General features: G+C 42.3%; 1 protein-coding gene across 1 annotated transcript; it reads right to left on the bottom strand.

The window, feature by feature from the left end:
- Nucleotides 1-22727: 22727 nt before the first annotated feature.
- Nucleotides 22728-47143, bottom strand: EEF1A2 (eukaryotic translation elongation factor 1 alpha 2). Its single transcript, XM_075176689.1, has 8 exons — nucleotides 46987-47143; nucleotides 44274-44454; nucleotides 38210-38389; nucleotides 37173-37469; nucleotides 32169-32319; nucleotides 28495-28751; nucleotides 27563-27797; nucleotides 22728-23080 (listed from the first exon to the last, which is right to left on the bottom strand). The coding sequence occupies exons 2-8, from the start codon at nucleotides 44415-44417 to the stop codon at nucleotides 22953-22955; spliced, it is 1392 nt and encodes a 463-aa protein (XP_075032790.1). The 5' UTR covers nucleotides 44418-44454; nucleotides 46987-47143; the 3' UTR covers nucleotides 22728-22952.
- Nucleotides 47144-60948: the final 13805 nt, after the last annotated feature.

Here is a 60948-nt window from a genome sequence, read left to right as displayed (position 1 = left end):
CATAGGCCAGGGACTCTGCTGATGCCCTGTCACAGAGAGATGCACTCCCCAGGTCGGCTGATTCGCCTGATTTAGCGAAGCCAGAGAAAAGGGAGGTGGCAAAAAGGAAGTTTTTGCCAAGAAAAGTATCCTCTTTTTGCGAAGTATGGCAAAGCTAAGGGGAAGGGCATGTGGCAAAAAGGGTTATTTGCCACACCTTTCCTGCATAGGGAAAGGTAAAATCCCAGAGAGTTTGCAGGTACAGCCTGCAGACAGGGGTAAATTTCCACTTAGTCTTTCCCACAGCACAAAGACGCACAGGTGCACAACATGGGTGTGATTGATGTGTGTATATGTGTATAAAAGGATTGTGGAATCTGGTAGGCGGGGCTTCCTATGTTGACAAGTGGACGGACAATAGTCAGGGATTGTGGGCTTAGATAGTGTGTCAGGAAGCCATGGAGTATTTATGTTGGAGATGTGCTATGTTATGCTGCAAAAAAAACAGCTACTGCTTGAGAATACCTGGACCAAGGATTCATTATTTGGTGATTTCTACAGTATATATATATATATATATATATATATATATATATATATATGCTAATAAATATATGAAAGTTCATATAAAGATATAATCACAATAGAAATAACAATAAAATCCCACCAAGATATCCAGCAAATCGGCCCATAAATTGAAAGATATATAGCGATCAAAGTAATGCTGGTATATTAATGGTATTCCGCATCCAGATCCTGATGGAATGTCACTGGCAAAGGACTTGCATAGAAAATTATTTAGCTCACTTAATTGTCTTCCAATGCTGCAGCTCCAACTTATGACTCCGTCCGGGTGCTCTGTACACAACCTTTGGAGAACATTACCCAAAAGCACAGAAGTATGTTTCCCCGCCGTCAGTGACGTTAGTACTAGCAAAGGTGAGTAGGTATTCACATGCAAAAAACTGTAGGGATTTTAGCATTGGTACCAAGTTCCAATTAGATCAATTAAGGCACATAAATTCTGTGGGGGGAAAGCTGGTACCAGTGTAAATATAAAATGAGTCCAACATTAGATAACTGAAGCAGTGATCCCAGTGTAAAATATCTGACTTGTTTCGTCTGTTGAACCCAGACTTTATAAAAGATAGACAATGATAAACTAGCTCCCTCTTCCTAACAGACTTCCCACTTAAATGCATAGCGCACTCTAATGTACATAGGTAAGACAAGTACCTAGCAGACGCATGAATTACATAGACAGGTGGTGTTACTACCGAAGTCATCAAGCAATGTATGTAACGATCCGTGCCTTGTTGACATTGGGAGTATGCAGTTATTTTACACTGAACACAGGTTGCTCCTCAATAAATGTGCCTTAATGACTCAGGTCCGTAGAGTTCCCCGTAGTTTTTTCCATTGCATGAGAAATGGCTAGATCATATCTTCTAACAGTCCCAAAACGGGTGGTACATTGAAAAGTGGGTGGGGCTTCATACATGTGTATGTGAATTGGTCTTGATGGGCATGGATTGAGTATGATTTTCGTGGTTCGTGGGTGTCAATTTTGCTAATTAAAATGTTGAGAGGTATAGCAATCAGCCAATGCCATGTCCATTTCCAGTGAAACTGCACCCTTCTCTACAGTAAACCATGATGCTTTGACTTCCAAAAATCAGGACTTATGGGAAGTATTTATTATATTTTTGTTGATGATGTAACTGCATTATGAGCCATTTACATGTCTTGCACCTAGGATAAAAGCTGCAACCCCTTCGCTTGTTTTTATGATGGCTTTTCACTGTAGCATTGAACATATAGGAGCCAAAATGTTCCCATTCCTTGGCTTCCCAGCGCTTATGATGGATCTCAAGGAAAGGACACCAGTGGTTACACTGGTTATTGGAAGAGAGAGAGATTTTGTTGGAATAGTTACATTATTGCTTAAATTGTACATTACGATTCTCCACTTATCACCTGAACCATTCACAATTTTTGTTATTTTTTAATTTTTTAAATTACTATCAGGACACATTAGCCACACTGCAAGACCCGACCAGAAAACACCACAGATCTGACCAATCATGCCCCAATCCACGTGTTTTCATATATTAATATGAATGGGAACATATATTTAATATATTTTATTATTCTTTATTTATATGGTGCCACAAGGTTTCCGCAGAGAGGAAAGGCACAGTGGGAATGACCCGAAAAATACAGTTAGGGGATAGGAGAAGGCCCACACCACCTCTTGAACGGTCATCCAGTCTGTTGGAGTGGGTGAAGGAGAGGGCTCCATGGAAGAGAGTGGCAGGGTAGGCAGTGTCAGTAGACAAGAGTCAGGTTTCAGTGCTTGTAAGAAGGTTAAGAGAGTTGAAGATGAAGAGGTCATGAATAGCAAGCAGTTTATTAAGGACAGATCTGGAGTTTCAGAGGGCACAGGAGAAGGGGAGGAAGGGCAGGCGGGAGATTTGGATGAGGTTAGTGGGATTGTTAGAGCTTTGGGTGGGGAGGGACTTAAAATTTGGGCAGAAAGTGGGGCTAGGGGAGAGGGTGGGTATAGGACAGGAGTGAGGAGGCATGGTGAGAGAGCGGGAGAGGAGAAAGGAAAAATGGGTAAAGAAGGGAAAAAGGAGGGGAGGGAAAAGAATCAGGGTGTCAGAGAGAGAAAGGGAGGACAGAATGTGGATCTAGAGGTAGTGAGCATCAATAGGCAACCAGAGTTGAATCAAACTGTACAAAAAATTAAGTGAAGGACTAAAAAAAAAAAGGCAATAAGGTAAAAGCACAGGGCAATCTATAATATAAAAGTCTAGCGGCGTGTGTTAGTCTGTGTGTGGAAAAATCTACCGGGTGACAGAGTGCTCAAGCTGCAGCGCCACCTGCTGGGCGGAGTTATATACTACACTGACCTACTAAATTCTTAGCATTATCTAATATCTATAATATAAATGCCTAGTGGCGTGTGTTAGTCTGTCTGTGTGTGTGTGTGTGGAAAAAATAAAACCAAGCTGCAGCGCCACCTGCTGGGCGGAGTTATACACTGAACTACTAAATTCTTAGTGTGTGTGGAAAAAAAATTCAGAAAGGGCTGAAATTTAGTATACTAAGATGTTTTTAATTTGTTAATTTAATTTGTTAATTGTAAAAAGTGTTTATAAAGATTTAAAAAAAATATATATATATTTCTTGAAGGAGAAGTGACAGTTGGGAGTGGTTGGTGGTTGCCGGGGGTGACAGTGGGGAGTGGTTGGTGGTTGCCAGGGGTGACAGAGTGAGAGGAGTGTGATACTCAGGACCGCTGAGAGAGATCCCTGTGTCTGGAAAGACATCTGGATAGATGTGGCGATGAAAATGAAGGATGAGGTGATGGAGAAGAATGATGAGGTGGTGACATGTGGACAAAACCACGTTAAAAAAGGGCGCTTACGTCGGGAAGTAACGCTCTTCCCCTGAGGAGGCCTGGGCTATGGCCCAAATGCATGACAAGAACCTTTTTAACACCTTAAGTAGCTTGATTTGACTAGAATGCATGAGTATCATGCACGGGTTAACTTGTATAAAATTAAAAGCCTAGCGGCGTGTGTTAGTGTGTGTGTGTGTCTGTGTGGAAAAAACTATTTTCTCAGAAAGGGCTCATCCAATTGACCTGAAATTTGGTATACTGACATTATTTGACAAAAAAATTAGAATAGTGAAGTCAGTTAACTTCCATCATCCCCCTTCCCCCCGTGGGAGGGGTAGTAAAGGCTAAGTTGAGGGCTCAAACTCATCTTCGTGAGGTAATTTTACCTCATGAACACACATTAAAAAGGGCGCTTGCGTCGGGAAGTAACACTCTTCCCCTGAGGAGGCCTGGGCTAGTCCCAAATGCATGCTAAGAACCTTTTTAAGACCTTAAGTAGCTTGATTTGACTAGAATGCATGAGTATCATGCACGGGTTAACTTGTAAGATATATATGCCTATATATAAAATTGTTGCCCAAAAAAATTCCAGAGGCACATTCCTCCGATGCAGGTGCACCTATGCAACACATACTGTATACATGGACCTTCCTACACTACAGTGTCCTTCCAACTATCATCTTATGCCTTTGAAATTGCATTTTAATCTGAATGAAGTTGGAAGTGCTCCAGTTTGGCCAGCTCCGATTCCAGACCCATGGCAAACTCTCAGCTCCAGGCTGCTCCACGTTTAGGCTCCGCATTACTCCACACTGCTACTCTGCACTGATGCTCCAACTACTTTTCACAATTTCCAGCTTATTATTATTATTAAGAAATGGAATTTGTTTTAAGTTTAGTGTCATCTTTAAAGCTGCACAACCAAGTAGCAAAAGGTGGTAGCACTGAGGATCCCCACCATGTAATTGAACTATTGGTGCTGTGACCGTTAGCAACCAATTAAATGTTTGCTTTAATTTTCTACCTTTAGGAGAAAAGATGACAGTATTACATTGGTTGCTGTAGGGTACAACAACTTTTTTGCATTGTAATCTGTGTATCAGTTTTCATTGCTGTCACTCAGTGGATTTAGTCCTTGTGCTGCTTTTTTGAACAAGTAGAGGAAAATAAAAATAGAGTATTCAGCACTGGTTCTGTGCCCCAAGGCTCTTTGCAGCCAAAGCTGCTGCCTTTTCTGCCAGATTCTACTGCTGGCCCTGACCTTCTATCCATGTTTAGACTACACTATCGTCCACCACTTTACACCACTTCCAGTGTGAGGCTGTGGATGCAGCCCTTATTCTAAGCTCATTGAGTTCATCCTTTGTGTTAAGGTGCATTATTGATGAATTTCCTACTCTAATGTTACCTGCGAGAAAGCACACAGTACACTTTAGACCTAGCTCTTAATGTGTTGTCCTACTTTCACAAGCCTATCAGATTTCTCCACCACTGCAGAAATCAAACCCAGCACCATTGCTTCCATAGTGATACCGGTGTGTCTGGGGAGCTTGCACAGTCTGCACTTTTCCAAGTATTGGATTTTGTCATCAAGATAGGAATCTAATCTTAATTAGAAACATCATAGAAAATGGTAAATTGGTCCTCCTAAGCTGACCATTATAAAGCCTGCTATATATTAAGTAAAATTACCCTTAATGTATATTTAGCCTGTACATTTTCTAACCCCTTTACCATATTGGTTTATGAGTCCCCCCACCACTGTAGGGAGATTACTCTGTGTCACAATCGCCTTGTTAGGGGCCACTTTATAAGCAGCCTGGCCTTACATGAGTGTATTTAGGATCTATTCCCATATTTCCACAGCATTTAGTTTTGTATATTACAGGTGATCTTATCTTATGGGTCAGGACCCAAAAATTTATTTTTTTCCAAGCAATAAACACACATTTATTTTATTTTCCATAGTACAGAAGTGAAAGGTACAACTTCAAAGGTACATCGAATACATATATCAGGTTCACAACTGTACAGTACTTTTTGTTTTATGACTGTACAAATTTATATTGGGGGATCAATAGAACAAAGAAGGGGTAAAAGGAAGTAGATAATGAAGAAAGGAGCCTCCTCCGGCCCAATTCCCACCCTAAAAGCCCCAGGGCTCACACCCCCAGGTATGGGGATTTGTTAAGTCTAGTTCAGAAGGGTTAGTTAGAGTCTATGTGCCAGAGTCATTAAGGAAAGTAAAGTATAAAAGAGGAGCAACTTTGCACCTGGGCAAAACCATGTTGTGTTGGAGGGGAGGTTAATTTAAAATGTAGGGACAGATTTATAATTGGGGTAGGAACACAAGGAAGGAGGGCTCTGCTTGTGAGAGCTTACATCCTAAAAGGAAAGGGGGAGACACAAATAGAGTAGTATCGACTGGGGGAGTGGGGGTGAAAGCCAGGACAAGGGAGTTGGGAGGAAGGCTGATAGTTGAATAAAGAAATGAATCTTAAGGGCATGCTTGAAGCCTTTTAGAGTAGAGGTCAACCAGATGGAGCATCGGAAATCGTTCCACAGCTGGGGAGCAGCCCGGACAAAGTTCTGGAGGCGGGAGTGGAAAGAGGTGATCAGTGAAATAGTGAGGCAGCGGTCATTGACAGAGCAGAGGGGGCAGCGAGGAGTGTAGATAGAGATGAGGTTGGAGATGTGGGGGATTGAGGATTGATTGAGAGCTTTGAAGGTGAGAAGTTTAAATTTATTTCTGTAGGCCATGGTATTCAATGTAGCAACTGGTGGAGAGAGACAGTTGAGATAGAGCGGCGGGCAGCAGCATTGAGTATCGATTTAGGAGGGGCAGGCTTAGATGTGGGGCAGCCCATATGTCACCCGGTCGGTCAGAAAAAAAATCAATTTTGGCCTGGATTGTTCATTATTTTCTATCTGCCATGCCGGCAATCTATGCACCTGAGCTAATGGGGCCATTGATTGGCTTCCTGTTGACTGGCTTCTCCCCTAGAACCAGCCACCTTACAACATGCACCGCAAACCGTTCCCCCCTCGTTTCTGTTCCATCTAACCTCTGTCCCCGGTTTCCGGCAGGTGCGCACATCTCACAACACTGCTTGTCTGAACTGACAGCTGTGGCTCCCTCTTTGCCCTGCACGCCCAATATTAGACCAGATCACTGCTTATTAGATGCCATAATCAGATATGTTAATGTATTTTCTCATGTGCAATGTGTTGTTGATTACTTTCTTGAACTCATGGCACTACTGTTTGGCATAACATGATTTGGGGGCACTATTGTACGGTGTAAATTATTTTTGGTGCACTATTGTTGCATAATATGATTTGGATGACACTATTGTGTGGTGTATTCTGAATTGGAGGCACTACTGGGTGGCATAATATGAATTGGGGGCACTACTGTGTTTCTGTTACGCTCTGCCGCTGAAAGACCTGTGCTAAACCTAACTGACGCAGGCAGACCAGGGGCAAGGAGTCTAACGAGTTCCCCGGTCAACCACAGCAGTGCAGCCCTTCATCATGGCACGGCACTCCACAATGATTGCTATCTATTGCAGAATGTGCTCAACCTTGAGTGCCAACGAGGGTGTTTTAAATGTACTTGTCTCCTCGTCATAGCTAACTACCAACTTCACAACATCTACTACATGCAGAAAGTTTGATGGGAAGGTAAAGTCTTCCATCCTCTCCAAAGGGGTAGCCCTTCTGGTCTGTAGCAGTAGCCTGCCCATATCACTAAGCTTCTGATGGATGTACTCGTGCCTGCCAACATCTGATCCAAACCGGTTGAAGAGGTACAGCCCCATCTGCATGATGCATCTGTCATTTATGACTGTGAGTAAGATCTCGTTTGGAGTTATGTCACTCAAGAGCTTCCAAAAGCCACCACTGATGTCAGGTGGAACAGGCTGAGCAAAGGCGCACAGTGACTGGACTCTGTTCTTGCCAGGCGTGGGCTTGCTGCCCCTCCAGTTTTGCTTACATCTCTTCATGTGTCGCCATAGGTTGCCCCTATTGCGAAGATGTGCCAATTGCATGCACCTTTCTTTCAAGTGCTTGGTGAATTTCATGACCCAGACTACTTCAGTCTAATTGTGGTAAACATGCTCCATATACTGGACTATTTTTGAGAGGGGCTACTCACAGTACAGGCAGTATTGCTTTTGTTATATGCCGTGGAGCCATCACTGTTTCTGGATAGAATTTGGATAGACACTGTGCTGCCTTCCGACCCTCTGTGTTTAAAACACCACTGTCCGCAGGTTGCTCCACAGGCAGGTAATGGGGCATCACCACTGGTTTCTGAACCACCGTCCTCCAAATTATCAGGGGCATACTCATTTACACTGCTCTCCGGGCTCTAATTTGATCCTCCGGTGGGCTCTGTTATGCTCCACTGTCCCCACTTTATTTTCAGCAGAAGAAAGATGGGACCGTGTCTTTTTTCCCCGTCGAGTGTAAAAAGTGCGGGAATGCTGCACATGCCTGCTTACATATGACCTCTAGTGGTGGCGCACGCACACACACTCTCCCCTCCACATGAGACACATGCACACGTTTGATACAACAAATGTGACTCACATGAACATGCCAGATTTTTATGCCAAGCATATCAGTAAGGTCCCCCGCATTGATTAGCCTTGGAAAGCTTTGTGACGACCTAATATTTTAGATCCCCACAGTCTTGGTGTAAACAGGTTAATGTCTCCACAAGCACAGGAATGCAAGTAAACCCACACACTTCTACTCTGTGTATAGGCAATGACTACAACTGTTCAGCCATTTTCTTGTACTACTGACCTTCAAATTGCTAAACCATACTTGTCTACTCTCCTGGAATATCTGGGAGACTCCCGAATTCCAGGTAGGTTATCCAGATTCCAGGATGAACAGGCAGTTCTCTTGCAGCCTGCAAGAGGCAGGTCTCTATAACGTGCTTCGCAGTACCATGACCCATTCTGTAATTGCAATTCACCTTCCCTCTAGAATCTCCCGGAGGAGAAAATGATAAAGTTAAAAGCTATTATGTGCTAAATATGTCAGTTATCTAGCGGAATCACTAGTTGAAAATACTATATAATAAATATATAACACCTGTCCCCACATATGAAAGCAGTGGCCATTTAGTTGTAGTACAGTAGTAGGCATGCCAGACATTAGCCTTCCTCCCAGGAGATCTCCCAATATTCCGGGAGAATAGGCAACTGTGATTGAAAGATAGGACAGATTTTTTTATTAGTTAATGGTTAAGATGTTTGGTACTAGTTTATCGAGTGCTATTTGACTTTTAATACTGAGGAAAAACACTTTATAACTTCACTCAGTCTATATGCAATTATCAGTTTTTATTGTGTGCTAGTCAGCTGTATACTACTATTTATTTTGTAAGCAGGATGGAATTCTCAAGATCTGTATGTATTACTTTCCCATTATATAACTTTTATTATCAATTCTTACTCATTATACATGGACAAGAGTATAGTATTTTTTTGTATGCTGGGTGTAATTCTCATCTGAAAAAGATATGTTGGTATATTAGGCTGAACTAGCGAGCTGTGGGCCCCAATGCAAGGAAGGGGAGAGGAGGGAACCCGGGCCCACAGCTTGCTAGTTCCCCGTGCAGCGGGCCCCATTATCTCCATGGGCCCCAATGCACCTCACCTGCTGCACCAATGGTAGTTCTGCCACTGTTCTCCACGTACCTCACAACAGCCTGTCACATGACAGTCCAGAACTAAATGATTAGTCCTATACCTTAACTATTGATGTTGCAAAATGACAGTGTGATGCCATCCAATTTTCTGCTTCTCTTGGATGATCTCGGTTTAGAACTGGGAAGGATAGAACAACCTGTTGCCAGTCACATCACCAGAATGATCACAGCATAGCAAATTAGATCTTCAGTGTGATTATAGCTGCATATAAGTATTTCAGGAGATGAGTGCAATGATCATGTGGGAGGCAGTGCTGCTTGTGACAATATTTTTGTTCTGTATGCTGAATGTAATTCTCAGTATCTCTTCTTATTCATTATGTATGCAAGAGAATAGTACCATGTCGTGACCATAGAGAGCTTGCAGTTATTTATAAGGGATAAATCATAACTGCAGTGTAAATAAGTTATATCAAATGAATCCATGGACAAATTGAGCTGTTAAAGTGTAAAATGTGAAGACAGAGAGTCTGATGTAAATGTATTTGATGGCTTTGCACATCCCAGTGTGAGAAGATAACCATGTCACCTGTAGCAGCTTCAAAGAGCTCTTCGCTGTTAGTCTTGGACTCCTGAGTAGACTTTGTGGGGCTGGTCACAGCTGGACATCCTTGCAGCCTAAGGCAGCATTTTGCAGGCTTATACAGACATATAGAATTATGAGCTTCAAAGGAAAAATGTCTTCATAGTTCATATTTTGGGAAATCTGGGTGACACTTCATACTGAGGAGCAGAAATCACTCCAGGGTTGTGAATGACAGGTATAGGTGGTATCCGTGAACAGCTAAAATCACATATATTTGGAAAAGGTGTGTCACATTAGCATTCACACTGCCCTTGTGAATGCCATCCCATTTGAGTTTGCTTAAAAACCTGTGTTTTGAATGGACAAGGTGTCAGACTTTTTGGGGAAATCAAGTCACATTGATAAGCTGTCCATCTTCCTAGCCAATTTCCCATGGCACAGATTATGCAACTCAAGTAAGTGCTACTCTGAATGTAACCCCTTTTATTTTAAACTGTTTTGCTTGTTATGTTAATCTATTAATTGTTATTCATTATTTTTTTCTGTATGCCCTGTACTTTTGTATATTAAATCTATATATTTAATATGTTGTGTCCTTGATACTTTAACGAATCCATTAGCCTGTTAAGAAGAGATTGCTCGACCAACTTAACCCTTGGAATGCCAGTGTGTGATTTGTTGATACATTTGATTAGCAAGCTGTGTGTGCTTGTATTTACATTTGTGTAACAGTCTGGATGTGTGAGGAGTTAACCCTTTGCTTGCTGGTGTGGGTATTGCTAGTCTGTGGATAGCTAGAAGCCTGTGTGCCAGTGTGGGACAGTATATTGGGGTCCTATTGCCCATATTCAATAGGTGGTGGCAAACCTGAAGTGTGTGAGGTGGGAGTGCTGTTTGGGGGCGATTCAGTAGGTCTATAACCTGTGTGATAGGTAAAGAGAGACTGCGGGCTGGAATTGTGTGACCTCATATAGCAAACACCCCAAAGTCACGGCAGCTGGGAGCGTGTTCGTGACATACCACTTCTTTTATATGCTAAGTGTAGCTCTCATCAGAAAAAATGGTATATATTTTTTGACTTTTTAGAGTACAGTCTTTCTCCATGTACCTCATAGCAGCCTGTCACATCACAGTTCTGAACCAAATGATCAATCCTATATCTTAACTGTTGATGTTGCAGAATGGCATAGTGTGATCCCTTTCCAGCCAGGCTCCTCTAGGTACTCTAGATGTGATATAGTGTGGCATGCCCAATGTACTGCTGACATGACGACTGGCCATCTCACAAACAGACTACCTGTCACCCTTGCTTAGAAATCAGAAGAGCGTAAGTATCACTACTCCCAGCTATTTTATGTAGAAACATTTCAAGTGACATATTGTCTGTGATCTGTTAATCGCAGTTACCCGACTGCAAACCAGGAGGAACCTGCTACATCTTTTCAGCCAGTCCTAACTTGCCAAGTATAGAGTCCTCTGGGAGAAATGCAGAATGATTTATTGCTCTGCAGGGATAATATAACTAAGCGCCCTAATTATTATTAGATGTAACTCCTATTGCATCATGTCTGATATTTTATACGGGTCATTCCTGGAAGCAGTCTAACATTTCAGGCATTGCTTGAAAAAGCTTGTGATCTCTTTCCATGATCAGTGAACCTTCTAAACCAATGTTGTACCAAACTACTTAATATAAAAATGACTGTTGTGAATGGTAATGTGTGCACTCCTCAAAAGCACGCTTTTTTGGACCTGTTTTCTCTTTCTTTCTGCAGTTTGTAATGTTTTCTTTAGTTTCCGCAAGTTCCACAATTTGACACTGGAGTCGTCAGCTTCAGTTGCCAAATAGTAACCATTTTCTGAGAACGCCACACAAGATACAGGACCAGAATGACCAGAAAAGTTAGGCACATTAGATCGTTCCTTTAAATCCCAGATCTTAATTTGAGAGTCCATGGTCCCAGTTCCAAAAATGAGTCCATCAGGATGGAATTGAGCACAGGTAAGAGCACATCCTGATCTGTCCAGTTTCAAACGGTGTCTAAAAACCCACCTTTTTCTTAAAGCTTTCCAGTCTACCACTTAACTTCCTACCTTTTCTTCTGACTCTTCCCCCTCATTCCCCTTCCCCTATCCTTATCCTCCGTTCCTCCTTCTCTCCCTCTCTCCCCTGTGTCTCTCTGTCAGTCTTCCCCTCCCCTTAGATTGTACGCTCCTTCAAGCAGGGTCTTCTCTTCTCCTGTCTTCACCACTTTTAACTCTGCTCGCCTGCTACCTAGCCTTACTCCTTGAGGACCCTCTTCCCCCATCCCCTCTCGCTTCCTCCTCTTCCCCTGGGGGTCTCCCTCTCATCCGTGCCCTCCCTCCTTGGTGCCATTGTTGGCTGACCTTCCCCCACCCCTCTAGCTGTGCCTTGAGCTCACTGAGTTACTGTGATTATTGTTTACTGTTCTGTGCCATCTCTCCTCGTATTGTTATTTCGTTTGTCCCTGTACGGCGCCGCGGACACCTAGTGGGGCCTTATAAATTAATAATAATAATAATAATAGTAATAATAATAATAATATCATCTGTCACTTTGGTGAGGACACGTCCTGCATGGATGTCAGAGAACCAATATTTAGTCTATAAATTCATTAGGAATTAGCGACATCATTGAGGCATGGGACACAAAGTTATAGGTTTTGCTCACACACAAAATGGTTTCTTTCACTGCGTGTAAGTAGGTTTACCACCTGACCGGGAAGAACGTTTAACAATAGTAAAACACAGACTGAAAGGTCAGTACTTTTTTCAGGTTAAGCAGTAACTACTGCTGTGGAGGCATCAATTTTGTGGGATGAACATAATGGATGCCTCCACAGGTACAATTCTTGAGAATGCAGCTGATAAATTCACTGCAAACCATTGCCTCATGAAAATTGGTCATAAAGTGTCTCAGTGATCTCACTGGTTTGTCCAGAAAACTTAAGTAAGAAAACTTGCTCAATTTCTTGTCTAACTTCCTTAATGAATCTGACCCAATGTGTACTTTGTATAGGTGACAGATATACTTTACATTACCTATGCTATACATCATAATGAAACATTTAACTATTCTTTCTCTTTCATCTATTCTGTGGGACACTCCCGTCGATTTGGGAACAATGGAACAGTCCTGGAGCGCCAAATCTGCCCAGGAACGAAGGCATGCGGTCACTGGCTTCCAGGCATCGCAGAGCTGACAGGCTTCTTCCTCAAGTTACTTGGTCCTGCCATAGGAAGCTAGGTAACATATATTCTGCTATATACTCCCTATATATATTTAGATAGGCTGTATGAGAATATCGGTGGGCTCATCTATATAGTGGGACATTGTATATTGTTAGATACTCTGCTCTCACATATAGCAATTGGCAGGGGTGGGCCGGGGGCAGGGGGCCGCTCAGTCCAACCGCTGTTAGGGCCGGGCCCTCCCCCCCTCTCTGATGCAATATTTCTTATTTATTTTCTTCGGCCACATCACATGACACACGATGCGGCCGCGTCATCAATTACGCGGCAGCATCGCGTGTCACGTGATGCGGCTGCCTGTGCGCCCCCCCGGGCTTAAATTTGCCAGCCCGCACCTGGCAATTGGTCAGGGATACTATCTTTTGACATAGTCATAGATTAGTTAGTATCTTCTGATTATTCTTGTGTGTGTGCTGGTTGCTATTGGCTGTACTGTACTTTTAAAATGTCTGATAAGGGAAAGTACCAAAAGCCAATATTATACTTGTTCTAAGTGTAATACTAAATTGCCTAGTGAACAACTGGACCCGGGGGCGCTCTGTTCTGACTGCGCTGGGGCTGTTGTGGCGGCACAATCTCAAGACACTGCCTTAATTTTCACAGTAACTCCAGCGTGGGCGACTGCCCTGACGCAGGGGGTTGGTGCGTTGGTACAACTGCTTTCTAAGCCCTCAGAAATTCCAGCGGTTACAGCAGTTCTCCCTTCAACCTCTGGAACATTAGTCCCTCTTAATTCGGGGGTAGCTGCAGGGAGTGGCGAGTCAGTTACGTTAGGACTGGTTGGTCATGCCTCTGCTGTGCCGTGTCAGACACCCCTTATGGGTGAGCCGACGTGGTCTGCTTCTTTGGTTAAGGGTCTAGATCGGTTAAACCGATTTTTAGAAAAGCCGAGACAGTTACCTAAAAATAAAAGACATAGATCAGCCAATCCTCTTTTGACACTCTCTGATTCGGAGAGATCTTCAGAAGAGGAGGGGGAAGTTGTGGAGGACTCAGATTCTGCTCAGGCGGATTTGGAGGAGTCACCTAGATCTCAGGGTATTGATGACCTGGTAATAGCAGTGCGTCAGACCTTGGGGTTCCTGCAATTGGATGAGATTAGATCTACTGATCGGAGTCTTTTTAAGAAGGCTACCACACAGGTGGTTAGGTTTCCTCCTTCTGCTGAATTAAGAGACATTGCAGAAGCATCTTGGAAACAACCAGACAAAAAGTTTACTGTTCCAAGAAGGTATTTGTCATTATATCCTCTGCAGGAGGAGGATATAGCTCGTTGGGAACAGGTTCCAAGAGCTGATACTCCTGTGGCGCGGTTAGCTCACCAGACTACGCTGCCTGTTCCAGGAACAGCTTCATTGCTGGACCCGACTGACCGTAAGTTAGAGGCGTTCCTAAAGACCATCTTTACAGCAGCGGGAACAAATTTCAGACCAGCATTTTCATCAGCATGGGTGGCCAAAGCGATGGAAGCATGGGCTGACCAGTTAGCGTCTGCTTTACAGGATTCTGAGTTGCTTCCGCTGGCTCTGCATCTTAAAGAGGCTGCAGGGTATGTGTATGAAGCTGTTCAGAACTCAGCTTCTATTTTCTCTGCTATTTCTGCAACGGCGGTGGCAGCTAGACGGGCCATATGGCTGAGGTTGTGGGATGAGGACTCTGTATCTAAGAAGTCTCTAGACTCTCCCTTTTTCCAGCAGAGTGTAATTTGGGCCAGAATTGAATTCCATGATTTCTCAGGCCACAGGTGGCAAAAGTACTTTTTAGCCAGAAAATACTCCAAGATATAGGACTCCCTAAGTTTAGTTCTTTCAGACAGCCCTTTCAGGGGAATTCGTCTGGCAGAGACCAAACAAGTAGGTCCAGATTGTCTGGAAGCAGGAGAGACTCTCTCTGAGGAAGGTTTTCTTCCTCCTCCTCCTCAGGCCATCCCTCTTCCAAGATTCCGGATAATCCGGCAGCATGACTCCCACCCTCCACTGTTAGCAGCGGCAGGTGTGAGGGGACGTCTGCTGCTGTTCAGGGATCAGGGGGCAGAGTCATCGGGGGACAGCTGGGTTTGTGGGATCATGACAACAGTTTTCATGATGGTCTTGACGGGCCCAGCTCCTCGTGGGTTTGTTGTAAACAGCTTATCCTGCTATCCACAGAAAAGACAAGCAATGCTTCAGTGTGTCGCTTTGCTTTTTTCGCAGGGAGTTATCATTAAAGTTCCGGAAGACCAAAAGAATCAGGGTTTTTACTCCAGCCTCTGTTTGGTCTAAAAACGGGATGGGTCTTTAAGGCCAGTATTGTTCCTCAGGTGGCTGAATATTCACCTGCGGGTAGCTTCACTTCGTATGCAATAACTGAGAATTGTCATCTGTCAGAGGTTATTTCTTTCAGTGGACAAGGAAAACTCCTTGTAACGTTTAACAATCCAGGTCATGATGGGCCGGAGGTCGTCGGTTCTAATGTACATCATTATCATTTATTTATTTATATAGCGCCACTGATTCCGCAGCGCTGTACAGAGAACTCATTCACATCAGTCCCTGCCCCACTGGAGCTTACAGTCTAAATTCCCTAACATACATACATACACACACACACACAGAGACTAGGGTCAATTTTTGATCGCAGCCAATTAACCTACTAGTATGTTTTTGGAGTGTGGGAGGAAACCGGAGCACCTGGAGGAAACACAGGGAGAACATACAAACTCCACACAGATAAGGTCATGACATGGTCGGGAATTGAACTCATGACCCCAGCGCTGTGAGGCAGAGGTGCTAACCACTTAGCCACTGTGCTGCCCATGTGCCTGCTAGGGAAGTTTCTGGTTTTCAGGTTAACCAGGAGATAGTCGTTCCAGTGTTCACAGAAGACTCTCAGGGACCTGGAACGGGAATATTGGAACATTTGGATGTGGTCAGAGCACTGCAAATTTATGTAAAGAGGACTTCTAAGATTCGCAGCATAGATTCCTTGTTTGTGTTGTTTGATTTTTCAAGACGTGGTTGGTCAGCTTTTAGGCAGTCTATTGCTAGACTGTCCTGTGTCAGATCATATTGTTGCCCATTCTACCCGTTCTGTGGGGGCGTCTTGGGCTGTGCAAAATGGGGCCTCAGCGGATCAGTTATGCAGAGCAGCCACCTGGTCCTTGGTCCATACAAAAATTACAGATTCAATGTCTTTGCATCGGCAGACGCCAGTTTTGGCCGTAGTGCTCTACTTTCCGGGCTATCAGAGCGGTCCCACCCTTCAAGGGGGCTGCTTTAGAAAGTCCCCATGGTAGCATTGTCCCCCAGATGGATGAAAGAGAAAATAGAATTTATATACTTACGATAAATCTCTTTCTCTGATTCCTTCTGGGGGGCACTGTGTTCCCTCCCTTCTTCTGTGTGTTCTTGGTTGACTGGCCTATCTTCTTTGGGGCTTGATATTAAACTGAAGCACTCAGGGGGTTGGCAGGGGGAGGGGTCTGTCGGTAGCTCTAAGTTTACTAGTTAGGTGCCAACTCCTACCTCCCTTCACTCAACACCATGGTAGCAGTGTCCCCCAGAAGGAATCAGAGAAAGAAATTTATCGTAAGTATATAAATCCTATTTTTAATAATATCATAACATACTTAATTATAAATAATAACACAGGTCTGCAAAATGTATGGTATTGAAAGCTTTTTTAATAATACTTTTTATATTCTTAATTATACTCCTGTGTACATCAATAAATAGTATATATAAAAAAAATACCACATCACATTTACCTATAATGGAGTTACATACATTTTTTTTTAAAAAAAAAAGAAGTTTAATTGTTCTTGACATATTTATTGTGAGATACGAATAAGTGTAGATTTGTTTATGTCTTAATTACATAATAAAATAACAATAAAATCAAACAGTAATAGAAACAAAACCATAATTATTGAAAAAATTGTTACTATCTTGTTTTTTTTGTCTTCAAACTTAGTCTTGTCACTTTTCACTTATAAGTTTTTTCTGTGTCGTCTCTGTGTATCATCCAGCAGTAGTCAGCCATCATGCTGACGTCCCAATGACCCTGGGATCTTCTTTCTACATCTTTAACGTTTTGGTGGAACCGTTCACCCTGTTCTTCACTGTAGTCTCCGAGATTATTCAGGAAATGCTCAATAAGGTTTCTGTAACTATTAAGCATTTCCCTGACAATTCCGTTGTAGTTTGGATCCTTGACATTGCCTAAAAATTTTGAAATCACTTGTTTGAACGAAGTCCACGCCGAAAGTTCTACAAAGTTCATTACACGTCCGAAATGTTCATCTTTTATTAACTTTTTAATGTCAGGGTCTGTAAAAATGCTTCCTTCAGTTTAACATCGGATATGTTAGGGAATTTGGTGCAAAGATATTTGAAAGTTTCTCCATCTTTAGGCAGTGCTTTTACAAATTGTTTCATCAGTCCTAATTTTATATGTGGAGGTGGAAGCAGGGATGGATCTAGAATTTTATTCTGCGCGGGAAGGGGGGGTCGCCCCCTTTTTGACAGCTAAGGCTGCCTGCGGCTGCACACTATGTGCAGGTCTGTTCGGCAGAGACAGGCAGGGAGAGTGTGCTGCCCGGCCGTTCTGATTGTTTTTAAAGCACAATCAGAGCAGCCGGGCAGCACATTCTTCCTGCCTGTCTCTGCCGAACGGACCTGCACATAGTGTGCAGCCGCCAGCAGCAAGCCCCTGCTAGGGGGGTCGATCTCCCCGACTGCCCCCCCTGAATCCGCCACTGGGTGGAAGTAAAACTTTATTTGGATCTACTAAACTGGATTTGACAACATTATTTTTTCCAATTTCTAAACTTTTTCAAGCTGGCCAATTGTTTTATTGGCAATGTAAATTTTTAGCTCTGGTGTCCCAATCAGGGCCGCCAAGAGGGGGGGGGGGCGGGTACTAATTACCCAGGCCCGGGCATGTCAGGGAGCCCGGCCCGGGCCCTTGTGCCGACGATTTTTTTTTAAAAAAATTTATTTTTTCAAAACTACATTTTTCCCTTTTTTTTTTTTTGCAGTGGGGTGGGGGCTTCGGTCATTGGTGGGGGGAGCAGGGTAGTTAAAAAAAACAAAACATACTCACGTGATCGCGGCGCCGGCGTCCCTCGTCTCTGCTGCTCTGTGCTCCATTCAGACTGAATGGCGGGTGTGACGTCATCAGGTCACGCCCAGCATTCAGTCAGTCTGGAGCAATGGAGCACAGAGGAGCAGAGAAGACCAAGAAAGAAGAGAGAAGAAAAGGTAAGTGAAGGGAGGAAAATGGGGGGGGGGGGCCCAGAGGGGTTAAAAAACAAGAGGGGGACAGCATGACAAAGAGGGGTTAAAAAACGAGGGGGGCCATGGCACAGAGGGGTTAAAAAACAGGGGGGGCAGCATGACACAGAGGGGTTAAAAAATGGGGGGGCAGCATGGCACAGAGGGGTTTAAAAACGGGGGCATGGCACAGAAGGGTTATAACACAGGGGGGGGACAGCATGACAGAGGGGTTAAAGACGAGGGGGGGTATGGCACAGAGGGGTTAAAAAACTAGGGGGGGCATGGCACAGAGGGGTTAAAAAACGAGGCAGGGCATGGCACAGAGGGGTTAAAAAAAGAGGGGGGCAGCATGGCACAGAGGGGTTAAAAAATGGGGGGCAGGCATGGCACAGAGGGGTTAAAAAACAGGGGTTAAGGCATGGCACAGTGGGGTTAAAAAACAGGGGTCAGCATGGCACAGTGGGGTTAAAAAACGGGTGGCAACATGGCACAGTGGGGTTAAAAAAGGGGGGAGGCATGGCACAGTGGGGTTAAAAAACGGGGTGCAGCATGGCACAGTGGGGTTAAAAACGGGAGGCGGCATGACACAGTGGGGTTAAAAAATGGGGGGGATGGCACAGTGGGGTTAAAAAACAGGGCAGCTTGGCACAGTGGGGTTAAAAAACAGGGGGGTGCATGTCACAGTGGGGTTAAAAAACGGGGGGCAGCATGGCAGTGGGGTTAAAAAGGGGGGAGGCATGGCACAGTGGGATTGAAAAAGGGGGGCAGCATAGTATAGTGTGATGAAGGGGAGCTAGGTCAAGGGGGCAAAAGCAGCATGGAGGGCGCAGTGTGATCATAAGGCATGGCGATGATGAAGGGGCACATTATTGTAATATTGGAGCTGGAGGAAGGCCTAATTATTAATCGTGGGTGGTATTGATTTAACGCCAGGGTTGTTTGGAATTATCTAAATGTAACCATTTTTTTCCAAATAGGGCCCCCAGCATTCCAGGATCCAGACAAGCCACAACTAAAGAAACATGCAGCCACAGGTGGTGAAAGTGAGAAAAACAGGTAGGAGAGAGCAGGACAGTATGTGAAATGTTGTGATTCTAGTAGGGACAATGGCAATTTATGGTGAGTGTTGTGCCCAATGTAAGGTGCAGGCCAAGACTGAACTCTTTGTGTACACACTGCATTCTTTCTATACTACACTTTGGTGCTAGATGTCCTGAAAGTCAGGAGTGCTTGGACATATGTGACGCTCCGGCGAATTGAGAGCCTAGTGATTTTGATGTGTTAGCTACGCCCCAATGGCACATTTGCCATGCCCCCAAATGCATGACCACACCTCTGATTTTTTTTTTAGCACCTGAATTCCTCTTGGCAGCCCTGGTCCCAATCACAGAGAAAACATGGGAATTTGGTGTAACCTTGTTGCTGGCCAAGTACCATGCATAAAATTTTAAGATCTCCACATATTAACCAGTTGTGTCTTGCCTATCCAATCAGTTCCAAAACAGGTTTCAAATTTTCATGTTTCTTTAAGATAGACTGAATGTGCTAATGGTATTGACGCGTATGTGTTGCCATTGTGCAATAAAACAGCTACTTTTTGAAGAATCTATGAATGTATATGTACTGTGTGTAGGTAGGCAGGGGTAAAATGAGCCGGCACAGGGCAAAACTGTGTTGCGTCTGTTGTATTTGGTTCCACCTACGCCAGCTCACCTTGTAGTTGTAGTTGTTGTGTGTGCAATGTTCTTTTAGACAGTATGGGGTTTATGCCCTTTGTAAATTTCAGCTCCAGGCCCATGTGGACCTTAATCTGGCACTGGGCGGAGGGAAGTTTTATAACGAGAACTGAATTGCAACTTTCTACCGAATGCATTCATTTAAGACAATGTTTTATAATAAATGTAGGCAGAATACATTTATTATTTTAAAGAATTTGAAAAAAAATGACATTCATAAATACACGTTTTGCAGAAAAACGTGTTGTGTGATGTGATATGCAAAATCAGGAGTCATTTTCATGTTCAGAAGCCAAAAATCTTTAAGTATCACATAAATTTGTTAAAAAAGCTTTTTAATCGCAGACCTGTGTAATTATAGTATGTTGAATAAAACAAGAATAACCTCCTGGATGGGATGGGATTAGTTCAAACTTCATTGATAGGTGGAAACCAAGCAATTATTTTACCATTTTCAAAGAGCATGTGGCCACTGTAGTTTATCTAAGATTGCTGGTTGAGTAAGCAATAGTGTATTTTCTAGCTATAATGCCTCATTTAGATTTAAAAACAAAGCAAAAAAAGAGCAAATTTGCACCTGTAAAAATCTACAAAGGGGGTAATCTTGTATTGACGTGAACCAAGAGTGAGTGGGATGTCAAAGTTCAGACTACTGCACAGATGCAGGACCAGTGGCTGCATGAGGCCTGTAGGCCATTTTTGTTCCCATAGAAAGCAGCACAGATAAGGAAGGGGGGGGGGGGAGCAATGCTACAGTAGCGCCTTGAGTCTCTCTCTATATCTGTTCTGTCCCGCTTTACACCATGTCTCACTGTGGCTGTGGGCAGTCCCCACTCCTGCAGTGAAAGCTAGCAATTCGTTAGTGGGGTCAGACAGTCTGGCAGTGAATCTGAATGAATCATCAGTACTGTCATACTTGCCAACTCTCCCGGAATGTCTGGGAGACTCCCGCATTTTAAGAGAATCTCATGGACTCCCGGGAGAGTGTGGCAATCTCCCGCATCTGGCAGAATTCTGCCCACTTCCTAGTGAAGGGGGGCAGAACTAGGTCCAAAACGCCACGATTCACCGGGAATCGCGGCGTTTGGCCCCGCCCCCTACTGTCAAATGACGCGTTTGCGTAATTACGTCACAGTGATGGGGCAAAATGACGCGAATTTTGGAGCCCCATCCCCATCACGCCCACCTCCCCCGGCAGGCTCTCGGAAGCCAACTTCAGCAAACTGGCAAGTATGAGTACTGTTTCACTGCAAGGCTGTCACTGTACCATGGAGCTCTCCATGAGACATCAAAAAATCTCATGATATGATCTTGTGAAAGTAAGTTGCTGCCTGGGAGCCACCTTGTCTTCAACACTGGAAAAGTAAGTAATATGCACGGGATTTGTGCAGAAGGTGAGCGGTTTAGGGAAGAAATGTGATACTAGAGTCGAGTGGGGGAATATGTTACAGAGGGTTGGAAAAACTGTGTTAGGGTAAGGGGAGCAGGCGCGGGCTGGGATGCTGCAGGCAGGGGGGCACACAGGCGGCCGCATCTCATTACAGGGGATGCGGCCGCGTCAATGATGACACGGCGGCATCCCCTGTCATGTGATGCGGCCGCCTGTGCGCTGACGCGGCCGCATCTGATGACATCAGATGCGGCCGCAGAAAAAAAATCAGAAGAAATTGCATTGGGGGGCGGCCGGCCGGCCTACCCCCCGGCCCTAAAAGCGCAAAATCTGAGCGGCCCCTGCCTCCCGGCCCAGCCCGCCCCTGAAGGGGAGGGGTGTAGGGGGGGGAGGTAAATGGGTTAAAAAGGGTCAGCCAGCTAAGAAATGTGATACAGACTTGGGGTAGCAATATTAGCAGTGGGGGAGAACAAATGAATGAAGAGGCACAGCATGCCTGCTTTGTGATCACTACCCCTCGGTGACATGGCCACACATCTATGTCCACAGGGACTTTTTAACAATTCCATAACTGCAAAGAGGTTATTCTTAATGTGAACTAAATTCTACATAGTGTACGGGCCTGAGTCATTAAGGAGATCAAAGCATAAAAAAGGAGTAACTTTGCACCATGTTGCATTGGAGAGGGGAGTAAATTACAAAATGTGGGAACAGATTTATATTTGTGGTAGGGCATGTCTTAGATTAACTTTAAATTTCAGTGTACAAATAAGCTATCAGTAATCATATTGCATTTAGAGACTCCGTCCTATTGTTCTTAATAGATTTGTTTTTACAGTTTTGTTTTTACAGCCCTTGTATTTATGCACTTGTACCGTATACTCTTGCAATATTGTATTTTCATGTTTATATTCATATAAAAAGTGTCCTTTATACGACTAAATCAATCATCATTTAGGTATAGCGCAGAATATTTTTGTGTATTTATATGTTAACAGGTTAGACTATCTTGATATTCCGCTGCTGACCTATCTTAGCCTGTAGTGCGCTTCCCTTCCTTGTATCTACCACAAACCTATACATGTTTGTGCACCCCTGGCCTACAGTTTTCAAATTGAATTAATACATATCACCCAACATCTCCATCTCACAAGCAGATAGATTTAAAATAACTGAAATATAAGCTTAGACAGCAGGAAAACTATACATTGAAATCATGTATAATTATAGAATGATTTATAACATGTCACATTTCCTTTTAACTGACGATTGCTGCCTTGGCCTACAGCCGAATATATCCATAGAATAGAATAGTTGTCTTATAATGGTAAAAGTGGTCTGACTACAGGTAGTTTGGTGGGCATCTTTATCATATATAAATCATACTACTCATGCACTATCTAATATGCCAATGAAACGCACACAGCTCTGTTTAGTAGTGTTGAACCAGTTTAATTGGTAAAATGGACACTAAGGGTCACATGATGGGGGCATGCTTTTCCTCTTAAAGAACTTCCACTGGACTTTAATCGTAAGCATCCAGTCGTTAACATATAGGCTTTTACAAGCAGATGGGCTGACGTGCACCTCAAAGGGAAGGGGGCGGACCCTCTCGGAGGGGCAGGGCTTGTATGCCGGAGGAATGGAGCCTACAATTCATTTGCTAGCCTTCTGGGCTTTCTGTGCTGACTTGGTGACCTTGCCAGCTCCTCCACTCTTCTTCTCTACGTTCTTGATTACCCCCACAGCCACAGTCTGCCTCATGTCCCGTACAGCAAAACGCCCTGGAACGGAGATCGTCAGAAGACCAAGTAAGAATCAGCCCACAGTATTCATTTCAACAAAATATCAGCCCAATGTTCATGATATCTCCACCTTGGCATACTGGTTTTCTTATTGAACCTCTACAGAAGCTATTATTCTCAGTACAATTTTCAGAGTTACATTTTCAATAAACTTAGAGCAATAAATAATACAACAATAATATAATTGATGTGTACAGATTTTTCTTTACAGTCTGCAATTCAAGAAATGAGTTTACCATAGCATTCCTATATTCAATGGCTTTTTGTAATAAACTCACAAATCAAAATGAAAAAGGAGCTTACTATCCATCTCCACTCACTCTCATACTAAGTTGGTGACTGTATAACAACTATTATAAGTTATAATGATATTATTATACAATTATATAAGGGGCAGCACAGTGGCCTTATCTGTGTGGAGTTTGTATGTTCTCCCCGTGTTTGCGTGGGTTTCCTCCGGGTACTCTGGTTTCCTCCCACACTCCATGCTAATAGGTTAATTGGCTGCTATCAAAATTGACCCTAGTCTCTCCCTCTCTGTCTGTCTGTGTGAGTGTGTGTCTATATTAGGGAATTTAGACTGTAAGCTCCAATGGGGCAGGGACTGATGTGAATGAGTTCTCTGTACAGCGCTGCGCAGGGCCGGATTTACCACTAGGCAACCTAGGCACCTGCCTAGGGCCTAGCGGCCATCAGGGGGCCCAGATGGGAAGGGGACAAGAAGATGGGGAAAAAATTGCGCCCCCCCCTCCCCCGACTCGTGGCACCCGACGAGTCTGTTTACATAGGAGTGCAATCAATAGATTAATAGGAAGGATAATAGCAAGATTAAAGAGATATACTAGTTTCCTTTTAGAGACTTTGTAATAGTAGGTCTGAAATGTTATTATGTGCAGCACGATGTCTGTGATAACGATTCACACAACTGTCAATCATCACCGCTGCCTATGATACTATAAATAGAGAGCCGTGCAACCTGTACCACACCCCTGATGAAGTCACAACTGTGACAAAACGCTTTAGAGCCTATCACTTGCCAGCCACGCCCCCCGCCATCACGGAGACTCCCGGAAGTTTAGAGATCTTTTACCCGGCAAGATCTAATATACTAAACGGGACTTATATCGCTCTGGGTCTCTAGACGCTAACCCGCAAACTAGGAGGCATTGTTGAAAAAAAACTTTTGACGTGCTGCACTTCTCATCTAAATGTGAGTTATTTTTAAGATGTTTTAATAAATGTGTTTGGATATACTACACCATATAGCGCTCTTTCTTCTCCTCCCCTTTTTATATCATCCACTTTATGAGAAAACGATCATTACAACATACTGGGATGTGAGGATCATCAAATCAACTGATGTTGGGTCCAAAGTAATAAGGAGGCGCCATCATCATTCGTGTGTGAGCCTAGAAATATCTCCACAGTGACATTGTTTTAACAAAAGGAATCAAGTTTTACTCATTTCTGGATATTTATGTCATTCCGATCAGCATTAGCTGTTTATTGACATTATCATTGTTCACTTCAGAATACCCTGTATATATGGTGTATGAATATTTATATACTTTTGCATGCTAAGCCTAGCTACATACCATTTTTGGATACATCAATTTTACATGTGTATTGTTATACAAGGGTAGTACTTATATTGAGAGGACACATCTATATATGCATGATATGAGAATTTCTTGCGGTATATTGCTATTTCTGTTTTTTCCCTATATTTTTCTTCCTCAAATTGCGCCCATCCCATAAATTTTACTGTATTGTATACAGCACCGCCGTGGACGCTTCTTTGACAGTGCCGCGGCTGCTGTATAGTACAGTGCTGCCGAAACAGCAGCTCGCTCGATTTTTATTTTTTTTTGGGTGGGGGGAAACCTCCCCTAAAAATCCTGCGTGTGCCCCTGGAAGGGGTACTGTGATGGAGAGCTAATGTGTGTGAGATTGAAGCTGCAGTGTAAGAGGGGGGCATGTGTGAAAGTGCTGGGCAGAGAGGGGGCATGTGTGAAGGTGCTGGGCAGAGAGGGCACAGTGTGATGAGAGGAACAATAATGAGGGGCCGCATGGTGATGCAGGAGGAGCAGCGTGATGTGCGGCGGCACATAGCTTACCCTTCTACTTAACTATAGGAGTATATGCCATGCTAAAATATAGTGCTATGGATTGTTTCAGGAGGGGGCCTCCAAACCAATATCTTGCCTAGGGCCCCATGAGGTCTAAATCCGGCTCTGGCGCTGCGGAATTAGTGGCGCTATATAAATAAATGATGATGATGATGATGATAAGTTATAATGATGGGGTTTACTACCAGAAATTGTTTATTCCTCATGGTTCTTAGATAACCACCCCTGTAGAAAATGGTTTGTTTTTACCTACAGTATGGTCTTCACACACCTATATAAACATGTCTACAAGGAATTTGACCTTTTCATATACTTCCTAAGCATCTGCAAATCCACCTGTCCATTTGCAGCTCCATCTCTACCATAAAAGTAGACGGTAAAAGTATAACAAGATACCCATTTAAAATGGTGAAAGAGCACATCACTACTGCTGTTTTGCGATTTGACATGCCTACATTTCTTGAAATGCACCAGTTTTTGTAGGTCAGAACATGGATTCGGGGCCCAAGAAGTCTTTGGGGGTTGCAAAGATTTGTACTCTTTTATGGGAAGAATAAGGATTAGGCGATTGAGTGTGCCTAATCAAGATTTTTTTTCACATTTAAAGACTTGTTCTGTGTTTTGTAGAAGGCACATTTGCCATTTCCTTCCTGCACAACGATTTAATATCTCCACCATCTCAGAGCTGGCGAAGACTAGGGGGTATATTTACTAAACTGCGGATTTGAAAAAGTGGAGATGTCTCCTATAGCAACCAATCAGATTCTAGTTATCATTTGTTTAGTACATTCTACAAAATGACAGCTAGAATCTGATTGGTTGCTATAGACAACATCTCCACTTTTTCAAACCTGCAGTTTAATGGGATGCATTTTGTATCGATGCGTTGCAGTTCTGCAAAAAAGTACATTCTAGGCACACTTAGAACAATGTAATTTCATCATACAAACGTGACATATATAATAAGTCATAATTAATTTATGAAGAATAAAAGAAGCTAAACAAAGCAATTTAAATTCATTAACGGGGGTGACACTAAATTGAAAGTATATTGGATTTTGAAGTTATGGTTTATCCTTTCAACCATGTGCATCTATTGCAAACACAAAAAGCAAAGCATTAAATGATTTTCATGGGGCTGTTCCAAGGACTGGGAAGTGGGCGTGCACCTTGTGGACAAATAGGGGCACTTACGGAAATAAATAAACAGTGCGGTTCCACATTTCTTGAGGTTCATAAATGAGAATGATCAGGCGCGGGCTGGGAGAGGGATGGCCGGGGAGCACACAGGTGGCCGCATCATATGACAGGGGATGCGGCCGCGTGACGCATCCCCTGTCATGTGATGCGGCCGCCTGTGCGCTGACACGGCCGCATCTGATGTCATCAGATACGGCCACATCTGATGTCATCAGATGCGGCCGCGGGGGGGAAATTATGTTTTTTGCATCCGGGGGCCGCCGGCCGGCCTACCCCCCGGCCCTAATAGCCGTCTGGCCCAGCGGCCCGGGGGGCCGTTGCCCCCCCCCCCCCGCCCCTGAGAATGATATTACTACACTATACAAAGTTTGACACCAGCGGTTTAGGCATGAATATGACTGTTCACCCCTTATAATATCTGAGCCCTTTTTATCGCAAAATTATTAAATTACATGTCCATGAACAACCTGTTAGTTGTTGGTAAAAATGGTATTTGTCAGTAAATTTCTACAAAATATCAGGTAATCCCGACTTGAACATTAATACCAGGAGAACCTTCAGAAGTCATTGTCTAGAAAGGTTGGTTCATATGGACCATAAAGGGCAACTTTAGTAGTGTTGTCATTAAGTTAAAATGCCCCTCAGGTACAGCAAGTAGTGGGATGTTTTGGAAACCACCACTTTAACTTAAGGTGAGAGCCAAATTGTTCAAAATGAAGCATGTTTACTCAGTGATGCTGCAGCTATAACGAGCACTGTCGTCTTTAGCTCTGAATAGAATTTTATGAACCAGTTTACATTGTGTTCTATTGTACAACTGCTGATGACTTTAGTCTTCCAGCACAAAGAACTTTGGGTAATGGGTCCCCTTATTTGCTACATGTTTTGGCATATTTGCACAGAAACAGCTCCACTAAATGCCTCAACCAATATTGTTTTGTAAAGTCAGAAATGGTTTGTCTTAATAGACTGTCTATGGATCCCCACTAGAAGAAACTGTTTTTCTTTGCAGACTATTATAGAATCTACTCTTTAAGATGTTTAGACTCTGGATCATCCATAAAACAGCTCCTAGAAGGAATGTGTCTCGCAAAGTTTCTGTAGAGCAAAGATTTCTCCTCACAACTCTTACCAAGAGGTGGGTACTGGGAGAAGCTCTCCACACACATGGGCTTTCCAGGAATCATCTCTACAATGGCAGCATCTCCAGATTTCAGTGATTTAGGGTTATCTTCTAGCTTCTTGCCAGAACGCCGGTCAATCTTCTCCTTCAGTTCTGCAAATTTGCAAGCGATGTGTGCAGTGTGACAGTCAATAACAGGCGAGTAGCCGGCACTGATCTGGCCTGGATGGTTTAATATAATCACCTAACAAGGGGAAACAGACACATGCTTTCATCTACTGGTCCTGAAAGGGACAAAAGTCTGAGTTATATTTTTTTACATTTTACACAATAATGAGCACATTTAAAAATCTATTTTGCTGTATTTTTTGCTTGTAAAATTATGTAGTAGTTCCTTTTTAACGGTTTTCAGAAGAAACTAGACTAACAAGCTAAAGAATTGCATCAAATATATTAAATTAAAGAAATTAAACAATAAAGAATGAACCTCAGTTTTTTTTTTAAAATGTAAAACTAAAAAATGGCATGTAACTGCAAGCAAAAAACCACACGTCTCAATGAATAATTGCCATCCCACTACCATCTTACTGTACTTTCCCTGTTCCATTCCATTGTGCAGGGCTTGTGAAAAGCCCTTCTGGAGTGACCCTATAATAAATGGAGATCAACATTGACTGGTTAAAATATATGCATACTGTGACCCATAGCCTCCAATCAGTCTTTATTTTCTAAGTTCTAGAAATCTGATTGGTTGCTGTAGGTTACAGCATATTTGGCACAAATGTGAGGAATAAAGCTAATTTTTGCAAACATAATACAAAATCCTTAAAAAAGCAATGGAAGCTTGTATACCATAAAGAAAGTTTCAAGCAAAAAAATATTTGAATTTAAAAGAAAAATGTTAAAATGTTTTCTCTGGGTTTTCATTCATGCTTGCAAACCTGTGAGGTGAATTGTGCGGCTTCCTGGGGTGGGTCAGCCTTGCTGTCCCCACACACGTTACCACGGCGGATGTCTTTAACAGAGACATTCTTGACATTAAAGCCAACGTTGTCTCCAGGCATAGCTTCACTGAGAGCTTCATGGTGCATCTCTACAGACTTAACCTCAGTGGTGATATTGACGGGAGCGAAGGTCACTACCATTCCAGGTTTCAAGATCCCAGTTTCTACCCGGCCAACCGGAACTGTGCCGATTCCTGCAGGTTAAAGAAAAATACTTAAAGCAAAATAAATGTTTAACATGACAAATACAACAGTGTGTAATTTGGATATTTAATGGTGTCTATAGCAGTCTTATGCATTCCAAGATTTGTCTGATTTACTCCCTATAATATACAGAATATTGTCCTCCCTTTCCTTGGGGTAAATCTACACCCCAAAATTAAATGTAACGCCCGCTCTGGCATTGTTATTCACACCTCTCAGTGACTGAATGTGTGGCCCCAGCACTAGGACTAAGAGGAGACACACCAGGAATAACTGTTTAGCAGCATAATGCTGGTATGAGCTGAGGAGAAGTGTGTGGGGGGAGTGTGACAGCCACAGACCCAGGACAGAGTGGAGGAGATCCCGGGATCAGTGGTCTGCTGCCACGAGGGGCCAACGTACATCATGTCTGAGAGAATATGAGTGACATGGGACAGATTTGAGGGAGAAATTACCTCAGAGCGTAGCTGCATATAAAGAGGGGAAAGAGTCATCAAGTTCAGAGAGCCACAAGAAGGGGTCCCATAATAAAGTAGAGCCACTAAGTGAAAAAAGGGGGGAACCCCAATAAAGAAAGAGGGTCACTGTCAAAGCAGTGTGGAGACAATAGTGGCAGTATTGAGGATCTGCCATATACAGTCATGTCTAGTGAGGGGAGAGCATGTAAACAGACTCTATGTAGAGGGTTGCTGCAAGACGCAGTGTAGTTATATTTAATGTGATAGGCAGAGAGGACACCAGAGAGGATGTTATAACGTAAGATGTGAGTGAAGAGGCTGCAAGAGGACACTAGTAAAGCCTACCATCCATCCACCTCACCTCTCCATGCTTGATCTCCTCACCTCTCTCTTCCCCTGTTCCACTCCTCTTGTGCTTCATCACCTCTGACTCCCCATTGTGCCAGAGGTCTGTGTGCCCTCCCTTTAGCATGTAAGCTCTTACGAACAGGGCCCTCTTCCCTCCTGTCTCTATACCTATTTTTCTACTCCAACTTCACTGTGCAAGAGATGTTTGGAGCTTTTGAAGTCCTGTTATTTTTGTTTATTGTTCTGTACTGTTTTCTGTACGGTGCTGCAGAAATCTTGTGGCTCCCTATAAATAAAGATTAATAATAATATTAAAAGTGTCAGATCTACCGAGCAAGACTGAGAGTGCACCTGACAGAGAGGGTGTCAGAGCCTGAGCAAATTCGAGTAAGAATGCCAGGAGGGTCAGAGAGAGCACAGAGAGAATGTGTTCTAGCCCAAAGGATACGGCTTTCACGGAGGAGGGGTGACTAACTGTGTCACAGTGTTAAAGGACGTGCACATATTTATTTTTTGTATTATTTGCAACTCAAGTATCATGCTGGAGTGAAGAACAGTGTAACTAAAGATGTTCTATTTCATGATGGAGATCACTGAGACATCTGTTTGCAAGGCATCCTAAGTTACCACACCTGTCTCCCAACACCTTAAAGAGATATTGTTGAAAACCTGTATGTGCGGGAACCCTCTGGTCATTTAATTGCGGCACTAAATGAGTAGGAAAATTCTACCATCAAACCCAGTTTCACACCCTGCCACTTTGTGCTTAGAGGCAGTCCGGGATTGATGAAGTGATTCACGTCATGTCTCCAACCATAAGCTCTGTAGAGGAGAACTGATCGCTCTCAGGAGATCTCCCTCTAATTCAGCAGACTCAGACATTCAAAGAGAACTGGCAATTATGAGTTAAAAACCTGTGATCGCTATGACAGGGTTTTCAAAGCAGTGATAAGCAGTAGACTACCATACCTCCAAAAAGTCCAGATTTTGTCAAGACTCTATTGTAGAGCGAGTGTAGCATTTGCATGAATGTGCATCAAAGTTGGCAGAGATGGGTGGTTTGAGGCTTATTTTGTCCCGATTTTACTTTTTAAAATGTTGTGGGATATTATCTACAGTATAAATTAACTTAAAATGAAAGGGAAATCATACTACCCTGAGGTGCCGCAGAGGATGTAAGTGACGGATACCTCTATTGGTGTCATGCATAATACAGAATGCATTGATCATACAAATATATTCCAAGATGGAGTGGCAGGCGCCGTCCCCGGAGTAGGTGCCAGGGACAGTTGCCTCTTCTTCTTCGTCGGGCCCAGCATTGCGGGCGCATGCACAGGCAATGGGACGCTCGTATCCTCATCCTGTCGGTGGTCAGCTGTTCTGACTGCTGAATCCCACTGCTACCAATCAGTATTCAGCAAACACTATTTAAAGCAAGTGCTGGCACCTATAGTGTGCCAGAGTATCTAGGTCTACCTATGTTCCAGTGCTCCTGCTTGTTCCCTAGCATCCTGCCTGACCCCCTGAATTCTGACCCGACTTTACCTGACTTTTGGATACCGTTTTGGCCTGATTATATTTCCTGGTTTGACCCCCCAGCTTGATGACCCGGCTCTTGCCTGCTCCTTTGGTACTTCATTTGTCAGCAGGGTTTGACCTCGGATTGCATGACTACGTTTGTCCACCTACTACTTCGCTGGTAGCTAACTTGGAGGGCTGTGACCTGCACATCTCTTGCAGCGAACCCCAAACTCCCTTGCAGGTGTCCCTGGCGAAGACCAGAGGCGTATTAGACTCCGCGCCTCCTAACTCAGCAGCACCAATACCAGCAAGTAACCGTCAGTCCAAACAAATCCGTGACAGTGTGTCCTCTATCTGCACCACACATGGCAGGCTATAAAAGTATTCATTTTCACTCTTATTTTTTGTTTAAATAATCCACCTGGTGATTCCTCAGTAATGTAACATAAACTGGCTGATAAGAAACTCTTTTAATAAGTTACCTTATCATTGTCCACTGCTACTATTGAATTAGAATTTTGGGAAAGATAGTGAAGCTCCAAAAATGTACAGGGTTAAATAGGCTCCATCTTCAGACAACTTTAAATAAATTGGCTTGTACATGTCCCTGTGAAACTTTTCTTGTACTGAATTGTATTCAAACAGATAAAAATATTGATATTATATTTATATAAATATATTTTTGCCCACACATATGCACTGGGAAAATGGATAATAATGCAGGAAAACTAAAGCTTTGCCCGCTGTTTAGTGATGGGGTTTTTATTAACACATTTTCCATGTATTGTGCTTCAATAACGCACACTAACGCATGAGAAATAAGTCATGCCATGTTCAAAAATTTTAAATGTGACATTAACATTTTTCTATGTACAAATCGATGAGAAACCTTTCATCCTATTTTTAATGTATTTTTTATACATTAATTAACATCCGAATAGGTGTGAACAAGCCCTTATATATAGTCATCTAATTATACTTTTTTTTCACCAATTATTTTATATTATCTGGGCTCAGTGACTTTACTTTAGTTTATTGGCATATACAGGCCAATATTTCATTTTTACATCATAATATTACCTCCAATCTTATAGACATCTTGGAGTGGGAGTCGCAGAGGTTTGTCTGTTGGACGAGTTGGGGGAAGGATTGTGTCCAAAGCTTCTAGGAGAGAAACGCCGCTCGCATTTCCTTCCTTCCTCTCCACCTTCCACCCCTTGAACCAGGGCATCTACAGGACAGCCAGTCAGCAGGAGAACAGTACACACAACAAAAGACAGAAGAGAAAACAGATTAATATGCATCTACAGAGAGTAGGCAGTCACTCAGAGAATGCCGCGTGTCAATTCACTGGAAGCCGTGACCTCACTGCACATCTGTAAGAGTGATACTTGTCTTATTGTTATAATTACCTATTTCAGCTTAAGGGTCCTTTTAAAAACTGCCCACTGGGTGCAGTACTCGGGGTAAAGCTGGCAAATTTTAGCCCGAGAGGCAAGACTCAGCTCAGCAGCCTATTAGGAACATTTTAAAGTAAAAAAATGCAAGTGGCCCAGTGACCCTGCCCAAGGTAGCCCAATATGGGACCAGCCCCCAGCCCCTGGCAGTCAGGGCCGCCATCAGGGGGGTACGGGGGGTACTATTGTACCGGGCCCGGGCTCACCAGGTGGCCCGGTACAACAGCTCAGCACAGACTTACCTGGGGCCCGCCGCTGGTCTCCGCTATTCTGTCTTCAGCCTGGTTGTCACCGTGACAGCCAGGCATCAGGATCCGATCACAGGGGTGGAGGATTCATTCCCCCTGCGATCATGTGCTCTGCCTGTGACAGATCACATGATCGCAGGGGGAATGACTCCTCCACCCCTGCGATCGGATCGTGGTGCCTGGCTGTCACGGTGACAACCAGGCTGAAGACAGAATAGCGGAGACCAGCGGCGGGCCCCCAGGTAAGTATGAAAGTATGTGTTGCTCATGGGGGGGGGCGCTCATAAGGGGGGGTGCCCGGGTGGCGGGCGGGGCCCGGGTGGCACGGGGGGCCCGTACTGGGCCCGATTTTTTCTGAAGGCGGCCCTGCTGGCAGTACTGCACCTGCGGTGGTCTCCATTCTCTCTGACAGCAGCGTTCCAATTGGAAGCCGAGCACGTAACTTCAGTGAAAGGGTCGTGTTAGTGTTACAGGCATGGTAGTCAGTATTTAGTCACAAGCGGCCAATAACAATGTATCACCAGGCAGAATACTAGGGCCTGACAACTGAAGAGAGAAGGGATTGGAGGACAGGATAAAGGAGAGAAGAAAGGGAACTCTGTTGAGGTGTGTGACACAGTGAGATGATGAAGTGAAATCAGGGAGACACGTTGGAAAAAATGAAATAAAAGGAAAAAGTGAACTTAAAAGATACGAGAAAGAGATATCAGAATACAAGAAAAAGGAGGAAAATGGAGAAATACTACAAATATGCACAGATCCTACAGGGGGGAGGAAGTAAAAAGTGAATCTGTGGGGGGTACAAGCTTTATAACGTTTTGTTTAGATTTGTGTCTAATAACAAAAAGAGGGACAGAGTATATTCCCTGAAAAGAGATGGTGAAGAGTGTTAAATGTAATTAGACAATAAATAAGTGCTAAGTACTATTCTATTTGGATACCATTACTACTGTACAGTATTATTGTATTTAAAATATCAACATGTTTCTGATACATATTTTACAATGAAACCCAATATTGTATTAGTAAAATGCTTCAATAAAGAAAAAAATGTTTTTCTTTTAAACAAAATAAAAAATAAATGCTAAAATAAATAAAGAGACAAATGTCAACAAAATCACAAGCCAAGAATGGGGTAAACAAACATTATTATACATATTCACAAGTGTTAATATAAAGCAGTAATGGGCAACTGGCAGCCCTAGGGCCACAGGCGGACTAGGTCCTCTGAGCCTTCACCTACAGCCCCCAATTCCTTCCTGCTTTATTGACAGATGAGTTCTTAGAACAATTGTTTAGAATGCCTACTGAGAGGTGTCTCTTTCTTTGATTGAATGTATTGCTTTAACTTATTACTGAGATTAAGGGTAATGTGTGGCCCTTTTGACAGTTAAGGGGCCGACCATGAGGCCCCTGATGTGTATAAGATTGCCTATAACTGACACTGAATTAAAGACTGTGTTATACAATAATAAAAGTAAGTGGTAACTGCGTTTTCCTTTGTTGTCAACTACAATAATAATTAGAGACCCCCTGTACTGGACAGAGAAGAAAAGTTTGAAACAAGAAAGGAACACTCGTTCACTGGTTTTAAAATACTTTTCCAAGATCAGTCCCCTCATTACATCTGCCAAAAGTGGTGAAATTTGCAAGGTACTCCTGATTGTCTAGATTCAAAAGAGACAGAACTTACATTTTTGGGGAGCTGCATCACCAAATGAAGACATAGTTTGGGCAGATCAGAGCATGGACCTGGGTAGATCAGGGGAATTGCCAAATGTGTCTCCATTTTGTATCTTGAAATGTTGGACGCATGTCACTGTTGCAAAGAGCTTCTCATGAGTCTGCTGGTTTCAACCAAATTTTTTTTAACACTGCCTTAACCCACAAAATGGCTGCTTCCACTAGTGCCTCAGTGGTAGTACTAATTCCTGGTGGAGGATGTAATCTTATAAATACTCTTTCAGCACACAAATAATTTCCTCTCTATCCTAAATGTAATTTTTGACAATACACATCACATAAACATGAAAGGACTATTCAGCCTCAATATAGGGACTGATGCAGAGTGAGTTATACGCCAGTTTGCGTAGCGTATCTTGAATAAAATCGCTCTGTGCGTGGCCAGAAAAGTGGCTTCACGAAATTGTGCCTAAGTAGATTTATGAGGCACTTACACCTGTTGGAGAGACGAGATGAGGGAGGGAAGAGGCATTGTAACATAGGCCGGGTCCAGCAAAGGCGTATTCTCAGAATTGCGAACAGATGCAGATCATGACATAGATGCATATACACCTGTCCAAGACGTATTATTGGCAGGTGGACAAGGGCAGGTGCAACTAGTGGATGAAGACACTCACCAGCAATAGCGGCCCCTTGTGATTGGCTATATGCTCTGCTAACGGTGATGGGTGCTTTCTTTGTTGCGCAGAAATATACTATACTTTTGTGTGCGTGTCTAAGCAATGTTTGTTTTTGTGTTTTTTCCTGTTTTAGAGAGGTTTTCGAAGTTGTATTAATGCCTAATAACAAATACGTATTTGGCAAATAAAACAAATGGTTATAAATATGTACATAAATATATGTGACGTAGGCATGGTGTAACCAGTTATATGCTCCTGACGCAGAGCTGCACTTATTTTTCCATAGTTGCAGCTGTGTATATACCCGCAATTGATGCTTCTTTAGTAAACGTAATTTGTGCCTGTAATTTGGAGCTCAATTGCGGCCAACTCTACATCAGCCACATAGTGGGTTTCCTCACCCATACATAGCAAACTGATCATATCAATATACATGATTCATCTTTGCTCACAATAAGAACAATTATTTTATGTATAAAATAAAAATCCAATTAAGATTAACCAGATCCAGACACCAGACAATCTACAGTACTACAATTCCTGTAGAGCACCCATCATTAAGTGTATAGCTAGCTGACTATGCATTAGCTTTAGCAATTAAGCTGTTCTTTCCTCTCTCAAAAACTATTCTGATTAAATTTATTTTAAAATTAAAAAAAAAAATATTTAAATATTATTGAATCTAAAAAGTGCTTAATTCTGGGAATAAGTATATTGATAGGAAGCCTTTGCCTGTGCATCTTATTGCCTGCAGCATTATCACCAGCAGTAACCTTTTTATATATCGGGCGATGAGATAATGAACCTTATTGCTCGCGAAAACACCAATTTTTGCCAGCAATAGGGTTCTTTGACCATTAATAAATATGCTCCGTCGTGGGAAACTACTAAATTACAAAACAGTTACATCATATTGGCTGTAAAATTTGTATTATTGCAATCACATGTACTTTATAAAGAATAGCAAAAATTGTTGCTTACAAATCTCAAATCTGCTATTTGTTACTACAATACAGCAATGTATCTCTTATGCACACTGTTTAATTCACTATAAAACCCAATCACATGAACTTGGCTGCCTTAAGATGTGAAGTGACTCCACCCACCCTCTTTTAGTAACACCGGAATAATCTATTAGAGCCTGTTCAGTTCAGGCCTTGTTTGGATGGCACAGAATCATCTCTACTGGCACAGAGCCCCCGTCTTTTTATAACTGGGTTTATAGGATCTGATAACTGAGGAATGTTTTAGACCTGCCAGAGTCATAGTGATGAGTCAGGGATATGTATTACTAAATCGAGATAGTGGCGGGGGGAGGTCATGCTACCTTCCATTAAACTCCATCCTGTTGCTGCCAGAAGAGCTATACACGAAATGGACGATTCTGAGTTACTGAGGCAAACAAAATTAAAACATGTCGCTTGCGAGCAACTTCTTGCAGTGGGTGGCCTTCTGAGAGTGTAACATATATAACATAACTCCTATCCAATCATAATGCAAGCTGTCATATCACATGATCAATAACAATGCCATTAGCAATTTCTCAACCAATCGCAGTTCAATCCAAGTTTCCTTTATCACTGATCATGTAACTATTTACATGTTTCTTTTTGACATAGCTAACGTACTGTCCAATGCACTTTATTTCAGCAGCAAAAAGATCCAGAGAAACCTGTCTAATCTGTAGCCATTTTTTGAGAATAATCCCTATTACCACTATTGCAACAAATGTATCATACAAATTTATTAAACAAACTTATTGTGAAAATTTTTGCTGTATTCTTTTTCTACTACATTGTGTAAACAACATCACAGAAAATAATATCCAGCACCATTTCTCGACCACCACCAATGGTTACTACCGCAGAATCTCTACAACTCACAGCAAATTTTAGTGCCTTATTTAATCAGGAGGGAAAGACCAACCCAATATAAACACTGAAACAGTTACAAGCAGATTTCAATAGGACAAATAATAGCATGTGCATAGAAACCTACAACCTACATGTCACTTACGTTAGGGGATGGCTCCAGCATATTGTCTCCATGCCAGCCAGAGATGGGTACGAAAGGAACAGTGGATGGATTGTAACCGATCTTCTTTATATATGCGCTGACCTCTTTTACAATTTCATCATAACGCTTCTCGCTGTATGGTGGCTCGGTGGAGTCCATTTTATTGATGCCCACGATAAGTTGTTTAACCCCCAGGGTGTAGGCCAGCAGGGCGTGCTCACGGGTCTGCCCATTTTTTGAGATTCCGGCTTCAAACTCACCAACGCCAGCCGCCACTATCAACACTGCACAGTCTGCCTAGAAGGAAAAAGCACACAAAGGACTTATTTTTCAGCCAGATCAACCTTGTTGTATCAATATTAAAATACAAAGAAATCCAATATAAAGAAATTAACTGGAAACACACTAGGGGGTAAATGTATCAAGCTGAGGGTTTTCCTGCGGGTTTGAAAAACCAATCAGATTCTAGTTATCATTTATTTAGTACATTCTACAAAATGATAGCTAAAATCTGATTGGTTGCTATAGGCAACATCTCCACTTTTCAAACCCGCCGGAAAACTCTCAGCCTGATACATTTACCCCTAGGCCTCAGCTACTAACTTTGCAATTAGGTGCAAATTTTGTGCTGAACCCATCAGCAATTAGCTTTTTATCTGTCTAGTGCAAGACAGACAATGAAAGCAAGTGTCTAATTGTTTCCTGTAATGTAATGCAAAATTTGGACCTATGGTAAATGCACATAAGCCGTAGTGTCTAATTTATTGCAAAAACAGGCCAAGAGAATGCCTCCTATATTTGAAAATTTTCCCAGTCTGCATACATCAATGTGCCTTTCTGGGGATATTTAAGGCAAAGGTGGGTGGCTCAATGGGACCCCCACTTGACTGCTATATAGGGGTGGCACTAATCATGGTGAGGGGTTCTTTGAAGGCACAGGGAACAATATATGGCAATTACCAAACGTTAGGAGACATCAGAAACATGTTAGGCTCTGTAGATAACTGCCTCCTGGTGTTTGCCTGGTCTCCACTAACCTGAGATGTTCCAGTGATCATATTCTTGATAAAGTCACGATGTCCAGGGGCATCGATGATAGTGATGTAATATTTGGTGGTCTCAAACTTCCACAGAGAGATATCGATTGTAATTCCACGCTCCCTTTCTGCCTTCAGCTTGTCTAGAACCCAAGCGTATTTAAAGGAGCCTTTCCCCATCTGCCAAAAGTCATAAATGTGAAAATACAATAGCAAAACACTTTTCTGGATCACATTTGCTACAAATTAACTCCTGCACTGGTATCACTTTACATGTCGGTTGCCTGTGTTATATAATAAAGTAGAATAAAGTAGACCGGTCACTATATTTCATTCAGAGCAATTATTCATCTAGAGATACTTAACATTTTAATTACTTCTTTTTTATATTGCTTTATGACCTTGTTTTGCTAGCTGTTCTTCCCAAATGCAGATAAAATACAGAAGACTCAACAGCATTCTAGTAGTGTATAAAAAATATTCTTTTCTGCCACTGTGGTTTTTGCAAGTGGAATAAAAATGACTAGTACCAGTTATTTTCTGATTTAACTCACAGTCGACAAGACTAATTGTCACCATTATGCAGTGGTCAGCATTGGTGAATTACAGCACTGGGCACTACTGATTCCAGAACTGTGCTATCTGCAATAGTTTGTATCTTCTCTCCATCTTCTGTGACTTTCCTTTGGGTGCTTCAGTTTCCTCCCACAGGGTCCAATTCATCAAAGGACAAATAGCTCTACTGCTGTTAAAAGTGTAGACCAAGTAATAAACAGTGTGCACAATCTAAATACATACTAGTAAGTTACTTGGACTTTGTCTTAAGTTCTGTGTTCCCATGAAAGTGAAAATAGATTGTAAGCTTCACTGGGTCAGAGACTGATGTCCTGAATATAGTTGTGATTGTACAGCGCTCTGGGATATGTTTGTGCTATTTAGTCACATATAGGGCTACCTACATTTTTATTTCCCCTATCACTCTTATCCCAACATCTAGGGTACTGTAGTTTAATATTAGACACTAGCCATACCTACTTTATAGCTGCCATCAGCGATATTATAGGTAATAATATAGGGCCTCATTTAGAAATAGTAGTAAGTCCAGATTAAAGGTGCAATTTTGCACCTTGGATATTGCGCTGCAGGGGGACAAATTTAAGATGTACAGAGTTGGGAGGGCAGAGTATTATCTCTAAATCACAGTGTTACAATAAAGCTGCCCAGTATTCGTGTGCTGCATGTAAAAGCAGACAGTATTTTTCCTCCATGTAAAAAAATTGCATTTGCACCCCTTTCATCACAAAATGGTTCACCCAAGTGGACATTTACACCTAAGCCTAGATGAGGCCCATAATGTGCATTTCTTTTATTAATAAATTACCAACATATTCCGTTATGAAGCTTTCAATCTAATTTCTCACAGGCACGCAGATACCACACACACTAGGGCTAGTTTAGCCAGAAGCCAAATAACCTACCTGTATGTTCTGGGACTGTGGGAGGAAACCTACAACCTCCATACGATAGCACTCTGGTGGGAAACAATCCCACAGTTATCTCGGTACGGCACATCTTATAGCTGGCACGAGAATTCTGGGAAGCCAGACAGAAACTAGGAACTTTACTAAAAGCCATAAGCTTATAGCCAACACCTGGCTGCAGCATAGAGCCTGCTGGGGTAGCAGGAAGCATTGGATTATGGCTATACGTTTCATAAGCCAAGTGTCTAACATGAAAATAAAGTAATTGAGGGAAAATAGACATTTTAGTTGGAAAACCACCCTTCAAAGACGGCAATGCGATCAGTGTGAAGATGACCAGTCAGTTTATTAAAAACCAGACATTTACCACAATGCAACTGCTAAATGAATGTTTATGTTTTGTGCTTTTCATTCCCAACATAACCCTGTTTAACTGAAACTGGATATGACTGGACTTGTATCTTCATTAGGGAGGTCTGATCAGTCAGCGATGCATCTTTAGTAGAGAATGGGTTAAGGTCAGTAATGGCCATGCACAATGTCTGCACTGATAAGTCTCCATTTCCCAGCTGTGTTGCTGATAGGACAGCATGCCCTCTGCGTGCACATAGAAAATGGAGCCTGCCAGCTCAGTTCAGCTATAATTAAACCCTGGCAGAGGCAGCATTCTATGCAGCCTCTACTCTCAGCTGTTCTGATCATCATTGCGGGGCTAGATATCTAGAACATAATGCTCCCAATAAGCTGTCGCCATCTGGGTCTTAACAGAGACTCTTGAGGGTCGATGCTGAGTCAATCCCACACACAAAATAAATCAAACAATGCCTGACTTAATCAGGTAACGTTGTGTCAGCTCAATGCACCATAATCCAGCTAGTTGCTTTTTCACAGAAATATAATACCGATAAATGGCTGTTGTAGGCTTATACTTTCTGCAGACAGTGGCAGTCTGATCATTTCCATTATTCTTTATATAAGGAAAAGGCAGGGAGGGAACCACTTAAATTGGTTCAGTATAAAAATACATTTATTGCCACAGTATGTCAATTTATATGACAATTGGTCTATAGGTAATTCCCATTTTTTTTTTATTTCTGCACTTTTCAGTCATATCTACATACCTGCTTATGGACCCTTATTTCACAGGACTGTTCCAATTGTCGGGGTCTGACAGGGTCAGAGCTTGTACATTTGGGCACCTCCCCAAATTGGACAAATCAGGGTGGGAGGTAGGTATCTGCTGCCTATATTATTATAAACCTTTAATTATATAACACCAATATATTATTATTATTATTATTATTATTAATTTTTATTTATAAGGCGCCACAAGGCGTCCGCAGCGCCGTACAGAGACAAACAAATTACAATACAATGGGAGACAGCACAGTTCAGTAAACAGTAAGCACAGCAACTCAGTAAGCTCAATGCACAGCTAGAGAGGGCGGGGAAGGGGGAGGGAGGATTCGTAAACGACGGGGCCCAAGAAGGAGGGCGCGGAAGACAGGGAGACCCCCAGGGGGGAGGGGGGAGGAGGGAGCGAGAGTGGACGTGGGGTGGAGGACCCTTGAGGAGGAGGGCTAAGTAGATGGAGAGCAGAGTTAGAAGTGGTGGAAACAGGAGGAGAGATGGCCCTGCTCAGAGGAGCGTACAATCTAAGGGGAGGGGTGGATAGACAGAGAGACGCAGGGGAGAGAGGGAGAGTAGGGGGACGGAGGCAGAAGATAAGGTAGGAAGTTAAGAGGAAGACAGAAAGGCTTTAAGAAAAAGGTGGGTTTTTAGGGCCGTTTAAAACTGGACAGATTAGGGGAAGTTCTGATGGAGGGAGGGAGCTTGTTCCAGTGGAGGGGGGCAGCGCGGGCGAAGTCTTGGATACGCGCGTGGGAGGAGGTTATAAGGGGGGAAGAGAGGCGACGGTCAGAGGCAGAACGGAGAGGGCGGGATGGAGCATGAATAGAGAGGAGGGTGGAGATGTAGGGCGCAGTGGAGTTGGCGAGGGCCTTGTAGGTGAGTGTGAGGAGCTTAAAGAGGATTCTGAAGGGGAATGGGAGCCAGTGAAGGGCTAGGTAGAGGGGGGAGACAGAAGAGGAGCGGCGAGAAAGGAAAATAAGCCTAGCGGCAGCGTTAAGAGCAGATCGAAGGGGATCGAGATGAGAGTGGGGGAGGCCAGTGAGGAGGAGGTTGCAGTAGTCCAGGCGGGAGATGATCAGAGAGTGGATAAGGCATTTGGTGGCATCTTGGGAGAGAAAGGGCCGGATGCGAGCGATGTTATGCAGCTGGAAGCGGCAGGATTTAGCAAGAGAGAGGATGTAGGGGCCAAAGGAGAGAGAGGAGTCAAGGATGACACCAAGGCAGCGAAGTTGGGGGACAGGGGAGATAGAGGTGTTGTCTACAGTGATGGAGATGTCAGAAGGGGATGGGGTATGAGAGGGAGGAAAAACTATGAGCTCAGTTTTGGCAAGGTTAAGTTTGAGGAATCGAGAGACATCCAGGAGGAGATGGCAGAGAGGCAGGCGGATACCCTAGAGAGGAGGGAGGGTGAGAGATCAGGAGAGGAGAGGTATAGTTGAGTGTCGTCAGCGTAAAGGTGGTAGCTGAAGTCGAAGGAGCTGATGAGTTCACCCAGGGAGGAGGTGTATAGAGAGAAGAGTAAGGGTCCCAGAACAGAGCCCTGAGGGACCCCGACTGGAAGGGTGGATGGGGGGGAGAGAGACCCAGAGGTGGTGACAGAGAAGGATCGGTGAGAAAGGTAAGAGGTGAACCAGGACAGGACTGGGCCGGAGAGGCCGAAAGACTGGAGGGTGTGAAGGAGATGGTCAACGGTGTCAAAGGCTGCAGAGAGGTCAAGGAGGATGAGAAGGGAGAAGTGGCCACTGGCTTTAGCAGAGAGGAGGTCATTGGTGACTTTAGCCAGGGCAGTTTCAGTGGAGTGGAGGGGGCGGAAACCAGACTGGAGAGGATCAAGGAGGGAGTATTCAGAAAGGTAGGAGGTGAGACGGCTGCAGACGAGCCTCTCGAGAATTTTGGAGGTAAAGGGAGAAGAGATATTAGGCGATAGTTCGAGAGAGAAGTGGGGTCGAGATTAGATTTCAAAGAATGGGGGATATGAGTGCATGTTTGAAGGAGGGGAAGATGCCAGTGGAGAGGGAGAGATTAAAGAGGTGAGCGAGGTGGGAGCAGGTGGTGGGGGAAATGGAGCGAAGAAGGTGGGAGGGGATGGGATCCAGAGGACAGGTAGTGGGGAGGATGAAATGAGAGAGTAGACTTCCTCGCCTGTGGTGGGACGGAAGGAGTGGAGGGGAAGGTGGTTGGGGGGGAGGACGGAAGAATGGGAGGGGTGGAAGAGAGAGTGGAGGAGGAGATTTCAAGTCGGATGGCCTAGATTTTAGAGGAGAAGAAGGAGGCGAAATCGGAGGCAGTCAGGGAGGGGGGAGGGGAGGGGCCAGGATGCCATTATTATGCCACGATTTACAGAAAACTTTTTAATCATTAACATCAGTCTGCTTCAGTGAAGCTTACAGTGCAAATTATCTACCAAAGAAACACATACACACTAACACTAACCTTCCAGTATGTTTTTGAACTGTGGGAAGAAGTTGGGAGCACTCAGGGGAAACATGGGCAGAACATACAAAACCACATAGTGTCCTGATTAAATGACAATTATGACCCTACAGCCTCAGCGCTGTAAGGCAGTGAGGCCAAGCACCGTGCCTGTGTCTCCTTACATCTCAATGTGTATTATGGTCAGGAGCACCACAGACCAGTGCTTAAATGTCCTGGGGTAAATGTATTAAGGAGCGATTTTTGGAAATTGCAGATATTCGGTGACTTTGACAGCTAAATTTAAAACGGCAATGTGTTTAAAGGCAAGATTTGCCCTTAAACACATTACCATCTTAAATTTGGCTGTCAAACTTGTCAAATATCGCGTTGAAAAAATTCTCCTTAATACATTTACCGCCTGGAGTTGGGTGTCTCCAACTATAGTACATATACCCCAGACATAAATTCCAGAATTATAGGGAGGTGTCCGCTAAGGTTTTACCGATATTAATTGGCATATAAAGGTTCTAGATGTACAGTCACATGTTCTTGATTAGATTTTGTAAAGCTAAGGATTGTTGTATATAAATTCTAGCATTATTGTGAGGTGAGGAGCTTGCCAAGCTTTTAGAGTTGTGGATAATGGATCTGAAAACATGTATCAATCTACTGAGATTGTACTTTAGTTATTATTAAGCATTGTGCTTTGTTTCTAAAAGCTACAGAGTGATATGAATAAACTATAGCGGTATAGAAGTTTCTAGAGGCATGGCGATGAGTCAGCGAGGATTCTAGTTTTGTGGTATTTTCTGATAATATTAAACAATTGTGGTTTAGTACTTTATGGTTCTAATATTTTATTGTTTTCCCTGGCCTATATGATTGTTGAGCTTGATTGCTGGGAACTAGGAGCTTCACTAGAAGGACGGTGGTATGGTTATTTCAAGTAATTGCCTAGATCTAGAGTCGCCTGCTGAAACTGACAGCAATTGGAACCAACTGAAGGATATAAATGAATCCATTTAGTCTATTCTCACCTCGGCTGCTTCCTTTTCAAACTTCTCTATTGTCCTCTTGTCGATGCCTCCACACTTGTAAATAAGGTGGCCAGTGGTGGTGGATTTGCCAGAATCCACATGGCCAATGACCACTATATTAATGTGGATCTTCTCTTTCCCCATCCTCTTGGGGGTGATGCTAAGTAGCAGGTGAGGATCTCTGTGGAAAAGCAAAGAATTAAAACATCTCGAACTTACCCTGCACCTGCAGTCAGGACAAGTGTTATCTAAAGTAAACAGAAAATCTGTATTTACTAAATCTGACACCTACACAAAGTAGAAGCAGCCATTTTGTGGGCTGAACCAATCATGACAATGCAGCCTATCAATTCAGAAGAAAATAGTACCTCACACCTAGTTTCCTTTTGCCTAAATGTATTGAATGCCTCAATAATGCCATCTGCTTCTAATGAATTGCTAGTTTGTATTTTCATGAATATTGGGTTAGCCCATAAAATGGCTGCCACTACTGTGTGCAGACCAAGGGTACAGTTAAAAAAAGAAAATAACTAAATAAGTAACGAAAAAATTGTATATATGATTTAATTGTAAAATATGAATTAATTGAGTCAGTTGCTAATGCTGTCACATGACTTTAGCAACCCAATCAAAAGTGAATACAATTCCATAAATACCAAACACTCAAATGAGTGTGATGTCCATTTAGATAACAGAACTGATGAAAATGGAATCAAATGTATATTGTGGCAACGGAAAGGTGTGCTTTATTAGGTTTCTTCTTGGTGGATTAATGAAAAATATAGTGGTATTGTAAGATCTATTAAGAGGCTACGCCCCCATTTGGATGGCATCACTCATTATGAAAATATGTCCCATAGCAAACCGCACAACAGCAAAATACACCAACATGACATGATGACCTCATATTAACAACTTACACTGAACCAATCAAGACTGGCATATTTCATGGATAAGGGAAGGCGTAAATTCATTATTTGACCTAACAGAGAGTGTTCTCATTTTTCTCCATAAATTAAGAATGTAACTGAATTTTGTTTAGTTATAACATGTAAACAAGTAAAACATGTGAGGTCATGGAGAGCAGTTTACACCCATGGTAGAACTTGTTTATATTAACTTTGCACACTTACTCGCTTGAGAGACTGAAGCTAATGGCACTGCAATAGTCTATATGTCAGGGCTGTATCACTTGATCATACATACCTGATCTCAAGTAAGAAATTTACAATCTACAACTAAAAGACAAATATCAGACCAACTGCTATGCCACCATTGCCCCATCTGGAATAATAGATAAAAGGACATTACTCGATCCCTATATTCCAGATCACTGACCTTAATATAACACATCAGTGCCCTCACCCATATAGTATACAGGGGCAGCCCAGCAGCAGATGGATAATAGATAGCAGGGGTATATAGGGCAGCAGACTGGATCATTAGGGACACTAAAACAAGGTGTGTAAACAAGGAGAGGGGTGATCTGTTTTCATATGTCTGTGTGTCTCTACCACTACTCTGAAAGACAGGCAAACTGACGTATATAAACCAGTGTATGTTGTTCAAATATTTATCTGTAGGGCGTCATGCATATGATTGTTCTATTTATGTACAGTCTCTGCCAATCTGCCCATCAGTATTTCTGTGTGACTACAGTCTATATCAATTATGTCTAGCAATGGTCTGTCTCCTGAGGGGTTTTCAATTAATAACACACTATAATGGCGATCCAGGAGTTAATACGTCACTTTCCTGCATCAATCACTTTAGTCAGATGTATTAGTCTTGCATGTATTGTCAGCTGAATCAGTACATCCATTACCATATGTTTGTTCATTCATTAAATACTATACAAGTGTATTATATTAGTATATACATCTTTGCTTAAGTCTTGATTTCTTAGTGTGTCTGTCTCTTCTGATTATGTCCTGTTTATAGGCATCTGTCTCTAGAAGCCATCTATCCTGCATAATGCCAATGTTTATGATCTGTCTGTCATGCTCCTACAATATCTATATGTACTGGCACTGTACATGTGGTCTTGAGTATATGTGTAAGTCCTGATCAGCTATTCCCTTATATAGTAGAGTATGTATATCTATATGTCCTGTCACTGTACATCTGATAATGGCTGTATCTGCAGGTCCTGATTAGCTACATTGAGCTGTCCCACATAAAGATCACCCGTTTATATATGAAGTCCTGTATATATATCTGTCCTGCATATAGCTCTGTGCTGCTGCCCGCCCTCTCATCTCCTCCTCTCCAGCCTTTGATGGATTTTACACTACGCCACAGATACAATTTTCCTTTCATCGCAGAAAGGAGCTGTCCCACGTCCTCAATGCAGGTACACAACAATCCCGGACCCCCTCCTAATCCATCCTGTCTCCCACAGCCCCTTCCCCGTTTGGGGGTTTGCAAAGAAAAGCAGGAAATTAGTGGGGGCTGCAGGATAAAAGCCCTACGCCCGGGGGGAGAAGGGTCGTGCAGGGCTAACTTGCTAGAGGGTGCAAAGTAAAGAGCCAGAAAGGTGTGACAAGGGGTGGGCAACAGAGGGGGGCTGTAGGAACTTATGATGGACTAACAGAGGGGAGGTAGCTAGTATGGAGGGAACAACCTGCAGGAAAAGAGTGCACAACACGACTGGATCCAAGCAGCGAGGGAGGTAATACCGGGGGGCTGCGAGCAGAAGGTGCGGAGCTCTTACCTGTGGCTGAGCTCTCAGACAGCAGGGGCTGCCGGCTCCCGATCAGCCAGTTTTATTTCTCCGGGAGGTGGTCCACCTATTGACGGCCCCAGCGCAATGCAGTCACCCCTGCACCACAGCAATGCGGTACCGGAGATGATAGGGGAGGGAGTGAGAGGAGGAGTGAGTTTAGGGGACGGGGGGGCAGTGAGAGGAGGGAAGGAATGAGTGCTCAGGAAAGGAGGGAGAGAGAGAGCAAGATGGTATAAAGGAGGGACAGAGAGAGCAAGATGGTATAAAGGAGGGAGAGCGAAGGATGACATAATTGGGGAAGAGGTGGGAGCTGCATAACATCATGTTAGGGAACGAGGGGATCACACAGAGAGGCACACAGCACAGATGCAGAGTAGAGAGAGATGCGCTGGTGCAGCAGTAACACTAGTGATGCTCAGAGACGGCTATGCTCTATTTAGTTTATGTTTATTGGAAGCTTCATTTGCACAAATGCTTCAGTACTTTTTAAGTATCTGAGGTTTTTGAACAACAATTACACAATATTAAACCTGCCTATGTCCCTAAAATGTAATTATGGTATGTATTGTAAAGTGCTATAAATATGACACCACTAAACAGCAGTCTTGCACACCTGCAGAAATGTCTTGTTAAAAGGTTGCAGAGAGCTCTTGTAACAAAGTAGACAAAATGGAGTCAGATAGGCAGAGAGAGACAGTGATGTCATAAACTTGGGATCTTGTATAAAAGTGTCTACAGTGAATAGGCTGACTGTGCAAAAGTGTAATGTCACATTAAGGTTCAACCTTCTACATACCTCAACCACCTCAGTTCTACCCCTTTTGTTAATTCCATTTTCCACTTCACCTTCATGATCAGGAAATCCCTGCACATATATTAGAAGACCATCTGCTTTTAACTTCTGTCAATAAAATTTGGCACATTTAAACATATAAATTCCAAGTAAAACCATACAAATCTATCCATTTATCTTTTAGTAGGAAACCCATAATTCCAAAATGGCATGGCGACTCATACTTTCATTACATGGGAGGCAGGGGGGCGGTTTGCGATCTGTGGGTCAGTTACTAGATAAAACATCCAAGACCATTTTGGTACACCCAGTTGACTAAAATGTTATTTTATTTTTTTTAACTTTATTTAAGTTTTCATAATTAGTTGCTGATACAGAGTTAAATTAACCATGGGCAGTGAGGCTTGCCTATTGAAAAGGTGAATATCCAAAAATGATTAGTGAAAGGAAGAGGGGCATGAGAAAGAGGGGGGGGGGGGGGGGCAGAGGGGAGGTGTATCCCCGGGAGGCCAGCAGTTCGGAAAAGACATCCTAGAAAATCTTCATGTATAGTACACTCATCTACTCCTACAATGTTAGGTCTGGGAGTGCGCCAGTAGAGGAATAGTGATGAGAGTAGGCATTATGGTAGTACCAAAGATCCCATATTTGGGAAAATTTATGAATTTTATTATCTAGGTAAGCAGTAATTTTTCCATATTTGCAAGATACTAAATTTTACTAAATACTCTTTGCATATAGGGGGGATCAGGTTTCTTCCATTGGTAAACTACTAAGCACCTAGTTGCATTAAAAATTTGAGTGGCCAATTTGTCTGAGATAGCATCAACACTCTTGATCGGCAGCCCCAAGACCATGGATTTTTAGAGATAGGTATTAAGATGCTATTAGATATAAGGGTGCTATATCATCTCAAATTCTAGCAATCTTAGGACATGACCACCAATTGTGGAGGAAAGAGTCCAATTACCCAGAACCCCTCCAGCAGTAAGGGGAAGCCGAGCCAAAAGAACAGGGCAATCTTCTTACATGATAATTGTCTGAGAATTATCTTATATATTTTTCATAGAGGCCACCTCATCATATCTTATAGGTCAGGGGTTGGCAACCTTTTTCTATCAGAGTGCCGGCTAAAATCTAGTGAAGCCCAGGTGTGCCAGTTGTGTGTGATATATATATATATATATATATATATATATATATATATATATATATATATATATATATATATATATATACACACATACATACATACATACATACATACATACATACATACATACATACATGGCTGCCTAGAGAAATTCATGGCCCCAGTACAGCAACTTCATGTGTCCCCCCTTATAGTCAGGCATGGTAAAAAAAAAATGCTGTGCCGCAACATTTTTTTTGCCATGCAAGTGGTTGTACAATTGGGGCATGGCAGTGCATCATTCGGGGCATGTCTAGCAGATGAAAAGCAACAGGCCACCCTCTTACAGAAAAATGCATTACTCACACATGCCCCCTTGCTCAGCAGCTTTGCTCACAAATGTCCCCTCTGCCCACATGCTTTAAACACACGTGCCTCCCTCTGCCCACATACTACAATCACACTTGCCCCCCCTCTGCCCAGCACTTTTAGTCACACATGCCCCTCTCCATCACCTTTAGTCACAAATGCCCCCTCTCCAGCACACCTTCTTCTTACCTTATTCTCCACTGCACAGCATGGGAAGATATCCAGCAGCCCGCCAAGTACCATGTGACCACTGCAGTCACATGACCTTTAAAATTATTTTCAAAGATAGGTCTCCAGTGGGGGCCACCAAGCAGGTGGTAGCCGCCCCCTCCCCTCTCGGCTATATATATATATATATATATATATATATATATATATATGTCTCATTTTATGAGGCTAATATCATATTAACAGTAAGGGACCAGCAAAAAAACGTTATCCCGCACAGTAGTGCCCTAGTTCACTTCATACCTCATAATTGTGTCCCCAATTCATCTTATGCCTCATAGTTGCCCCAGAAACTCATAGTATGCCACAGTTGCCCCCACAAATACATGGTATGCCACAGTTGCCCCCAGAAACACATAGTATGCCACAGTTGCCCCCAGAAACTCATAGTATGCCACAGTTGCCCTCAGAAATACGTAGCATGCCACAGTTGCCCCCACAAATACATAGCATGCCACAGTTGCCCTCAGAAATACATAGCATGCGACAATTGCCCCCACAAATACATAATATGCCACAGTTGCCCCACAAATACATAATATGCCACAGTTGCCCCCAGAAATACATAGTATGCCACAGTTGCCCCCAGAAATACATAGTATGCCACAGTTGCCCCCAGAAATACAAAGTATGCCATAGTTGCCCCCACAAATATATAATATGCCACAGTTGCCCCCACAAATATATAATATGCCACAGTTGCCCCCACAAATACAAAGTATGGCAAGTATATGTGCCCCTCACTTTGCTGCTCTTACTTACCTTTGTAGACTCGTCTTTCTCCTGAAACCTGGGTTGGAGCCGCTTCAGTAAAGCAGCCAATGATGGCCGAAACGGAGCTTCTGCGCATGCGCAGAAGCTCCATTTCGGCCATCACTGGCTGCTTTGCTGAATGAAGCAGCTTCACTGTGGCATACTTCGTTAATGAAACAGCTCCAGTTAAGCAGCCGGAGATGGCCGAAACGGAGCTTCTGCGCATGCGCAGAAGCTCCGTTTCGGCCATCGTCGGCTGCTTTACTGAAGCAGCTTCAGCGTCGGCGTGTCAGACAAAAGTGGTCAGCGTACCACGTCTGGCACGCGTGCCGGGGGTTGCCGACCCCTGTTATAAGTCTTTCTAATAACACTGCCCCAAATGTTGCGAGTCTCAGGCTGATTTATTCCATAGCTTTTAGACCTGCTCCATCATAGAGGGCTTCTGGATCCACATGTGGAGATTCGCTATGGCAGAGCTGTTAAATTATCTGCCATTTACACTTGAATGCAGCAGTCAGAAAATGCATCCTCCACCTGTGGATCCAGGGTTCTCATCCAACAAGAAAATGTTTTTTTTATTAAGCGAATAGACTGGTTGGAGGCATCCTTTCAGAAGAAAAACTCACTCACACATTCTTTGATTCCTGGGAAAGCTATATCAACACGATATTGACGTCCCTGAAGGAACAAATTTGGGGGCGCTTCCATCAACACTGTGTCTATTTCCCTGTCAGTTTGCCCAGCTCCTTTCAGTATCCGCTTCTGCTTCTCCACAAATTCCATCAACTTGCTTTGCAAGTCTATGCACTTTGGTGCAAATTTAAGTACACAGCACAAAGCAAGATGCAAGACATCACCAGAGAGGATTTTCTACAACTCCAATGATGTCATAACTTGACTCTTGGGGGTATATTTACTAAACTGCGGGTTTGAAAAAGTGGAAATGTTGCCTATAGCAACTAGAATGCTAACTAGAATCTGATTGGTTGCAACATCTCCACTTTTTCAAACCTGCATTTTCTTAAACATACTCCTTGGTATATAACTTGGATACTATGTATTTAAACTAGAGTCAGGTTGATGAGCCAGATATCATATTTTGGATTCTTGTTACAGAATATCTTATGTTATTACATTAGACATTACATGCATGAAGCTTAGTTCAAAAATGGTGGGTGGGCATTTATTAATTCACATCTGCATTAGATTATAATATCCCAGTTGGCTGAGATTTAGCAGAATAAGCTTCACACTCTCTGCCCATCACATACATGGAGAAGAAGCACCTGTAAGCGTCACAGTTAAGAAGCTGCTGAGTACTTCTCCTCAATGTCAGTGTCCGGCTCTCCCCGTGGTGGGGCACCACGGGTGTATTAAAAACACTGGATGAGTGATGTTATTATTTTATTAGTAGTAGCTATGCATTTTTCTTGACTATAAATTATTTGGTGTTTATAGCTGTATACCACATATGTTAGTTATATTAACTTGTACTGCAAAGTTCACAGTGCTGATTGAGCATGTCTGTAGCCCAAGTGAGAGCGCATCTGTTTAGACTTATCTCAAAGGGGATGACCACCCATGGGTGTTTATAAGATAAAACCACTGTCACCACAATTAGTAGTTTGGAAGGTGTCTCTCCCTTGGGACCACCACAGTAACTAATCTACTGCCTACTGAGGGTTGTATAACCCTTAGAGAATTCTCACATGGGTTTGGACTATGATGCCAGTCAGGTGTCACAGACAACCAATAAAAACACCAATGTCATGGGAGATACTGCTTTGTTGTTAGACGAGGAGCAATTTGTGTTAATAAAAACACCCAGGTGGAGTTGTCATGATTATGACCTAATTGGGAAAATAATATACAAATGTGGTAATGATTACTGCCAAATATCTTAGATTTTTTTGTCCTGTGATATCTCTGGGTGTAAGTAAACCAGGGTCTAATATATATTGATGTTGCTTCAGAGGTCTGTGTTATGTCACCTAGCAAGTAGTGTTTTTGCAGAGATGCATAAATGTCAAGAGTTATATTTACTAAAGTGCAGGTTTGAAAAAGTGGAGATGTTACCTATAGCAACCAATCAGATTCTAGCTGTCATTTTGTAGAATGTACTAAACAAATGATAACTGAATCTGATTGGTTGCTATAGGCAACATCTCCACTTTTTCAAAACCCACAGTTTAGTAAATATACCCCTATGTTTTTTTGCAATGTCACCAGATGCTGAAAGATTTAATTTGTTTGACAAAAAGGACCAGTGGAGTCATTCTAAGGGCAATATATATATTTATATAAGGAACCACATTCATCGAAACAATACTATCCCTATTTGAGAAGATTGCTGTATATATTTGTAATCTGTGAACCTAGCCACATAAAATGTGTCACCAATAGATACCAACTGCATAAAGATGATAGAGAAATAATGTACCATCCTAAGGAATCAATTCATCATATTCATGTTTCCTATGTATATGTGCATGAAATAATAACTTGTTTAGTGGAAGTAATATTATATATCTGTCATGTTTCAAAAGAGACCTATCCTATCTACAGAATTACTGACTTCTTAACTAGATGTGTTTGAAAAAAAAGGACAGTAAAACCAGTGATCTCACAGAAGAAGCGGGTTGAGGCGGACAAAAGTAGTTTTAAAAAGTGCTAACATGTACTGTATGAAATGGTCAGTTTTTTGGGGCCTTCGCCCAGGCAGCAGATTGCATGTAACTTTTCTGTTTCTGTTTTTATTCCTGTTTTATGTTAAAGATAACTGTTTTGCATTTATATATTTCTGTAGGTCAATTTGTTATCACCATTTTTATTCAATGAGAATTGTGACCTTTTTTTGTCATATTACATTCCTTTGATAAAAGTGCTCAGTCTCTCGGTTCTTTTTTTCAGATAGGCTTTGGTTTAAAATGCTATATTTAAGCCAGATAATTGCACTCTCTCATTAAATTAGGTTGTGCAATAAGTCCATAACTTTAGACTTCCTAAAGAGTGTCAGCCAAATCTTAGCAGCAGCAGAACTGGGTGTCTTATAGTGAATGTGAGATTATTATTATTTATTTGGATTAACTCTTTCACACTAACCCACCACGCATACCAAGGTGAGACTGGTCGTGACTGGTTGGGAGTTATGCAACCAAAAGAAGGAATAGTTGGATAAAAAAAAAATTGAAGACGTAGTAAATACAGATATAGAATGTATTATCTGGGATGCTTGGAATTTTGAATTTTCCTAATGAATGATTTGTGGAATACTGCAATGTTAGACCAGTGTAAATAAGCCACTCCCATTGAACCACATAACTTCTAGAAAGTCCTAAATACAATGTGAGGTATATAAAATTGCTAAAGATGGCATTGGCAATATATTTCTCTAGTTTGTGCCTCATGCCTTGGTGATGTCACTAGCTGTCAGTAAATCCATAGGCCGCATTCCCACAAAACAGCAGGCTCAGTCTCAAGATATATTCCAAAAGAGCAGTATTTCTGCATCAGGCACATATACATACGTTCTGCAACAGCGTAGAACCACTGCTTGATAGTGTTAGTAGCTAGGGTTAAAGTTGCAGTACCCTGCAACTAGGTTGTGCTTCAGATGTCATCATCATCTTCATTGTGTACCCTTACACCAGGCTGGTACCTGCAAAACATTTGCATATATTTGGGGATGTGTTCCAGTCTAATTATAGCTCATCTCCAGGTGTTGTGCTATACTTATTCTTATGATCACCAGACCTCAATCTGATTCTCCTGGCATAATGGGACACACAAACCTATACAAGGATACATTTTAGGTCCCAAGGCAGTATGGAAATGTGAATAGATGTACGCCACAAAACCATATATGAACCCTTAGTAGGCAATAGTTATATTTAAGGGCTGAGAGACTTTTTTCATGAACAGAGTAGGCCTTTGCATAGTAATGACAATGTATAGTGCTCAACCCATCTTCAAGCTAATTACAAGTGATTGTGTTTATGTGTTTAAAGCAGTATTTTCAATAACACAACAGGATAAGTTGATTTTGCTTCTTTCAGAACCATGGACAGTTACCCCATTAGTTACAACTATTGTTGCAGCCATGTTTCTCTCACAAGGGAATCCCCATGATAACCTGCCAAAAGTATTGGAGTAGAGGATGAAAATTGGCAAGGTTGGGCATACCTCCCAACCTACTCTGATACAAAAGAAATATACTTTATTAATGGCATTATGTGTTATGCACACAAATTAGTCTATCAGTTGCTCTTAAAGATAATTGGAGAATTCATTTTTATTTTTCCTCCTGAATCTCTTCAATCCAACCAGTATAACTGTGAGGGTAGAATGCCACAGCTTGTCTACTTTGCTTGACACCCGAAACTCTGTTTATATTAAAACCTCCCAGCAATTTGCCCTGGTAAATAAGTATTTGAACATCTTCTGTGCTTTATGGATGAAATACAGAAAATAACCCTCTGTGCAATTTGAAAGCACCAAGCCTTATAGTCGAATAGTGGTGTGCCTCTCCTGGGAGGTCACAAATGTCATTACTGCAGTCTGAAAACATGGCATGAGGGAGAGAAGTCCCAAAATTATGGTTTCTTGCAGTCAGCTCTACATATTGAGAAACAAACTATAGAACACCTTATGTGTCTAAGGGGCACTCAAAGGATAATTAGATTGTTAAAAATATATAAAGACTTTATTGATATACATTAAAATAATATGACTTTATATGACATTGATTAATAGTGAAATATTAAAAACAAGTGTATGACACAATGACCTAGAAAATAATAACTGTTAAGATCGATAGACGAGCTATCGAGACGCGCTGTTTCCCCAATAATACACAATAGTTCCAGAGTGAATGCTAACTGTAAGGAAATTGTTATAAACTCCTCTTGTTGAGATGTATCACAAACAGGGTTGAGTCTAAACCCTCATAGGTATAGATCATAACAGGACAAAAATCCCTTATTGAGAATTCATTATATTGGAATATGTTCAAGTATAAGGTTTCTAAGGTTTAGAAATGCTAAAGAATAGGTATTATGTCCTTAATCTAAAGAGGATCCAATATTTTCCAAATAAATTTCATTCCTATAGAATAGGTATATCCCCCTTCAAAGTTAGATCATACTATATCTAACTGAAACTCTCATATAATTGAAATGGTCTATGCTTCTAATGAATTAAACCTATAGATGTGAGTAATTCCTCATATCCCTACACGGAGACTGAGGGTATGCTTGGACTGTCTCACTTCATTATATGGTGAAGCGAATGTCTCACTTCATTATATGTCTTACTTCATTATATGACGACGTTTCACTCTGCTTAGCTTTGTCAAGGCACCTTGACAAAGCTTAGCAGAGTGAAACGCGCGTCGGCGTTACACGCGCTGTTTCTCCTCTGCAGTGTATAACATTATTTAGTGTGAATGCTATAGGGTTAAATCTTGTTTCTATTCCCTGGTTCTACTTATGCATGCTCTCATAGACTAGATGTGTGTGACTCCTTAGCAGTGCGGCTATAGATTTTACAGCCGCTGCTTTCTCTGACTTATACCATTCGCTTCACCATATAATGAAGTGAGACAGTCCAAGCATACCCTCAGTCTCCGTGTAGGGATATGAGGAATTACTCACATCTATGGGTTTAATTCATTAGAAGCATAAACCATTTCAATTATATGAGAGTTTCAGTTAGATATAGTATGATCTAACTTTGAAGGGGGATATACCTATTCTATAGGAATGAAATTTATTTGGAAAATATTGGATCCTCTTTAGTTTAAGGACATAATACCTATTCTTTAGCATTTCTAAACCTTAGAAACCTTATACTTGAACATATTCAAATATAATGAATTCTCAATAAGGGATTTTTGTCCTGTTATGATCTATACCTATGAGGGTTTAGACTCAACCCTGTTTGTGATACATCTCAACAAGAGGAGTTTATAACAATTTCCTTACAGGTAGCATTCACTCTGGAACTATTGTGTATTATTGAGGAAACAGCGCGTCTCGATAGCTCGTCTATCGATCTTAACAGTTATTATTTTCTGGGTCATTGTGTCATACACTTGTTTTTAATATTTCACTACTAATCAATGTCATAAAAGTCATATTATTTTAATGTATATCAATAAAGTCTTTATATATTTTTAACAATCTAATTATCCTTTGAGTGCCCCTTAGAGACATAAGGTGTTCTATAGTTTGTTTCTCAGATTGTCCCATTTGTGTGGGTGCACCGACCTCTAGATGTGGTTCCAATATAAACAATGTAATTCCAAGAGATAGTTATATTTGCTAATCTGGAGGATTAAGGATTGTCCTGGTGCGATAGAGGTGGTTATTAATAAGGAGATCTACATATTGGGCAGCAATGCAAAAATGTTATCAGGGAAAAGAAACAATATAGCATAATGTGAACAGCCGGTCAAGTAAAATGGCTTCTCCTCACTCATCTGTTTTATCCTCTGTGTATCAGCATCTGAAGTGGGCAAGAGCGATGCTTGCTGCTTCACAGGTCCCCCACAACATGGACAAGGTAGAACTTGGTGAAGGAATCAGAGACTGAGTTATTAAAAAATCACAATTTCTTGTTCAAGGAAGTGGGGAGGATATCCCTGTCTAAATACCTTAAGGCACTTCTAGACTCTAGCCACAGCAGTTCTGATTGTGAGCATATCCAGTTGGTTTTAAAATTAATTTTAATGTAATAGTGATACACTGTGATTCATCCTTTGTTTCTTTTATCAGGTGTTTTATATGGATGCAAAGTGTCCTCTGCAAAGTATCTTGTTGATCTACATAATGATTACTTTCATGAAAACTTTTCAACAGCTAAGTAGTGTACATAGAAAGGAGACCTATAACTACCAATTATATTATGTAATTTCTAAACAACTTATTGGTGTCTATGAGCAACACCACCTTTTCTACAACATTACTTATAAATGTCTTCTATTGTGTCTTCCTTTTCTAAGGCCCACCTTCATCAGTGATACTACGGGGGTTCGGTACGTTTTCACGATGCTGCCAAATCCGACAGCATTGAGTCCTACAAAAGAAAACTGATTTGTGAAAAATACGACTACAATCTAAACAGACTTACCTGAACACCGAATGTTTAAACACTTAGCCTGCAGGGTCCACACAATGCCACTTTAAATGAACATTGATGTCAGTCGCACTGACGTTAAACTCAAGTGCCGGAGTCCTGTGTGTTCGGAAGCCCTGGCTGTCAGCATGGCGGTTCCTACAGAAAGCTGCACATTCGGTGTTCAGGTAAGTCTGTTTAGATTGTAGTCGTATTTTTCACAAATCGGTTTTCTTTTGTAGGACTCAATGCTGTCGGATTTGGTAGCATTGTGAAAACGTTTACCACCGGATACAACACCCATTACATGGATCGCCGCACCGACACCGAACTCTGAAGTGCCGATGCACAAGTATTTGTATGTGTTTAGTGCGCCCTTTATTGTCAGTCAGTAAAATCTTACAGTACCTTACTATGTGCCTATTTCTCTATTCCCACTAACGCGCAACATCGCTCATCCAGACGATTCAGAGGGATACTTCTGAAAATTTTTGAAAAGGAAGCACAATGAACTGCATCAGAACATGCAACCCGGGCAGTCACGGATCAACTAGAATGATCACAGTATTATTCATTTAGTTTACCAGTACTTCACTATCGGTTGTATTTTCTCCACTTTACATTCTATTTACTTGTACATCCTAAGTCTGCAATCAAATGCTGAATGTTCCCCTGTTCTATACGTATTAGGAGTCTGGAAAGCTCCACATTTCAGCTGTACTTTATGTGAATCCCCAGGCTCAGTCCTACTAGTAGCACTGTCCTTAACACAGTTTTATAAAAGGTCGCACCCGCCTGCTGGTGTTAGACATCACTTCAGTGGTCATTTACCAAGATTTTGTTGTTCTGTGTCATTGTGATTGCAAAACATAATAAAAAGGCAAGTATATTCAGCCATAAAAAGATCAATTACAAAATGCACTGCATCAACTTAACACTAGTACTCAATATATATGTATATATTTAGACTTGGCAGTATTTACTCCAAAGGCGCAGGCATACAATGAGCGTCATACATAGTGCATTTACTTTTTTATTTTGTACCGTTCTTATGATACCAGTAATTCAAAAGAAACCAATAAATGCGCCTGTATGAAGATACGATTAAAGCGCATCAAGATACTCTTTAAGTGTAGCTTCATGCAGTGGCATACTGGAGGCAACACTATTCATCGCCATCAACTTGATGATTATGATGATTGGTGGAAGCATTGGTAGTTTGTGTTTACTGTTCTGTACTGTTCCACCCTGTATGGTTTACTGTTTGTACTATGTACGGCGCTGCGGATACCTTGTGGCGCCTAACAAATAAAGGATAATAATAATAATAATAATTGGTGTTTTAGTTGTAAAAAATAAACAGTGTTACCCGGTGGTGTCTAACCCCCCCCCCCCCTTCATAAAAGTTGCGCATGGGATCCCCCAACCATAATATTAACCAGCCTAAGCCCAGCCCAGGCTTAATTCCCTAGGGCAAAAAAATGTGCCCCCGTCCATAAAAGAGATGCCCTGTGCTAAAGTAATAGAGCTCTTCCCAATACCACTGCCAGTGGGTTTGGGAGTAAAAATAGTTAAAACAGAAATGTTATCATTTCTCCAGAGTGCACTATTGATCCCAGGAAGCCCTGTTAGACCTAAACGGCTATAGTATGTTGGCACCTGTAGAACTACAAGTGCCAGAATGCTCATGGATGCCAGAGCATGCTGTTGTTTGTTTAATTACAAGCGTCAACATGCCCTGGCTTCCAGGGCCCGCTCGGACCTGTAGCGAATCAGTCAAAAAAAATACTGTGAAATGAAACACTGTTAAAAAAAATTTTATGAAAAAGACTCACCAGACTCTACCCATTTATTGCTCAACTAAATCCAGGAGGGATCCTCTTCTTTCTTCCAGTTTGTAATCCTTTTGGAAAAAAGTCATTAGCAGGTGATATGTGTGTGAAGCACAGCACAGTTGTGTTTTTGTGAAGTGGAAATGAGTCTGTGATCCAGGAAGTTTCAACCACGAGGAAGGTGGGCGGAGTTACAAATGTTAAAAAGAGGCTTGGGGGTAAATGTATCAATATGCGGGTTCTTCAACACCCGCGTGTTCAGTCTCTTCCGCGAATAAATTTCAAGCGGCGCTGCATTGTAAAGGGAAGTTAACCCTTTACAATGCAGCGCCGCTTGAAATTTAATCGCGGAAGAGGCTGAACACACGGGTGTTGAAGAACCCGCATATTGATACATTTACCCCTTGGTTTGTGTGGGTGGGGTGATCAACGCCAGACTAGATAGCTGGACGAAGTGCAGAAAGCGGATCTCTTTATAATTTAGCTGCAGGGATTGTCATTTCAGATTATATTCGCTGGAAATTGGAAATGCAAAACTGGAATTTGAATAAAACAGATTAGATTCTTGCTGAGACGATGTTGGAGTTCTGTTCTATATGTGGTTTCACCAATGTGATCTTCCCAGAAGCCTGTTTTTTTCTTTGCACTCAGCCATCCCAACATGGCGAAAGCGTTTTAAGTGCTGATGTCGGAAATGACCACACTGCGGGAAATTTTACTTCAAATGCAGCGCCAATGGGCCATGCAATGGCCACTGAGAATGTGGCAAGATATACCAGTTTGCTATGAACATGACACTTCCGGTCATATACGGACACAGCGTTCACTTCTACAGGAATTAATAGACTACATTATGGTATTGCTAAATCTTACCTACCGCAGCAATAGCACCATGGGGGAGATTCAACTGAGTGAGATGTGTCTCCGGAACATCCATGGAGACACACTGCACCGATGTTATGGGACTAATCTGTATTCATTTTATCTCGCACCCCATAGAGGTGAGCAGAACAATGAGTGGAGATTCCTACTGTAATAGCTGGCAATGTGCGGAGCCAGACATTGCAGTGATGTACACATGGCACATCGCCAGCAATTCAATCTCCCCTATGCGTCCAGGAGCTGGAAAGACACATCTCATCTGGATACCCTTATTGGTGGGAGAAAAAAATTGTATTGATTGTGTATATTTGGCATTTCTGAGCCATGTGATCGCACAGATCAGCCCATTACGATAAAGTTGCAACTGGTTCATATGGCAGCCACATCAATGCCATAGCTACTATACCATATAATCCTGAGCCAAGGTTTTTCACTATCTAAGAGAATAATTCAGGATCAAGTAAACAATTTGGAGATTGTTCTGAATGCTTTGCCCTTTAATGAGAATTATTTGGAAGGTACTATGGTCAAATCCAGGAAAACGGCAGGATAGATGTCAGGCAAGATGGCTATGGCAGGTTTTATGATACACCACGCAATTCGCCATTAGCCTCGGTACTGGGTTATTCTCTGGTGTACTACTTCTCCAAGCCTCCATATTCCATCGCTACCTGGTTTATAAAATAAACTAGTACTACTCAAGACCTGGGGGCATCAGAGTACCTGTGAGAATATCGCTCTCTATAGGAAAGGCGGCTTGCTATAGGTGAAGACCTCTTATTATTATTATTATCATTGCCTACTTCTAAGAGTTTATCTTGTTTCCAGCGAGAGCCGTAACAGCAGGT

This window comes from Mixophyes fleayi, chromosome 6 (genome assembly GCF_038048845.1).
Source record: "Mixophyes fleayi isolate aMixFle1 chromosome 6, aMixFle1.hap1, whole genome shotgun sequence".
NCBI classification, from domain to species: Eukaryota; Metazoa; Chordata; class Amphibia; order Anura; family Limnodynastidae; genus Mixophyes; species Mixophyes fleayi.
Note: the sequence above shows the minus strand (reverse complement) of the source record. Positions and strands in the feature narration are given on the sequence as shown.

Coding starts and splice junctions, on each gene's coding strand:
- EEF1A2 (XM_075176689.1), bottom strand. CDS start 44,417: ATGGGGAAAGAGAAGATCCACATTAATATAGTGGTCATTGGCCATGTG. Junction 28,752..32,168: donor AGATGTCTATAAGATTGGAG/GTAATATTATGA, acceptor TTTAACCTGCAG/GAATCGGCACAGTTCCGGTT. Junction 23,081..27,562: donor CTCCCAGTACCCACCTCTTG/GTAAGAGTTGTG, acceptor TCTCCGTTCCAG/GGCGTTTTGCTGTACGGGAC.